The sequence below is a fragment of the Amphibalanus amphitrite genome, unplaced genomic scaffold (genome assembly GCF_019059575.1).
Source record: "Amphibalanus amphitrite isolate SeventyFive unplaced genomic scaffold, NRLGWU_Aamphi_draft 001654F_arrow, whole genome shotgun sequence".
NCBI classification, from domain to species: Eukaryota; Metazoa; Arthropoda; class Thecostraca; order Balanomorpha; family Balanidae; genus Amphibalanus; species Amphibalanus amphitrite.
This window is the reverse complement of record NW_024883147.1, coordinates 76,615-128,154: the sequence shown is the minus strand read 5'-3', so window position 1 is coordinate 128,154 and position 51,540 is coordinate 76,615. Positions and strand designations below refer to the sequence as shown.

Below are 51,540 nucleotides of genomic sequence, written 5' to 3'. Positions count from 1 at the left end.
GTGCAGCAGCTGCACCACTAATAGGTGAGGTGGGCGCGGCAGCACGCCTGCGGGGGCAGTGCGGCCGGCCGCCACACAGCAGGCCGACCATCCGCAGCCAGCGGGCGTCGCAGGCGCCGCCGGCCGCCGACAGCTGCGGACACAGACAAAACCACGGCTGTGTTAGCTACTGTCGATAGCGTCATGGGCAGCGAGGGCTGGAGAGGAACGGTGAGGTGACCCCCGCTGGCTAGTTTACTGTTACACCGTGCGATCAGGCATTACACAGAAGCATGGTAAAAATGCACGTCCCTAATTAAACGCGTCGACTGTAGCTAGGTAATATCTGTCATTGGACTAATTAGTTATACCCGACGCTTGTCAGGTATTCAGTGCCAATAGGTAATGCTTGTGATTCAGCGATTACCACCTAACTTCCTGTATATTTTCCACAAAACATTCTATCCTCAAACCATTACAATGTGACCGCGCGTGACCGTACCGTACATAGGCGGCGGAACGGGGAGGGCACCGTCCGGGGCACTGTGCCCCCTTTGATTTTGGCATTTTAACATTAACCCTATGGGCGTTGCATGGAAAGAATGGGACCAAAAGTCGGTGGTGCCCCCTTAATTGAAGGTGTTCCGCCGCTACTGGTACCGTACCCACTTTCCCGTCCGGGTCCCACGACTGACCTTCCACCGTTTACCCTGCTGCGAGCTCAGGTCAGCCCGTCCGGTGGTCAGCGGCTGCCTCTGCGGCCCGTGGCGACTGTGACTCGCAGGCAGTCGGTAGCTGGACGGGGACGGAGGATCGGACGGCGCGCCCCGCTCGCAGCAGAGGATGTTCAGCTTCTTCATCAGACACGTGCCTGCGCGCAGAGGTTAGGTAGGTTACAGGGAGGGCCGCGCCGGGACATCGCAAATCGCAATACATTTCGCTGCGATGCCACGCATTACCCACCGGTCTGCTGACTTGCCCACATGGTGGTGTGCTCAGTGCCGAGCTTGTCGACGCAAAAATAAAGTTCACCGTGAAACTGGTACTGCGCAGCTGCTGAGATTTTAAATTATCACACTAGAAATGTTTCGAAGTGGTTCCAAAAAATGTTAACACCTACGCCACCGTTTACGCTCCTACGTCACCGCGCGTTCCCACGCCGTTGTTACCTGTGTGTTTCCGGGCGGGGGGCTCGGCCGGGGGCGGGGCGGCGCGGCACCAGAGGCCCGCTATCTGCCCTGTGCCGGCCGCACTGATCAGCAGCTCCAGCAGAGCCAATAACAGCCGGGACGGCGGCTTGGTGTTAAACACCTCGTGCACGACGGGACAGAGAGCCTGGAATCTGCGGGGACAGAGAGGGCGATTATTCAGTGCATGAGGTCAGAGCCTGGTCATTGGAATAAGATAGTGCATATGAAAAATTCAACGTATACGGCTGCAAACAACAACGCAAGTAAAAGTAGGTACCAGCAATAAAATGAAATACGGAAACAAGCAATAAACGCCTACGCCGGAATGCACACTAGACCGTTCGAAAAAAAAGTTATGAAGACGGAAACCATTCAAATAGATGCCATACCTAGTTATGCGGCGTTTGAAATCAGTGAATGGCGAGACTTGGTTCACAGCGTCAGTCCTTCCATTGGAATACGTACAGTTCGTCCGGGAGGGTGTCGCCGGCCATCGTCGCCAGCAGGACGGCGGTGTGCTCCATAATGTGGGCATTCGTCACTTCACCCTGGAAAACATCGCGACATTTATCAGTCGACAATGCAACGAAAACAGCTACTTTAACCAGAATGCACAATACACATAAAAAACTAGTTTTTAGTGGTTCTTTCACGATACCAAAGATGAATGGCTTACAATGCATTGTTTAATCATAAAAACTAACAGAAACCATCCGTGAAACCATTCGCATATGCTTGATAAGATAACTGAACTAGGCGATTACGAAGCCGAGTACTACTGATCTAGGCAATGACTGGTACTAAGTTGGGCGAATATGACGCCTGACGGGTACTGACCTGGGCGATGACGGGTACTGAACCAAGGAATGGTGGGTACTGACCTGGGCGATGGCGGGACGCAGCAGACTGAGGGAACTCACCTGGGCGATGGCGGGCCGCAGCAGTCGCGGCAGCAGCTCGGTCAGCGGCCGGTCAGCGGCCAGCCGCGCTGCCAGCGGCGCCGACCACTCGGCCAGCCGTCTGAGGGCGGTCAGCGCAGCCACGGCGGCCGTCTCCTCCTGCTGGAGAGCCTGGCGGGCCGCCGTCCGACGCCGGCCAGAGCCCAGCGTGCACACCTGCCTGGCAAAGCACAAACAGACAGCAAATATGTCAGGACAGTGAGAGGTGTCATAATGTCATGGAAGGCTCACTCACGGCTCCCATCAGCATTATGCTAATCGAGTCAGCCGAGCCCAACACAGCAGCTTTTAGATCGTCCAAAAGGGAAGCTCCGTGATCTGCAGCTGAGACACTTCAGTGGACTACTAGAAAAGGTCTGAATTATGGCCAACTCCCAGTCCTAATTACCACCCGGATTCCAATATATTCCGAGTTCTAAGGTCATCATTTCATGTCGTATTTCAACCCCGCTTTTCTAATTCACACCAACTTGACCGTTATCCGCAATATCCGTTTGACCAATATGACCGTTAGGAGTTAGGACCAACAGCCCCCGGCTCTCCATCACACCTGTCGTCAGCCCGGGTCGCCCGCAGCCGCTCCACGCTGTCTGAGAACGCGGCGAGCCGGCCGGTGGCGGCGGCGGCCAGCCGGTGGGCCGCGCCACTGGCCCGCTGCGGGTCCGGGTCGGCCAGCTCAGAGAGAGCGGCGCCGTCGAGCCAGCGGCAGTCGGCGCAGGCCCGCAGCACGGACAGCACCAGCTGGTGGGCGGCCACCTCGTCACCGTCTGTGTGGAGAGAGAAGGAGATACAGTCACCATCTATACACACAGAGAGAGACGGCCACATCGTCATCGTCTGTACGGAGATGGAGATACAGTCACCATCTATACACATACACGGAGACACGGCCACCTCGTCACCGTCTGTACGGGGACACAGACCGTCATCATCTATACACACACACGGAGACACGGCAAACCAGTCGCCAAACCAGCCTACGCACCTAGTCTCTCTTCACTGCATCGACGCCAAATGACGCATCATCGACCGGTGATCGCTAGCTAGGTACCTAAACACTGAGCACAACGCTCTTCAGCCCGCGTCTTCTCGGTAATTTCAACTGCATATCGACAGTAACACCCATCCGCCGCCAGCAGAGCCCACACTTCGACAGCTGTTTCCAAAGGAAAGCAGTTACTCCCATACGCTGATAGCGATAGGTATTGCGTCCTTAGCTGTGTTCGTACCTGGCTGCGACTCCTCAGGGTCCGGATCCGTCTGAGTGCCAGACGTCTCGGTCCGCGCTGCAAACTTCTCCGGTCGGCGAAACTCCGAGCTGAAAAGAAAAAGTACACAACCATTTTCGAGAATACATTAAAATGTCCCGCAGCGAAAAAAATGTTCCAGAAATGTTAAGCATATGCTAAGACATACGAACGGCAGCGCTTCATAGTCGAATGAGTAATCTAAAACAGAGCCACCCCAGTAGGGGGATGACCCAGACGAGTAGTCTGACCTGGTGACGAAGCGGCGAGCGGCGGCGAACGACTGGTCGGCGGAGTCGAGTCGCGGCGCCTTCCGCGGCGGACTGGCAGCGCGTCCGGGCGAGTCGCGCAGAGCCCGATACTGGCGGGTGACCTCGGCAAGCTCGTGGCTCTGTGGACAACACCGGCCCGTCAGTAGTCGCGACAACGGCATCGAGAAGGTAGGATCGTGACGTCCGGGCACACGCTACAAACAAATCTGCATTGCAGGGCAATGATGCAGTTGGTGAGTATGAAGGAAAACTAAACAAACACAAACACGGACTCTGGGAACTGGGAAGCCAGAATCAGTTGTCAATTTCTAACCGACGCTCATCGCTACATCCAAGACCCTAAATACAGCTACATCTACGACTAGATTGTCCTTCATCGCTGCACTGTGCCGACCTTGAACTGGAGCTCTGTGCGGAGCGTCTCCAGTTCCTTGTTGAGCGCCGCCGTGCTCTGCTCCAGACAGGAGTGCTGCTCCTGCAGCTGGCGCGAGCTCTCCAGGCGACAGTTCTCCAGCTCCCGACAGCGCCGTGTCAGCTCCTCCCGCAGAACAGACACCTGGCCAACGGCACAGAACACATCCCGTAAATAGACACAAAGACAACGTGCAACAGGCATGACGGTAGGGTGAGCCTAACAGGCAAATCTTTATTAGTTGACTGAGGGCCATACTATCAGTTTCATGATAATAGTCGATCGGGGTCGACAGTTCTGACTGGATTCGGAATCGGAGTCAATCTGGGAAGCCAGAGTCGGGGTTGGAGTTGCCGAAAATCCATCGACCCGCAGACCTGGCTGTTAGGGTTACGAAGGCAGAGTTGGAGTCCGTCAGAGTCGACAGTTCCGTCCAATTTGGAGTTGGGAGTCAATATTTGGAAGCCAGAGTCAGATCCAGATTCAGAGTCGGATCCATCGACTCCACAGGCCTGGTTATAACAAACTGCGGCTCACCTGCCCCTGCTGGGTGTACTTGTCGGCCTTTGCAGCGCGCAGCTGATCGCTGAGTGCCTGGTGGTCGCGCCGCAGCTGCTGCAGTTCAGACAGCGGCGCCGCGGGCTCCGGCGGCGGCACGCGGACGGTGCTGGGCGCCGCCACCGGCGGCTGCCGCTGTCCCCGAGCGCAAACGGCAATGTCAGACCAGTGGGCACGCGCATAACGAGCCAAAGTAACGGCTTAGGGGACAGACTGTCTGGGGGATCGGTCAGTTGAGAGCTCGGTTCATTGCAACTGTCTTCTGACTATCTATCCTGCTGTCAGTGACAGTGGCCCATTATAGGTCACATGAAGTCTGTGAGCCAGGTGCGCTGTTTCCAACAAAACATTCGACTCTAAATTGTAGCATTCTCGGAGCTTCTGGTTCAGTTAGTGACCATCAGGACCTCCACAACAAACTCTGCTCAACGTGAATAGGTCGTTTAGTTTGGTGCTTAGCATAACAAATCCATTCATTTGAAATTATTATTTAGAATGCTGGCTGCTAAGGACATTAACTTCAAGCATATCATTAAAAACCAGACCAATGGCATGTTTTGAGAACAGGCGTCCTTGCTAAATCATCACTTTGACCTCAGCTCAACCTTCACCAGACCATGCCTTCAGAGGTCTTAGCATACCTTGCTGTGTGTTGATGGGGCTGGGACATGGTCCTCAGTCAGTGGCCTGGCAAGATGTTGCGACTCCAGCAGCATCGCCTCCTCAAGAGCATCTTCCGGCAGTTCCTCACCCCAGACATCATCATCATCTGGGATTGGTGGAGGAGGTGGTGGGGGCGGAGGAGCGGCTGCCACAAATGACAGCGGCTTTCGACCCCCAGTGTTGTTCCTCCAGTTACTCATCTATCTCAGAATGAATCTGTAGGAAAACAACATAATATTAGCAACATGTCTACTGGTTCGAGTTGTTTGCAAACCACAGCTGCCACATGCCATTGTTTGGACTGCTTTCGGTCTTGGTCTCGGGACTCGATGCTTCTTGAGAACCCTCCGGCTTTTAGAACAAACAGGAGTTTGGCCTATTAGATGAAATAACTGATTAAATGTGTGACTCTCAATGCTATTACTGCATGTTTAGGTTTATCATAGGCAGCAGTTTTTCATCATAGAGGTTAGGAAATTCAGAAGATTCTAGGTGCCAAAGCATAAATTTGTAAAGAACAAATTCATCTGGACCAGACTGTCACTAGGACCAGAAAACGGGCTATTTCCAATATTGCCGCCTTGACGTGCAGCCTCAAAATACCATTTTGATTCTATACTGACCCGTGACCAATTACTGGCATAAGAATCGTACAAATAAGAAACCCATTTGACACCTGATAAACAAAAACTTCCACTGTGTAGGTGGCACAAAACATATAGATTGAATAAATTCACAGGCTTGCGGTAAAATTTTAGTATATTTGCCAGAACTAATTTCACGCTGGCATGGGGGACGCGCCCACAGCGAGCCCATTTTTTATGAGAAAGATAGCTTGTTGAACACTTCTTAGGCTTAATCTGCAGCTCAGGTATAAAACAACCAACAAATCTATTTTATTGTTTTGTAAATCCTTTTCCCACAAAACAAAATCAAAATTACACAGCTAGTAGCAGCCAACAAATTCAATTTTGAAAGCCGCGATTTTTAGTTGCGCCGTGACTGTGACAAGAGCGCAGAGTTCAAAGCCAAACAAGGTAAGAAATGCCCTCACGAAATAACTACTCGTGCCGCCACTGCGGGCGCCGAAAGAACATATCGAATGTTTTGTTTCAAACTGTTTGTTTTCTACGCAACAATATGATTAATTACAGCGCATTATGATTAATTCAATGTCTATTTTCTATAGTTTGCGGCCTGCCGGGTGGGGGGAGGGGGGGGAATTAGGGGCGGCACATGTCTCGCTTGAGTTCACTCTCAGTCCGTCCAAACTCTAAAAAAACGCTTGCATTTCGCTGTGTTATGCATTTCATCGGTTTGGTTTCCTATGAGTATACGACACGTTTTGAACCCGGTCTTGCTAATTATTTCTACATTGTCCACTTCGAGGTGTGTTTAACACTTTTTCCCAGTGGCGGCGGAAGCAGGGGGGCAAGGGGGCAGCTGCACCCTAAAGCTATGGAAAGGGGCGCCTCGAAATCTGTAGAGGAGGCAGGAAGTTAAGAGGTGCGGCAGCCATCATAAAGCTGAGCAGTGCGACACCGCAACTGACAAAGGCACTTGTGACACGAAGAGGGTGGTAATGACGTGGGAAAAGTATCTTTTGATATGCTGAAGAGTGGAGGGCATCCTTATCTGAAACAAAGGCAGATGCTGCCGACCCTGTCGAATATAATCTTGCCAGGCGATAAAGGCTAGGAGGGCGCAGCCACTCGAGAAGCGCGCCATGCGGAAGAGGGGCGCCTGCATGCGAAAGAGGGGCGCCTGTGTGTGGGACGAAAAAGAAACATTTATGGAGACATCTTTGAAGGCGATAGCCTCCGAACGCCAACGCGAACACATGAGGGCTTATAGCGTTGCAGGCTCCATGCGACAAAAAGGGGCGCCTGATGGCCGATATGCGAGAGGAAATTAGTTTGTGTAACATTTATCGGGGGCGGTTTGCCGTTTACAACATATGAATGTTGAGGGAGGTCCGAGATTGGGGCCTGTAAAATTGCACTGTCCGTATGGGCGGTTACACCCCTAGTGCTAGATGTCCGTCAAGACAGCCCATATTCAGCCCAGATTCAGCCCGGATTCAGCCCAGATTCGGGACACCTCCGATCAAGCTGAAACTCGCACACAATGTAGGCCATGACAAGCCCAATCCACAGTCTAAGTCATTCGGTGGCACTCCCAGCCGTTTGACCTACAGAGGTCAACAAAGGTCACGTAGCCCAAATTTGCACAGCAGATTGTGGCCCACCCAGTAGAGCTAGAGCGCTAAAATGGCACCAATCGACTCGCCAGCATCTAATCTTACTTTCCCAACACTCATTTGACCTCTCAAGGTCATGCGATGACCTAAGGTCATTTGTGGGCTATGTCGCAAATACACTTGCACAGCAGTTTTCGAGTAGATGGATTGACCGAATTCCAAATCAAAGCACATGATCGGGTAGCCCATAGGCCGTAGTAACTTTCCTTAAAAACCGCTTTTCGATATGTGACCCCGTTTGACCTCGGCAGGTCAAAATCTGCAAATAAACGACAATCAATACGTCGCAGCCCGATTCAGCCCAGATTCGGGACACCTCCGATCAAGCTGAAACTCGCACACAATGTAGGCCATGACATGCCCAATCCACAGTCCAAGTCATTCGGTGGCACTCCCAGCCGTTTGACCTACAGAGGTCAACAAAGGTCACGTGGCCCAAATTTGCACAGCAGATTGTGGCCCACCCAGTAGAGCTAGAGCGCTAAAAATGGCACCAATCGACTCGCCAGCATCTAATCTTACTTTCCCAACACTCATTTGACCTCTCAAGGTCATGCGATGACCTAAGGTCATTTGTGGGCTATGTCGCAAATACACTTGCACAGCAGTTTTCGAGTAGATGGATTGACCGAATTCCAAATCAAAGCATCATCGGGTAGCCCATAGGCCGTAGTAACTTTCCTTAAAAACCGCTTTTCGATATGTGACCCCGTTTGACCTCGGCAGGTCAAAATGTGCAAATAAACGACAATCAATACGTCGCAGCCCGGATTCAGCCCAGATTCGGGACACCTCCGATCAAGCTGAAACTCGCACACCGTGTAGGCCATGACATGCCCAATCCACAGTCCCAGTCATTCGGTGGCACTCCCAGGCGTTTGACCTACAGAGGTCAACAAAGGTCACATGGCCCAAATTTGCACAGCAGATTGTGGCCCACCCAGTAGAACTAGAGCGCTAAAAATGGCACCAATCGACTCGCCAGCATCTAATCTTACTTTCCCAACACTCATTTGACCTCTCAAGGTCATGCGATGACCTAAGGTCATTTGTGGGCTATGTCGAAAATACACTTGCACAGCAGTTTTCGAGTAGATGGATTGACCGAATTCCAAATCAAAGCACATGATCGGGTAGCCCATAGGCCGTAGTAACTTTCCTTAAAAACCGCTTTTCGATATGTGACCCCGTTTGACCTCGGCAGGTCAAAATGTGCAAATAAACGACACTCAATACGTCGCAGCACGGATTCAGCCCAGATTCGGGACACCTCCGATAAAGCTGAAAATCGCACACAATGTAGGCCATGACATGCCCAATCCACAGTCCAAGTCATTTGGTGGCACCCCCAGCCGTTTGACCTACAGAGGTCAACAAAGGTCAAATGGCCCAAATTTGCACAGCATATTGTGGCCCACCCAGTAGAGCTAGAGCGCTAAAAATGGCACCATCGACTCGCCAGCATCTAATCTTACTTTCCCAACACTCATTTGACCTCTCAAGGTCATGCGATGACCTAAGGTCATTTGTGGGCTATATCGAAAATACAGTTGCACAGCAGTTTTCGAGTAGATGGATTGACCGAATTCCAAATCAAAGCACATCATGGGTAGCTCATAGGCCGTAGTAACTTTCCTTAAAACCGCTTTTTGATATGTGACCCCGTTTGACCTCGGCAGGTCAAATGTGCAAATAAACGACACTCAATACGTCGCAGCCCGGATTCAGCCCAGATTCGGGACACCTCCGATCAAAATGAAAATCGCACACAATGTAGGCCATGACATGCCCAATCCACAGCCCAAGTCATTCGGTGGCACTCCCAGCCGTTTGACTTACAGAGGTCAGCAAAGGTCACGTTGCCCAAATTTGCACAGCAGATTGTGGCCCACAAATGACCTTAGGTCATTGCATGACCTTGAGAGGTCAAATGAGTGTTGGGAAAGTAAGATTAGATGCTGGCGAGTCGATTGGTGCCATTTTTAGCGCTCTAGCTCTACTGGGTGGGCCGCAATCTGCTGTGCAAATTTGGGCCACGTGACCTTCGCTGACCTCTGTAGGTCAAACGGCTGGGATTACCACCGAATGACTTGGACTGTGGATTGGGCATGTCATGGCCTACATTGTGTGCGAGTTTCAGCTTGATCGGAGGTGTCCCGAATCTGGGCTGAATCCGGGCTTGACGAATTATTGAGTATCGTTTATTTGCACATTTTGACCTGCCGAGGTCAACGGGGTCACATATCGAGAAGCCGTTTTTAAAGAAAGTTACTACGGCCTATGGGCTACCCGATGATGTGCTTTGATTTGGAATTCGGTCAATCTATCTACTCGAAAACTGCTGTGCAACTGTATTTTCGATATAGCCCACAAATGACCTTAGGTCATCGCATGACCTTGAGAGGTCAAATGAGTGTTGGGAAAGTAAGATTAGATGCTGGCGAGTCGATTGGTGCCATTTTTAGCGCTCTAGCTCTACTGGGTGGGCCACAATCTGCTGTGCAAATTTGGGCCATGTGACCTTTGTTGACCTCTGTAGGTCAAACGGCCTGGGAGTGCCACGAATGACTGGACTGTGGATTGGGCATGTCATGGCCTACACGGTGTGCGAGTTTCAGCTTGATCGGAGGTGTCCGGAATCTGGGCTGAATCCGTGCTGCGACGTATTGAGTGTCGTTTATTTGCACATTTTGACCTGCCGAGGTCAAACGGGGTCACATATCAAAAAGCGGTTTTTAAGGAAAGTTACTACGACCTATGGGCTACCCGATGATGTGCTTTGATTTGGAATTCGGTCAATCCATTTACTCGAAAACTGCTGTGCAAGTGTATTTGCGACATAGCCCACAAATGACCTTAGGTCATCGCATGACCTTGAGAGGTCAAATGAGTGTTGAGAAAGTAAGATTAGATGCTGGCGAGTCGATTGGTGCCATTTTTAGCGCTCTAGCTCTACTGGGTGGGCCACAATCTGCTGTGCAAATTTGGGCCACGTGACATTTGCTGACCTCTGTAGGTCAAACGGCTGGGAGTGCCACCGAATGACTTGGACTGTGGATTGGGCATGTCATGGCCTACACTGTGTGCGAGTTTCAGATTGATGGGAGGTGTCCCGAATCTGGGCTGAATCCGGGCGGCGTCGTATTGAGTGTCGTTTATTTGCACATTTTGACCTGCCGAGGTCAAACGGGGTCACATATCGAAAAGCGGTTTTTAAGGATAGTTACTACGGCCTATGGGCTACCCGATCATGTGCTTTGATTTGGAATTCGGTCAATCCATCTACTCGAAAACTGCTGTGCAAGTGTATTTTCGACATAGCCCACAAATGACCTTAGGTTATCCCATGACCTTGAGAGGTCAAATGAGTGTTGGAAAAGTAAGATTAGATGCTGGCGAGTCGATTGGTGCCATTTTTAGCGCTCTAGCTCTACTGGGTGGGCCACAATCTGCTGTGCAAATTTGGGCCATGTGACCTTTGTTGACCTCTGTAGGTCAAACGCCTGGGAGTGCCACCGAATGACTAGGACTGTAGATTGGGCATGTCATGGCCTACACGGTGTGCGAGTTTCAGCTTGATCGGAGGTGTCCCGAATCTGGGCTGAATCCGGGCTGCGACGTATTGAGTGTCGTTTATTTGCACATTTTGACCTGCCGAGGTCAAACGGGGTCACATATCGAAAAGCGGTTTTAAGGAAAGTTACTACGGCCTATGGGCTACCCGATGATGTGCTTTGATTTGGAATTCGGTCAATCCATCTACTCGAAAACTGCTGTGCAAGTGTATTTGCGATATAGCCCACAAATGACCTTAGGTCATCGAATGACCTTGAGAGGTCAAATGAGTATTGGGAAAGTAAGATTAGATGCTGGCGAGTCGATTGGTGCCATTTTTAGCGCTCTAGCTCTACTGGGTGGGCCACAATCTGCTGTGCAAATTTGGGCCACGTGACCTTTGCTGACCTCTGTAGGTCAAACGGCTGGGAGTGCCACCGAATGACTTAGACTGTGGATTGGGCTTGTCATGGCCTACATTGTGTGCGAGTTTCAGCTTGTTAGGAGGTGTCCCGAATCTGGGCTGAATCCGGGCTGCGACGTATTGAGTGTCGTTTATTTGCACATTTTGACCTGCCGAGGTCAAACGGGGTCACATATCGAAAAGCGGTTTTAAGGAAAGTTACTACGGCCTATGGGCTACCCGATGATGTGCTTTGATTTGGAATTCGGTCAATCCATCTACTCGAAAACTGCTGTGCAAGTGTATTTGCGATATAGCCCACAAATGACCTTAGGTCATCGAATGACCTTGAGAGGTCAAATGAGTATTGGGAAAGTAAGATTAGATGCTGGCGAGTCGATTGGTGCCATTTTTAGCGCTCTAGCTCTACTGGGTGGGCCACAATCTGCTGTGCAAATTTGGGCCACGTGACCTTTGCTGACCTCTGTAGGTCAAACGGCTGGGAGTGCCACCGAATGACTTAGACTGTGGATTGGGCATGTCATGGCCTACATTGTGTGCGATTTTCAGCTTGATCGGAGGTGTCCCGAATCTGGGCTGAATCCGGGCTTGACCGAATTATTGAGTATCGTTTATTTGCACATTTTGACCTGCCGAGGTCAAACGGGGTCACATATCGAGAAGCCGTTTTTAAAGAAAGTTACTACGGCCTATGGGCTACCCGATGATGTGCTTTGATTTGGAATTCGGTCAATCTATCTACTCGAAAACTGCTGTGCAACTGTATTTTCGATATAGCCCACAAATGACCTTAGGTCATCGCATGACCTTGAGAGGTCAAATGAGTGTTGGGAAAGTAAGATTAGATGCTGGCGAGTCGATTGGTGCCATTTTTAGCGCTCTAGCTCTACTGGGTGGGCCACAATCTGCTGTGCAAATTTGGGCCATGTGACCTTTGTTGACCTCTGTAGGTCAAACGCCTGGGAGTGCCACCGAATGACTGGGACTGTGGATTGGGCATGTCATGGCCTACACGGTGTGCGAGTTTCAGCTTGATCGGAGGTGTCCGGAATCTGGGCTGAATCCGTGCTGCGACGTATTGAGTGTCGTTTATTTGCACATTTTGACCTGCCGAGGTCAAACGGGGTCACATATCAAAAAGCGGTTTTTAAGGAAAGTTATTACGACCTATGGGCTACCCGATGATGTGCTTTGATTTGGAATTCGGTCAATCCATTTACTCGAAAACTGCTGTGCAAGTGTATTTGCGACATAGCCCACAAATGACCTTAGGTCATCGCATGACCTTGAGAGGTCAAATGAGTGTTGAGAAAGTAAGATTAGATGCTGGCGAGTCGATTGGTGCCATTTTTAGCGCTCTAGCTCTACTGGGTGGGCCACAATCTGCTGTGCAAATTTGGGCCACGTGACATTTGCTGACCTCTGTAGGTCAAACGGCTGGGAGTGCCACCGAATGACTTGGACTGTGGATTGGGCATGTCATGGCCTACACGGTGTGCGAGTTTCAGATTGATGGGAGGTGTCCCGAATCTGGGCTGAATCCGGGCGGCGTCGTATTGAGTGTCGTTTATTTGCACATTTTGACCTGCCGAGGTCAAACGGGGTCACATATCGAAAAGCGGTTTTTAAGGATAGTTACTACGGCCTATGGGCTACCCGATCATGTGCTTTGATTTGGAATTCGGTCAATCCATCTACTCGAAAACTGCTGTGCAAGTGTATTTTCGACATAGCCCACAAATGACCTTAGGTTATCCCATGACCTTGAGAGGTCAAATGAGTGTTGGAAAAGTAAGATTAGATGCTGGCGAGTCGATTGGTGCCATTTTTAGCGCTCTAGCTCTACTGGGTGGGCCACAATCTGCTGTGCAAATTTGGGCCATGTGACCTTTGTTGACCTCTGTAGGTCAAACGCCTGGGAGTGCCACCGAATGACTAGGACTGTAGATTGGGCATGTCATGGCCTACACGGTGTGCGAGTTTCAGCTTGATCGGAGGTGTCCCGAATCTGGGCTGAATCCGGGCTGCGACGTATTGAGTGTCGTTTATTTGCACATTTTGACCTGCCGAGGTCAAACGGGGTCACATATCGAAAAGCGGTTTTAAGGAAAGTTACTACGGCCTATGGGCTACCCGATGATGTGCTTTGATTTGGAATTCGGTCAATCCATCTACTCGAAAACTGCTGTGCAAGTGTATTTGCGATATAGCCCACAAATGACCTTAGGTCATCGAATGACCTTGAGAGGTCAAATGAGTATTGGGAAAGTAAGATTAGATGCTGGCGAGTCGATTGGTGCCATTTTTAGCGCTCTAGCTCTACTGGGTGGGCCACAATCTGCTGTGCAAATTTGGGCCACGTGACCTTTGCTGACCTCTGTAGGTCAAACGGCTGGGAGTGCCACCGAATGACTTAGACTGTGGATTGGGCTTGTCATGGCCTACATTGTGTGCGAGTTTCAGCTTGTTAGGAGGTGTCCCGAATCTGGGCTGAATCCGGGCTGCGACGTATTGAGTGTCGTTTATTTGCACATTTTGACCTGCCGAGGTCAAACGGGGTCACATATCGAAAAGCGGTTTAAAGGAAAGTTACTACGGCCTATGGGCTACCCGATGATGTGCTTTGATTTGGAATTCGGTCAATCCATCTACTCGAAAACTGCTGTGCAAGTGTATTTGCGATATAGCCCACAAATGACCTTAGGTCATCGAATGACCTTGAGAGGTCAAATGAGTATTGGGAAAGTAAGATTAGATGCTGGCGAGTCGATTGGTGCCATTTTTAGCGCTCTAGCTCTACTGGGTGGGCCACAATCTGCTGTGCAAATTTGGGCCACGTGACCTTTGCTGACCTCTGTAGGTCAAACGGCTGGGAGTGCCACCGAATGACTTAGACTGTGGATTGGGCTTGTCATGGCCTACATTGTGTGCGAGTTTCAGCTTGTTAGGAGGTGTCCCGAATCTGGGCTGAATCCGGGCGGCGTCGTATTGAGTGTCGTTTATTTGCACATTTTGACCTGCTGAGGTCAAACGGGGTCACATATCGAAAAGCGGTTTTTAAGGAAAGTTACTACGGCCTATGGGCTACCCGATCATGTGCTTTGATTTGGAATTCGGTCAATCCATCTACTCGAAAACTGCTGTGCAAGTGTATTTTCGACATAGCCCACAAATGGCCTTAGGTCATCGCATGACCTTGAGAGGTCAAATGAGTGTTGAGAAAGTAAGATTAGATGCTTGGGAGTCGATTGGTGCCATTTTTAGCGCTCTAGTTCTACTGGGTGGGCCACAATCTGCTGTGCAAATTTGGGCCACGTGACCTTTGTTGACCTCTGTAGGTCAAACGCCTGGGAGTGCCACCGAATGACTGGGACTGTGGATTGGGCATGTCATGGCCTACACGGTGTGCGAGTTTCAGATTGATCGGAGGTGTCCCGAATCTGGGCTGAATCCGGGCGGCGTCGTATTGAGTGTCGTTTATTTGCACATTTTGACCTGCCGAGGTCAAACGGGGTCACATATCGAAAAGCAGTTTTTAAGGAAAGTTACTACGGCCTATGGGCTACCCGATCATGTGCTTTGATTTGGAATTCGGTCAATCCATCTACTCGAAAACTGCTGTGCAAGTGTATTTGCGATATAGCCCACAAATGACCTTAGGTCATCGAATGACCTTGAGAGGTCAAATGAGTGTTGGGAAAGTAAGATTAGATGCTGGCGAGTCGATTGGTGCCATTTTTAGCGCTCTAGCTCTACTGGGTGGGCCACAATCTGCTGTGCAAATTTGGGCCACGTGACCTTTGCTGACCTCTGTAGGTCAAACGGCTGGGAGTGCCACCGAATGACTTGACTGTGGATTGGGCTTGTCATGGCCTACATTGTGTGCGAGTTTCAGCTTGTTCGGAGGTGTCCCGAATCTGGGCTGAATCCGGGCGGCGTCGTATTGAGTGTCGTTTATTTGCACATTTTGACCTGCCGAGGTCAAACGGGGTCACATATCGAAAAGCGGTTTTTAAGGAAAGTTACTACGGCCTATGGGCTACCCGATCATGTGCTTTGATTTGGAATTCGGTCAATCCATCTACTCGAAAACTGCTGTGCAAGTGTATTTTCGACATAGCCCACAAATGGCCTTAGGTCATCGCATGACCTTGAGAGGTCAAATGAGTGTTGAGAAAGTAAAATTAGATGCTGGGGAGTCGATTGGTGCCATTTTTAGCGCTCTAGTTCTACTGGGTGGGCCACAATCTGCTGTGCAAATTTGGGCCACGTGACCTTTGTTGACCTCTGTAGGTCAAACGCCTGGGAGTGCCACCGAATGACTGGGACTGTGGATTGGGCATGTCATGGCCTACACGGTGTGCGAGTTTCAGATTGATCGGAGGTGTCCCGAATCTGGGCTGAATCCGGGCGGCGTCGTATTGAGTGTCGTTTATTTGCACATTTTGACCTGCCGAGGTCAAACGGGGTCACATATCGAAAAGCGGTTTTTAAGGAAAGTTACTACGGCCTATGGGCTACCCGATCATGTGCTTTGATTTGGAATTCGGTCAATCCATCTACTCGAAAACTGCTGTGCAAGTGTATTTGCGATATAGCCCACAAATGACCTTAGGTCATCGAATGACCTTGAGAGGTCAAATGAGTGTTGGGAAAGTAAGATTAGATGCTGGCGAGTCGATTGGTGCCATTTTTAGCGCTCTAGCTCTACTGGGTGGGCCACAATCTGCTGTGCAAATTTGGGCCACGTGACCTTTGCTGACCTCTGTAGGTCAAACGGCTGGGATTACCACCGAATGACTTGGACTGTGGATTGGGCATGTCATGGCCTACATTGTGTGCGATTTTCAGCTTGATCGGAGGTGTCCCGAATCTGGGCTGAATCCGGGCTTGACCGAATTATTGAGTATCGTTTATTTGCACATTTTGACCTGCCGAGGTCAAACGGGGTCACATATCGAGAAGCCGTTTTTAAAGAAAGTTACTACGGCCTATGGGCTACCCGATGATGTGCTTTGATTTGGAATTCGGTCAATCTATCTACTCGAAAACTGCTGTGCAACTGTATTTTCGATATAGCCCACAAATGACCTTAGGTCATCGCATGACCTTGAGAGGTCAAATGAGTGTTGGGAAAGTACGATTAGATGCTGGCGAGTCGATTGGTGCCATTTTTAGCGCTCTAGCTCTACTGGGTGGGCCACAATCTGCTGTGCAAATTTGGGCCATGTGACCTTTGTTGACCTCTGTAGGTCAAACGCCTGGGAGTGCCACCGAATGACTGGGACTGTGGATTGGGCATGTCATGGCCTACACGGTGTGCGAGTTTCAGCTTGATCGGAGGTGTCCCGAATCTGGGCTGAATCCGTGCTGCGACGTATTGAGTGTCGTTTATTTGCACATTTTGACCTGCCGAGGTCAAACGGGGTCACATATCAAAAAGCGGTTTTTAAGGAAAGTTACTACGACCTATGGGCTACCCGATGATGTGCTTTGATTTGGAATTCGGTCAATCCATCTACTCGAAAACTGCTGTGCAAGTGTATTTGCGACATAGCCCACAAATGACCTTAGGTCATCGCATGACCTTGAGAGGTCAAATGAGTGTTGAGAAAGTAAGATTAGATGCTGGCGAGTCGATTGGTGCCATTTTTAGCGCTCTAGTTCTACTGGGTGGGCCACAATCTGCTGTGCAAATTTGGGCCACGTGACCTTTGTTGACCTCTGTAGGTCAAACGCCTGGGAGTGCCACCGAATGACTGGGACTGTGGATTAAGCATGTCATGGCCTACACGGTGTGCGAGTTTCAGATTGATCGGAGGTGTCCCGAATCTGGGCTGAATCCGGGCGGCGTCGTATTGAGTGTCGTTTATTTGCACATTTTGACCTGCCGAGGTCAAACGGGGTCACATATCGAAAAGCGTTTTTTAAGGAAAGTTACTACGGCCTATGGGCTACCCGATCATGTGCTTTGATTTGGAATTCGGTCAATCCATCTACTCGAAAACTGCTGTGCAAGTGTATTTGCGATATAGCCCACAAATGACCTTAGGTCATCGAATGACCTTGAGAGGTCAAATGAGTGTTGGGAAAGTAAGATTAGATGCTGGCGAGTCGATTGGTGCCATTTTTAGCGCTCTAGCTCTACTGGGTGGGCCACAATCTGCTGTGCAAATTTGGGCCACGTGACCTTTGCTGACCTCTGTAGGTCAAACGGCTGGGAGTGCCACCGAATGACTTAGACTGTGGATTGGGCATGTCATGGCCTACACGGTGTGCGAGTTTCAGCTTGATCGGAGGTGTCCCGAATCTGGGCTGAATCCGGGCTGCGACGTATTGAGTGTCGTTTATTTGCACATTTTGACCTGCCGAGGTCAAACGGGGTCACATATCGAAAAGCGGTTTTAAGGAAAGTTACTACGGCCTATGGGCTACCCGATGATGTGCTTTGATTTGGAATTCGGTCAATCCATCTACTCGAAAACTGCTGTGCAAGTGTATTTGCGATATAGCCCACAAATGACCTTAGGTCATCGAATGACCTTGAGAGGTCAAATGAGTATTGGGAAAGTAAGATTAGATGCTGGCGAGTCGATTGGTGCCATTTTTAGCGCTCTAGCTCTACTGGGTGGGCCACAATCTGCTGTGCAAATTTGGGCCACGTGACCTTTGCTGACCTCTGTAGGTCAAACGGCTGGGAGTGCCACCGAATGACTTAGACTGTGGATTGGGCTTGTCATGGCCTACATTGTGTGCGAGTTTCAGCTTGTTCGGAGGTGTCCCGAATCTGGGCTGAATCCGGGCGGCGTCGTATTGAGTGTCGTTTATTTGCACATTTTGACCTGCCGAGGTCAAACGGGGTCACATATCGAAAAGCGGTTTTTAAGGAAAGTTACTACGGCCTATGGGCTACCCGATCATGTGCTTTGATTTGGAATTCGGTCAATCCATCTACTCGAAAACTGCTGTGCAAGTGTATTTTCGACATAGCCCACAAATGGCCTTAGGTCATCGCATGACCTTGAGAGGTCAAATGAGTGTTGAGAAAGTAAGATTAGATGCTGGGGAGTCGATTGGTGCCATTTTTAGCGCTCTAGTTCTACTGGGTGGGCCACAATCTGCTGTGCAAATTTGGGCCACGTGACCTTTGTTGACCTCTGTAGGTCAAACGCCTGGGAGTGCCACCGAATGACTGGGACTGTGGATTGGGCATGTCATGGCCTACACGGTGTGCGAGTTTCAGATTGATCGGAGGTGTCCCGAATCTGGGCTGAATCCGGGCGGCGTCGTATTGAGTGTCGTTTATTTGCACATTTTGACCTGCCGAGGTCAAACGGGGTCACATATCGAAAAGCGGTTTTTAAGGAAAGTTACTACGGCCTATGGGCTACCCGATCATGTGCTTTGATTTGGAATTCGGTCAATCCATCTACTCGAAAACTGCTGTGCAAGTGTATTTGCGATATAGCCCACAAATGACCTTAGGTCATCGAATGACCTTGAGAGGTCAAATGAGTGTTGGGAAAGTAAGATTAGATGCTGGCGAGTCGATTGGTGCCATTTTTAGCGCTCTAGCTCTACTGGGTGGGCCACAATCTGCTGTGCAAATTTGGGCCACGTGACCTTTGCTGACCTCTGTAGGTCAAACGGCTGGGAGTGCCACCGAATGACTTAGACTGTGGATTGGGCTTGTCATGGCCTACATTGTGTGCGAGTTTCAGCTTGATCGGAGGTGTCCCGAATCTGGGCTGAATCCGGGCGGCGTCGTATTGAGTGTCGTTTATTTGCACATTTTGACCTGCCGAGATCAAACGGGGTCACATATCGAAAAGCGGTTTTTAAGGAAAGTTACTACGGCCTATGGGCTACCCGATCATGTGCTTTGATTTGGAATTCGGTCAATCCATCTACTCGAAAACTGCTGTGCAAGTGTATTTGCGACATAGCCCACAAATGACCTTAGGTCATCGCATGACCTTGAGAGGTCAAATGAGTGTTGGGAAAGTAAGATTAGATGCTGGCGAGTCGATTGGTGCCATTTTTAGCGCTCTAGTTCTACTGGGTGGGCCACAATCTGCTGTGCAAATTTGGGCCACGTGACCTTTGTTGACCTCTGTAGGTCAAACGGCTGGGAGTGCCACCGAATGACTGGGACTGTGGATTGGGCTTGTCATGGCCTACACGGTGTGCGAGTTTCAGATTGATCGGAGGTGTCCCGAATCTGGGCTGAATCCGGGCGGCGTCGTATTGAGTGTCGTTTATTTGCACATTTTGACCTGCCGAGGTCAAACGGGGTCACATATCGAAAAGCAGTTTTTAAGGAAAGTTACTACGGCCTATGGGCTACCCGATCATGTGCTTTGATTTGGAATTCGGTCAATCCATCTACTCGAAAACTGCTGTGCAAGTGTATTTGCGATATAGCCCACAAATGACCTTAGGTCATCGAATGACCTTGAGAGGTCAAATGAGTGTTGGGAAAGTAAGATTAGATGCTGGCGAGTCGATTGGTGCCATTTTTAGCGCTCTAGCTCTACTGGGTGGGCCACAATCTGCTGTGCAAATTTGGGCCACGTGACCTTTGCTGACCTCTGTAGGTCAAACGGCTGGGAGTGCCACCGAATGACTTAGACTGTGGATTGGGCATGTCATGGCCTACACGGTGTGCGAGTTTCAGCTTGATCGGAGGTGTCCCGAATCTGGGCTGAATCCGGGCTGCGACGTATTGAGTGTCGTTTATTTGCACATTTTGACCTGCCGAGGTCAAACGGGGTCACATATCGAAAAGCGGTTTTAAGGAAAGTTACTACGGCCTATGGGCTACCCGATGATGTGCTTTGATTTGGAATTCGGTCAATCCATCTACTCGAAAACTGCTGTGCAAGTGTATTTGCGATATAGCCCACAAATGACCTTAGGTCATCGAATGACCTTGAGAGGTCAAATGAGTAATGGGAAAGTAAGATTAGATGCTGGCGAGTCGATTGGTGCCATTTTTAGCGCTCTAGCTCTACTGGGTGGGCCACAATCTGCTGTGCAAATTTGGGCCACGTGACCTTTGCTGACCTCTGTAGGTCAAACGGCTGGGAGTGCCACCGAATGACTTAGACTGTGGATTGGGCTTGTCATGGCCTACATTGTGTGCGAGTTTCAGCTTGTTCGGAGGTGTCCCGAATCTGGGCTGAATCCGGGCGGCGTCGTATTGAGTGTCGTTTATTTGCACATTTTGACCTGCCGAGGTCAAACGGGGTCACATATCGAAAAGCGGTTTTTAAGGAAAGTTACTACGGCCTATGGGCTACCCGATCATGTGCTTTGATTTGGAATTCGGTCAATCCATCTACTCGAAAACTGCTGTGCAAGTGTATTTTCGACATAGCCCACAAATGGCCTTAGGTCATCGCATGACCTTGAGAGGTCAAATGAGTGTTGAGAAAGTAAGATTAGATGCTGGGGAGTCGATTGGTGCCATTTTTAGCGCTCTAGTTCTACTGGGTGGGCCACAATCTGCTGTGCAAATTTGGGCCACGTGACCTTTGTTGACCTCTGTAGGTCAAACGCCTGGGAGTGCCACCGAATGACTGGGACTGTGGATTGGGCATGTCATGGCCTACACGGTGTGCGAGTTTCAGATTGATCGGAGGTGTCCCGAATCTGGGCTGAATCCGGGCGGCGTCGTATTGAGTGTCGTTTATTTGCACATTTTGACCTGCCGAGGTCAAACGGGGTCACATATCGAAAAGCGGTTTTTAAGGAAAGTTACTACGGCCTATGGGCTACCCGATCATGTGCTTTGATTTGGAATTCGGTCAATCCATCTACTCGAAAACTGCTGTGCAAGTGTATTTGCGATATAGCCCACAAATGACCTTAGGTCATCGAATGACCTTGAGAGGTCAAATGAGTGTTGGGAAAGTAAGATTAGATGCTGGCGAGTCGATTGGTGCCATTTTTAGCGCTCTAGCTCTACTGGGTGGGCCACAATCTGCTGTGCAAATTTGGGCCACGTGACCTTTGCTGACCTCTGTAGGTCAAACGGCTGGGAGTGCCACCGAATGACTTAGACTGTGGATTGGGCTTGTCATGGCCTACATTGTGTGCGAGTTTCAGCTTGATCGGAGGTGTCCCGAATCTGGGCTGAATCCGGGCGGCGTCGTATTGAGTGTCGTTTATTTGCACATTTTGACCTGCCGAGATCAAACGGGGTCACATATCGAAAAGCGGTTTTTAAGGAAAGTTACTACGGCCTATGGGCTACCCGATCATGTGCTTTGATTTGGAATTCGGTCAATCCATCTACTCGAAAACTGCTGTGCAAGTGTATTTGCGACATAGCCCACAAATGACCTTAGGTCATCGCATGACCTTGAGAGGTCAAATGAGTGTTGGGAAAGTAAGATTAGATGCTGGCGAGTCGATTGGTGCCATTTTTAGCGCTCTAGTTCTACTGGGTGGGCCACAATCTGCTGTGCAAATTTGGGCCACGTGACCTTTGTTGACCTCTGTAGGTCAAACGGCTGGGAGTGCCACCGAATGACTTGGACTGTGGATTGGGCATGTCATGGCCTACATTGTGTGCGAGTTTCAGCTTGATCGGAGGTGTCCCGAATCTGGGCTGAATCCGGGCTGCGACGTATTGATTGTCGTTTATTTGCACATTTTGACCTGCCGAGGTCAAACGGGGTCACATATCGAAAAGCGGTTTTTAAGGAAAGTTACTACGGCCTATGGGCTACCCGATGATGTGCTTTGATTTGGAATTCGGTCAATCCATCTACTCGAAAACTGCTGTGCAAGTGTATTTGCGACATAGCCCACAAATGACCTTAGGTCATCGCATGACCTTGAGAGGTCAAATGAGTGTTGGGAAAGTAAGATTAGATGCTGGCGAGTCGATTGGTGCCATTTTTAGCGCTCTAGCTCTACTGGGTGGGCCACAATCTGCTGTGCAAATTTGGGCTACGTGACCTTTGCTGACCTCTGTAGGTCAAACGGCTGGGAGTGCCACCGAATGACTTAGACTGTGGATTGGGCTTGTCATGGCCTACATTGTGTGCGAGTTTCAGCTTGATCGGAGGTGTCCCGAATCTGGGCTGAATCCGGGCTGAATCTGGGCTGAATATGGGCTGTCTTGACAGACATCTAGTGCTAGGGCGTATTTTGCGTTTTTTTTTTTTTTACTGGGGAAATGATTATGACCAGGAATAGCACTCTGCAAACTTCTATGGGCGCCTGCATAGGGGCGAAACTGATTTTCCAGTGCAGGGACGGCCATCGGCATTGTGGGGCGGCATTCATTCCACTGGGGCGTCTGCCAGTGTTGAAGGGCGGTATTCATTTCAATGGGGCGCCCGTTGGTGTTGATGGGCGACATGTATCACCTGGGGCGCCTATCGGAGATTGGGGCGGCATTAATTTCACTGAGGCGCCTATCGGCGTTGACGGGTGGTATTTATTCATCCGGGGCGCTTATGGGTGGTATAGGCCGGCATTCGCTTCACTGAGGTGCCTATCGGTGTTTTAAGGCGGCAGTAAATCCACTGGTGTCTGGGGCGCCTACCGGCGTCGAAAGGCGACATTTATAATTCATTTTACTGGGAGGCATATTGGTGTTGATGTGTAACATTCATTCTCCTGGGGCGCCCGGCAATGAGAGGGCGGCATTTATTCCGTTCCCCTGGGATGGGCCCCTATCGGTGTGGAGGCGTCGCCGTCGTATTAGTTTGAAATGGGGGCACCTCTGGGTGGTAATAGATGCATTCATTTCGCTGGGACACCTACCAGCGTTGATTGCCTGTATTCATTCATTTCGGGCTCCTATCGGTGTTGAAAGGCGGCATTTATTTCACTGGGGCGTCACAAACCTGCTACTCCCACCATAAACCTCAGCCTATTCACTTCACGTTAGCAGTAACTAGAAGTCTCTTAGCCTCGGCATAGAGTCTCGGGTGTGTCCTGTACATTGTCAAAATACAGAAGTGTTTGGTTGGAATGGATTTTTTTTTTTTTAATGCTTGAATGACATTGAGCCAGGATGTCCGTTCCGAAGGGCTGACGTGATACTAATGACACCACTGAATGCAATAGTGCAGTGCAGCCCAGGCGGCATACTGCTTACCGGCCTGCAATTCTCTGTCACCGAGTTAGTGTTATGGATTCGGCGCCTTATTCACTAGTCCACACGAAGGTATTGGAACCGTGGAACTCTTTTCTATATGCCTTATTCGGAGAATCTTATGATATGGCGATGAAGTTGTTTCTAAACGAACATTATGAAGGTTACATTTACGCTATGGAATGTACCTAACTATTTCTCGTTACATAAAAACTGTAATTCTGAACGTGTTAACCGAGGTACAACACATTGTCAAACGTCTCTTCACTATTTGTGTTACTACAACGGTGTTTATGGTAAGGGGCGCCCAGCGGGAAGGGGCGCTTCAATATAGTTTGCACCCCTATCCTAGAATACCTTCCGCCGCCACTGCTTTTTCCAGTAGGTAGGTACCTCAAATATGCGCTTGGGAAAGCAGCAATACACGTGCTAACTGCTAATGCACTTATTTGACTATTGCCAGTTCAGTGTTCACAAAATGCACATTTATTGTGCAACATATGTATTCAAGCTACACATGACGAAACAAGAGCCTGCCCCCTACTACGTAATTTCCATCCTCCAGTCCAATAACAACACACCTTGTGTCCCACTCCCATGCGGTCTTTTGGCACGTAATTTTGCGACAGCTTACATCCATCCTAACTCTCAGTGCTTGAGGCCGTGAAACAAACACACATGCATCACGAATCGTCGCCTATTCAGGGGCAATCTCCAAGGATCCGTAGCATGAAGAACACGTTACATTTATTCGCAAATCACTAAAAATGAGCTCAAGCGTGTTCACTATACTTGTGAGCGATAGCCTCACCGTTCAAAAAGCTCGCGGCAAGCCACAAACAACAGAACCTAGTGTTCCTCGACTGTTCATATCACATACTCGTGTCTTTTATCACATGAATATCACGCTGGCATCAAAGCCGATTCAATGACGCGTCAGAGAGATCATTACGAGTTACTCGTGGGCGTTACGTTCACTGGCTTTCTTTGCTGGTTGGTCCTTCTGCGTCGGGAACATCCCCGCTATCGTCCCCCATCCACTCATCCCAGTCAGCATCGCACAGCTCAGTTACCCACTGTTCGGAAACAGCCGCCGCGACCGCGTCGTCCGTCGCGCTTCCGTCACTCCGCTGTGAGTGTGACAGCCCCGTCTCACTCACGCTTGGAGCGCGCTCCTTGCCCGACTCTGTCGATTCGCCGTCGGCGTCTGGCCGCTCGCCGTCCTCACTCGCCAGCTGTTGGAACAGATCGGTGATGAGCGGCTGTCCGTCGGAGGTGCGCTGCCGGTCCTCGTCCGCCTCGGTGAAGTCGTCCTTGCTCAGTCCGGCCCGGTTCAGCACGTCCAGCTTGCGCTGCACCAGCGGCCAGATGTGGTCGTCGGCCGTGCCGCGGGCCACCAGGTACCGGATCTGACGAACGCCGACAAAACCACGGTCATTGATATAATACATTAGCCGACCGAAGTAAATAACGAAACAGATACGAATGTTGATTCAAAATGTTGACAGATACGAATGTTGATTTTGAATATATTTGATTTGTAGAATTGTTTTATTATTTACTTACATCATTATCCAGATACGAATGTCACGAGCGCGATTATCTACTACTAACCTTACCTAACTGCACGCACGAAACTTGCAGTGAGATGCTTTAATCACTCCCTGGTAATATCGCGAAAAATTGAAATTTCTCGGCCACAGATAACAGTAGTACTGACACCTCTTCGTTTTGCACGTGGCACGTGCATTAGGGGTCACCCATACGCATCGAGAACAGCACACTACGTGTAAGAAGGGAAGAGGCTATCCCACACAAAAGACCGCGAGTGAATCAGTCCAGTGGTTGCAGAGATTATCTACTGCTAACCTTACCTAATTGCACGCACGAAACTTGCAGTGAGATGCTTTAATCACTCCCTGGTAATATCGCGAAAAATTGAAATTTCTCGGCCACAGATAACAGTAGTACTGACACCTCTTCGTTTTGCACGTGGCACGTGCATTAGGGGTCACCCATACGCATCGAGAACAGCACACTACGTGTAAGAAGGGAAGAGGCTATCCCACACAAAAGACCGCGAGTGAATCAGTCCAGTGGTTGCAGAGATATAAGCTTTGCAAAGGCGCCCCCACGGCGACCGACTGCTAATATTTAGCAATAATCAGTGTCACATCCGCACACGGGAGGTATCCCCGTCACCTGTTCGTATACTCTGATGTGGTTGGGTTCAAGTCACAGTCGAGCCCTGATTTTTTACAGCTTTTCTTAAAAACGGCACATCGTGCAGTGACGTGCTATACATTGTTGGAAAGAGCATCGAAAGTTGTATATTTTATTAACTTTTCACTTTGGTATATCTGCAACGTAAAAAGTTATTAAGCAACAAAGACGCTCCCATTGACTTTCCATGTTAAAAATTTTCATTTTCAAACGAACTTTATTAGAAAAAACGATTTCTGCCAGCTTAACGAAGCATACCAGCATGTACTATGCTCTTTTCTCTACAAGATATAAGAGTTTGGGCGAAATCTATCTCTAAAATTTTGTACAAAGATCGAATGAAAATGTCTCTGCAAAGTCTGGACATCGCCGTCCATTGACATTTATTCGCATTTATTCGCATTTATGTACTACTGTTATCTGTGTCTCGGCGCATAACATGCTTTCCAGTTTCCGCATGCAAGTTAGAACGCTCAGAGAGAGAGAGAGAGAAAAAAACATATTGCGGCCCCTCACCTGGACACTGTCCTGCTGTCCGATGCGGTGGGCCCGATCCTCCGCCTGGGTGAGCACGCCTGGGTTCCAGAACAGCTCGGCGAACACCACCAGGCTCGCGGCGGTGAGCGTCAGGCCAGTGTTGGCCGCCGTGATGGACAGCACGGCCACACGAACGGACGAGCTGCTCTGGAATCGGTCACACTCGCGTTTCCGCTGGGCGGCCTGCGTGGAGCCGTCGATCCGGATGTGCTGGTCCTTGCGTCGCTCCAGGAGCTCGCACACGGCGTCCATGACGACCCGGTGGTGTGCGAAGCAGATGAACTTGGCGCCCGAGTCGAGCAGATCCTCCAAGTACGAACAGACCGCCGGTAGCTTGGCAGTGGCAGTTTCTCGGAAGTACTCTAGCAGAGCGCCACGTCGCTCCGCAGCCTTCAGTGACGCTTTGGCCATGCGAGTCTCCATGGCGTTCATCTTCTTGGTGCGGCAGTGCACCTGGCCAGGGTCCAGCAGCACCAGGTGGCGCTGCTTCGACGGCAGCTGGGTTATCACATCTCGCTTCAGGCGGCGGATCATGATGCGCCGCTCCAGCAGGATCTGCAGCTCGGTCATGCGCGACGAGCCCGAGAAGTCCCATCCCCAGGCGTTGCGCTTCCCGTCGCAGTAGCGGAGCCCAAAGTCGTTGAACACCGGCATGAATTTCCTGTCGATGGCACTAATTTGCGTGTAAAGCTCCACCGGCCGGGAGAGCGCCGGCGTGCCGCTGAGGAGGAGCGCGCGGCGAGCGGCGCGCAGCAGCGGCAGCGCCGCCCGGGTGCGCGCCGCCTTCGGGTTCTTCAGGTTATGGGACTCGTCCATGATGACTGAGCGGAATCCCACATCACGCAGCTGTTTGGAACAGCGAGACAGCAAATCGTACGAGACGATGAGCACGCGCGCTTCAGCGGTGAAGTCCTTCGAAGAGTCCATTACCATGATGGTCGAGGGATGCTGTGACGGAAGGAAACGCAGAAACTCATTGCGCCACTGGTACCGCATGGATGACGGACAAACAACGAGCAGGGGCCAGTCGTGGAAATGACTAGCGATGCCGATAGCCTGTATTGTCTTGCCGAGACCCATGTCGTCAGCGAGGAGCACCCGTCCGTCTCGAGCCACCCCCATTTTGATTCCTTCCCGCTGGAAGGGCATCAGTGCCTCGAGCAATGTCGCGTCCAGGGTGGAGAGGTCGACCTTGCCTGCGTCTGGAGCGGGCTGACGGAGACAGCGCAGCACGTGAGCAGGCAGCGGTGCCACTGCAACACCTGGGTGGAGCGGCTTCAGAGCAGCCATCAGCTGATCGTGGCGAGAGACAGGGAAGGACCAATGACGCTCGTCTGGATGATAGCGCCGGTCCGGCACTTTCTGGAACATGGCTATCATGTCTTGGTTGTAGCCCACTTCCACCATGAAACGATCAGCAGAAATCAAATGGCAGCTGCCAGCCACCACCTGTTTTTTCGTCCCGTAAAAGGACTCCTTGTTGATCGGCACCGTGTTGGTTCTCGAACCCGATGCGCGATTTGTGCTCTGGAAGTGAGGCGAGGAGCTCCCTTGTTTGGAATTAAATGTCCCGTCATATTTCCGTTTCAGCGGAACGATTGTTGGTTTATGGTTTGCTACTTTGGTAAGTTCGGCATTCCCAGTAGAGGCATGGGAAGGCTGTGTCTGACTTCTCTCAGCACGTCTCAATAATGCTTTTCGCCGGTTTTCCTCAATCCTCAGCTTTTGTTCTTCAGTTAAAGATGACATTTCGTAAAGGCAATTAGTCAGATTGCGTCCATCACCTCAGAGCTGTAAAATGTAAGATAGTTTATATTATAGCACTCAAGAAAATGTACTTTGAAATAGCATGCCAGCACCATTTGGCAGTTACTCAACAATGAGTTAATGAAAAAAGTTGATAATCAGTTAAACTGCCATAAATCACCATAAATCAGTTAAACTACCCACAAATGTCAGCCATCAGGTTAATTGGTACCACAAGGCACAAACAGTGATAACTGGTAGGTAAAGCATACCACAATGTTCTTGCACAGGCACACGGTTCACAATCGTGGTAACATTTATCATCCGAAAGAGCATCTGCTGAAATCTAATCTTAACATTGAAATTTCCCACAGTCATACATTTTTAGTACCAACTGTGCATTTCACTCAGACTCACAGTGAGACCAGCCCAAGACCAAAATGAAAGAGCACATTGACATCCTAATTTCTCTTGATATCAGTGAGCATTGGCACTAGCAGTAGCGTAAAAAACTGAAGTTTTACCGCGCAACTACTTCATAGTTTGTGGTTTGTGCTAAGCAATAAAATTGAAAGTGGTAGCCAGGGCTGCGGAGTCGGAGTCGGTCGGAGTCGACAGTTGTGACCGGAGTCGGAGTTGGAGTCGGAGTCAATTTTAGAAACCCGAGCCAGAGTCGGAGTCGGAGTCACCGAAAATCTGTCGACTCCGCAGCTCTGCCGGGTCTGCGGAGTCGGAGTCGGGAGTTGGAGTCGGTCGGAGTCGACAATTCTGCCCGGAGTCGGAGTCTGAGTCGGAGCTGGTTTTTGAAAGCCGGAGCCGGAGTCGGAGTCGGAGTCGCCGAAAATCCATCGACTCCGCAGCCCTGGTGGTAGCAGACTAAATGCGTTGGTCAGGGTGGTGTTTCATGGTGCTGCGCTGCAGCGCACTGCCCTGCAGTTGCCTGCAGTAGTGCACTGCGCACAGAGCTGTATTGGGTTAACATGGAAACATCAACAAACCCGGATGCTTGCAGTGCTGGAGCATCAAGTCAAATTTGTCTATCGCCGCACCAATGCAGCAGCACAGCACACTGCACGAGTGCAGCGTCATGCCTTGACACATGCAAACACAATTTTCTCCCTGCATCAGCTCAAAAACATTGCATACAGTTCAAGTTGAATTGAATGATTCAGATTGTTTGGACTGAGACCAACGTTCTTTTTAATTTCCTTGGCTATTTCTTTGCCTAGGTACCTATGTATAACGATCATACAAGCAAACAACAAGAAAGCAAGTGCCAAGGAAAATAACGCAGTCTGCACTCTGCAGGGTAGGATGTTGATCATATCAATATTATTGAATCAAATACTCTCTCCGGTGAAAATTACATATTGATATATATATGCTTTCGGTCCCCGCGTCCAAACACGTCGACGGGCACCTTCACTACTATACCCTGCCTTGACCCTGCCTACTGTAGCCTTTCTCATAAAGCTTTGTCTAGTAAAAAGTAATAGTAAAAAGCACGATTTTACTGTTGACCAGTAAAATTTTGTTTTATAAAGCAAAAATTACTTTTACCTGGAGTTGCAAATTTACTAGGTTACTATAGCGCAGTTTTACTGGTGACCAGTAGGAAGATCCTGGGTTGTGTTTCATAAAAGCACGTGCCCTAGTAAAAAAGTCGAATGACGTTTGCTTTCGTGCTGTCAATTTCACCCTTGCTCTACCTTGCAGTAAAACAGCTTAGGAGTTATGCTTTTAGCTTTAATTGTACTTTATGTCTTAATGCATGCCCTGAGTTTTCGGCATAAGCCTTTTATTGACAAATAACAAACTTCATTTTTTCTTTAAAAACATCTATTGTTGCTAAAACCTCACGATAAATCATATGAAAAGTTGGCTCTCCATCCTGGCAAACTGAACGAGGTCAAGCGTATTTTTAGCAAGCTAATGTGAAGTGGAGATATGTTCAAAACGTTCAAAATGTGAACTGCGATGGATTTTCATTGAAGGAGAGACATTAATTGAAAAAGGACAAGACACACGGACAACGGGCAATCACTGAAACATAATAAAGGAAGACCCAGTAACCGAAGCATTTTCGATGTCGGCATAGAATAAACCTATAGAGCCTTGGAATAAACGCAAGTCCAACATTATCCTACTACTTGAACCTGAACCTGAAGTGAAAGAAACGTAATTGGTCTTGTGAGTACAAAACGACGCTGAATACTTTGTGGGTGCTGAACACTTAGATGCAGCTTGAAGCAAAATAGCGCTCACCGCCGTGACCATTGATGGTTCGAGGGGCACGTTGGAGTATTTGTCCCCCTCTGCAGCGCCCAAAGGTACGAACTTACGCATTTTTCCTCGCATTGAGAGGGAAATCAACAACTTTTATAAGAAGTTTGATTTAAACAGCACAAATAGGCATAATATATCACAATAATTTTTGAAAAAGCAAAAATGAAGCACATTATTGGGGAGCATGCCTCCCCCAGCATATCAAATAACTTCTGGATCTTCTAATGACTTTACCGGTTGGTCGGACGGAGTCATGCATTACATCAGTGATGCCATCCACTGGGGCTATTGTGTGCGACGTTCTCGTATGCCCACCTACAAGCAGCGTTGTAGGTAAGTGACGGTCAGCTACGAGCGGGATCTGCCGGCTATCGAAGTCATGTGCTCAAATAACTAACCGTGCACACTGCACAGTGTGAAGGAGAAGGCCGACGAGCAAATAGCAACTTTGACCGCGGCGCGGGAGCGCCCGTACGAGCTCATATTGGGCCGTACTGGCGGCACGTGGGAGATCTGTTTTCTCGCCCATGTGTTGTAGATACGTAAGTGTCTGTGCGGTTGTGGCTTGTGCGTTTGTAATCTTTGATATAACCATGTGAATATGTAGCTACAACAAAATACATGCAACTGAAATGTGATAGGCATTTTTTAAAAAGCCACGTACAGATTTGGTACGGACTAGGCTAGCCGAGGCAGGGAAATCCAACCCAGGGAAAGTCTAGTCCAATCCAGTGCCCGGGTCTGGGGGTGTTTCCCTTTCCTTTGCATTGCTCTGTAAATGAAGCAGCTACCAAAAATGAAATTTTAGTGACCAGACGAAAGGTCGCAACAAAATAAATCTCCACATTAAAAATTGAGCTCGAGCCAATTTAGGTCAAAATTCAAAGCCAACTTGATTGCAGGGATCCTTAACTTAATGGCAAGAAGCGCACGGAATGCTGAAATATTTTAAAAGTGGGTGTGCCGTGGGGGCCTGCTTTAAAAACTCTGACCCCCTTCCATCGAAAACAATATCTAGTTGCGTCAGCTATCTCTAAATCGCATGATTCATCAAACATTCGCCGGTTCCTTCATGGCATAAACCTATGTTATTTGATAGCTCGTTCAATTATCGATACGTGGATGCTGGTCCCGTGCCGATCATTGGTCTAGCTACCAAGATATATAGGGCCTGTTCCAGCGCCTCCAGAAACCTCCAGAAAGCTCCAGAAAGCTCTAGAATTCTCCAGAGAGCGTTCCAGCGCCTCCAGAAAGCTCCAGAAAGCTCTCGCCAAAGCTCCAGAAACCTCCAGTAGCCTCCAGAGAGTTGAGAGGTCCAAATTTCTCTGGAGGCTCTGGTCTACAATTATGGCGCACATGTGACAATCACGAATGTAAACAAAGGACATTTGACTGATAATTTTACAACTTGAATGTAAAGAAAATTACATTGCTATAATTTTATTTATCTTTTTAACTAAAATTGAAAACAAATTTTGCGTTTCAAGAGAGAACAATCGTCATTCTTTTGGTATCTATGACACCAATCTCCAGAAATCTCCAGATTGCGTTCCAGCGCCTCCAGTAAAACCTCTGGTAGAGCCTCCAGTCAAGAATTTATTCTGGAGGCGCTGGAACAGGCCCATAGCCAGAACTGCAACGGTGTCTACCGCATTTCGACGGTCAAAATAAAATTAAAAAGATATCTTCCACACGGAGGTCCCATGACTCGTTTTCAAGCGTTACTGAGCTTCGAAATCTTACTCTTTTACTAATTACTTTTCACTATTGTTTATGAGACAGAGGGCAACAGTGATTAGTAAACTTGAAATCACTATTCTACTATACACCAGTAATAGTAAAAAATGTTTATGAGAAAGGCTCTGTTGTTATTTATCAATTCCATCCACTAGGCAATTGACGTCTGCAACATTACACTGTTCGACAAACCAGCACTTCAAAACCTAGCGCTCACGGTTTCCATGAAAATACCAGCAGAATTATGCATTGAGATTTGAGATTTCAGGATGACGTCATTTAGAAATAGTAATGCTAGCACATTCTATACTATTTCAGAAATGGCGCAGGTTTTACATTTATGATTATACACGGAGTTCGTGCTTGCACGTGGGCGGACGGTGGACCCCATCGACAAATTCAAATTGCAGCCGATTGCAAACTTGCAGTGTGCGGGAAGCATACATTAATTTTTAGAAAGAGGGCCGTGGGGTACAGGCGCTTAGTACCAAAAGCATGGTATTCTATTATAGAAGATGTTAGAAGATGCTCAACTACATTTTGATTTTTGAACTATATTATATTCAAGACAAAGTGGCTGCAAAATGCAACCTAGACTGGAATGCAGTCCTAGAGCTTGGCTAGAACTTTGATTTCGTAGCAAGGGGTATATCATGATATAGACTGTGCCGTAAAATACCTCTCAGGTAGGTACATCTGAGAAATTGGACTGATATGATTTTCAGGCTTTGCATTCCATTGGCTAGTTCTGACTTGAACCCTGGCTGGATCCAGCTTGGACATGTTGATGTGCCCTGCTTGGATCCTCGATCCCGGATCATTGATTCAGGATGAATCTTGAGTGATTTTCTGGGCTGTGCTTTTTTCTGGACAATTGGCAGCTGGCACCGTCTGGTGGCGCTAGCAGAGCTTGTTATATATCAATGCCAGATACAAATTAGGTTCTACTAAATATCCATTTCTTAATTTTACAGTGAGTGCCATTTTGCGTGTTCATGTCCATCTCCTACCGTGTTTATATCAATAAATAACAGCTATTGTACATCGCCAGCTGGCCAGCCAGCTGATTTTATCCAGTTGTTATTGAGGCCTGATTTTCTCAGAACTGTAAACTCTGAAGGAATGCAAAATAATGGTTCATACTTCATTGAGAGGTTTTTATCAGCCATGTTTTCCACCATAATTCCAGACTTGAAGACTGTCAATCTCAGCCACCTCAGTTTTTGTGATTGGTTGCTGCTCAGCTGCTGGGATCCGTGCCATGTCTGGTCACTAGGATGTTGTGAATCTAACCTAGCTGTATTGAGCGTGAGAACTGAGAATTCACGTCTGTTCACAAATTGCCTTTTGACAAGCTGTTGGGCTATGATTGGATGCCTCGGGCAGTTGGAAATGAGGATGCTTGGAACCGTCTGTAAGCTACACATCTGACAGTAAATGACGTGAAGAGGGTAAATGATCAGTAAGATAGTAAGCTACACGTTTAACCCTCGTCCGTTTTGCCAGCCGCGAACATATAGGCGGTCTTTTGAACCCCCACCCCACCCCCTTGTCGTTTGGCCCCTGATCGGGCTAGAGCTTCACGGAAAAAGCGAGCGTGTTGCCCGTGATGAGAGGAAGCTGATGATACCTTATTTTATGGTCCTACATAGGTCTTCGGTTGACCTTTCACGTCAGGTCAAAGACCCAAAAGTCGGGAAAGTCGGGACTTGTTAGAACGTCGTAGCATGGATTATCCATGGTCGGACGTAGTGTGACGGTTTCTGAATGAGGGTTTTCGGGGTGCTGGTCATCATCATGATCATGAATTTTATGCTAGTTTTGATCACAGATGATGTTTTCATGCACCAAATCCTGACCACCATGCGATCAGAAAATTCCTTACTGTCTGAAGAATTTAGGAGCCACATTGCCAGACGTGGTCCAGATGACGTGTAGGGTCAGACTTGATGACCTGACCATTCCCCCCCTCCCCCAACTTGAAGGTCGCTCCGTATACGCCTCTGCACATATGGATGCAACAGAGGCACTATTTGCCGTTCACCGGACCTGAATCGCTACTGAGCATATGACGCCTAAGGACAAATTGTCTGAACTATGCCCACCTTTCCCTATTTGCCATGCTCATAGCCCACCTATCACCATTAATCCAGGTTGATGAATTGTTTGATTTGTTTCAGAAACAATGGGGTTTCCTAGCACTGGCAAGCAGTTATACTTGGGAGAAGGAGACTTTTCTTTCACTCGATCTCTCTGCGAGAAAGATCATCTCCCTAAAGGCGCCATCGTTACTTGTTACAGTAAAGACCTAACTGATGAAGCCTCAGACAACTCGGCCTATCTACAATCAACAGGTAGGAGACAATTATAAAAATATTTGTTCATGACAATTTAAGCCTTGTTCAGTTGTCTAGCTGTCGCAGGCTTACGGTAACCCAGGAACCCTACGACTAGATTTATTCATTCAAATGTCATCCTTGATCTTCATCTCTTACAGGCATAACGGTGCTGACCGGAGTTGATGCCACAAAGCTCGCTTCGTATGAAGCAATCAGTGGTAATCGCTATGATTACATCATATTCAATTTTCCTCACACGGGTCACAAGATGAAAATTCACCTGTGCAGAGCGCTGTTGCGGGACTTTTTGGCATCAGCAGCACCACTTCTAGCGGATTCTGGCCAGGTAAGATGACGATTCGGGGCTTAATGTGATGAAGTTCTTTTCGCACCCCTGAGCGTGACCGGCCAATGCACTCGATAAAGCGAGACTGATAACGTTTACGGTAAACTTCATAACCATCTCCCTTCCCTTGGGAAATGATGTGCATGGCGAGTCAGTCGCGGTAGGACAAAATGGTTATGACATTTTTATCAAGTTTTGATGTCTTGGAACATAAAAATTGGCCTCTGATTTTCCGATCAGCAATCATGCTTCCTGCAGGTCTGGGTGACGCTGTGTGTTTCCGGCAGGTCTGATTGACTCTGTGTGTTTCCGGCAGGTCTGGGTGACGCTGTGCGCCGGCCAGGGCGGCACGGCCGGCGACTCGGTGCGCCGCGCCTGGTCCGACAGCTGGCAGCTGACGGCTCAGGCGGCCGCCGCCGGCCTCGTGCTGCGCCGACTGGAGCCGTTCCAGGCCCAACAGGTGCCCGGGTACCGGCCGACCGGGAACCGCGGCAGTCAGAGCCGCACCTTCCATACCAGGTGCGTGCCGCAGCGCCTCCCTACTGTCAGCCCGCGTGTCCCACTCCCGGAACTCCTATCCCGGCGAGTCCCAACCACAAGACTTCATTCAGCGTGTCTAAGCATATGGAATATGGAGCTTCCTGTCGGCGCTGGACCGTCTGGTGCGGAGCAGAGCAGTCTTTATGGTTGGCTATATAATCACAGCATAGGTCATCCGGTGTAAGATATCGTATCACTGAGTCTACTCAATGTTGCGTCGGGTCGGTGTTTCAGGGACGGTCTGATCCACGTGCTGGAGGCCGGCCGGCCGCTGTGCCCGGACACCGTGCGCCGGCGGCTGCCGGGCGGACCGGCACGCCTGCTGCTGGACGGCACGCCGCTGCCGCTGGCCCAGTACTGGCTGCGCCGACTGCCGCCGGACGACAGCTCGCTGGCCGCTCACGTGGTGCGCCGGCTGGCGGCGGGCGCGACTCCCCGTCCCCGTGTGCTGGTGGAGCACGACGGTCGCTGTTACGGCGCCGGGCCGGCGGAGCTGAGTGACGCGGCGGCCGGCGGGGACCTCGTCTGCCGGTCGGACGGCGGCGGCTCTCCGGAGGAGGGTTCCGGTGCCGGACAGGACGTCCGTGTCACATACACCGTACGGGACGGGGAGGTGGGCCCGACGGTGGCGGACGCGCCGCTGCGGACCCGACTGACCATCAGTGGACCGGCCGACGCCGCGCCCGAGCCGCGACACGCGCTGGCCGCGTTCGGCCTGGTCTGTAAGAAGAGTCGCCAGGAGGACGGGCTGGAGCTGCGCGCCGGCTGCGGCTCCGGCTGGCTACCGGTGGCTCGAGTCCGGACGGGCGACACGGACAGCTCCACGGTGACGTTTGATGTGGACGCTATCACCGCGTGCTGGGTGCAGGAGGACGACTGGCGACACGCGGTGCGCTCCGACTTCACCGCCGACGGCACTGCGCTCCGCCTGCACAGTGTCTATCCTCCGAGCTACTCGCTCGACATGAGCTTCTGGGTGAGCGGCGGCGGTCCGTCGGACGCGCCCTTCTCGTGGTGCCGGCTGCGACGCGCGCTGCGGGCAGCGCTGGGTGAACTGCTGGTGCGGCTGGAACTGATTGACGAGTACGAACAGCCGGACAGTGGACGGCGAGCGTGCACGGTGCGACTGGAGTACCAGGACCTGAGCGGGCCGCTGTCACACGGCGGCGTCCGACATCTGCACGAACAGGTGCTGCCAGAGGTGCTCCGAGACGCGCTAGGTGTGGACACTCGGTGACAGAGTACGCCTCCAGGCAGAGAATCGCTGCAGGAATAAGGAACACTACTTTATAAATGTTTCGAAAATACGACCATCGTTAAAACTGACATATTCCATGATGACGCGTTTGTTATCGTAAGTTATCAAGAAGCTGTGATATAGTGTGTCGCTCATCTTATCGCTCTTAGTGTTCAGGGGGTTGTGAGTGGTAATAAAAGGCTCAACAGCCGTCAGGCCGATTAACTTTGTAGTTTGTCGATAGCGAGACAACAAAAGGTTCACGTGATCGGATGCCTAGAACGGATTTTGTTCTACAGGTACCCCGCCAGTGGTATACCCGGCATGGGTTTAAAATCCGCTGGTTACTCTCTGCCAGGTAGGTATGAGATGGGATACTATAACCGATGAAAATGGTGTAACATCAAGAGGCTGAAAATATTCCTTGTCTGACTAGAATTCATACAGCTCTCTGACGGACTTGCATAATTGATCTACATTCAACCTAAAAAACTTAATAGCATAACAATGTATTATCGATGATGGAATGATTGTTCGCAATCGCAGGTATGCCCGGCAGAGACCCCAAATCCAACCCGAATAAAGCTTGATACCGCTACCAAGCCATTGCAGTTAGTGGCAGCATTCTTGCAATGCATTGGTCCCGATAAGTTAGCATCGATGGCATTCTGGTCAATTTGTTCTCACAAGAGTTCCCAAGTTGTTGGAGCGAAACAGCAGATTGAAAGCGTCAACATTGAGACTCACGGAATACATGATAAACTCTATGGCTGTTTCCCAAATCACACTTTGGAAACAGAAATTAGACAGAACGGCACGCACACTATGTAGCGGTTACGAGACTGATGTCAGTTTGACGTTTGGCGAACGATCAAGACGGACACGACCAGTGAGCAAAAATAAATGTCAGGGATAAAACTCTTATGACCATACACCCCAGACCAGTAGGTCATCTTCGATGGGTGTATCGTTTCGCGTTTCGTGAAATTCGTACACCCAATGTGGTCCCAGCACCGGATTATGTCGCATTTCACACCACACTGTACGCCGATACGCCCGATAAAACGGGCAATAATGACAACACGTCGCCCCTTCAAGTACAATACCCTCAAACAAAACACAAAAACACATCAACAAGCCTGTCACAATACGATTTAAGTTATCCACGCACTCCCATAGTCTACACTCTGTACGAATTGTGTTACGTGTGTGACTGGTGTAGTATGTACTGTGTCCTGATGTTGGCTGTTTGCGCATGTGTAATAGTGTATCGAATTACCCGGCTCTGCCCGGTGTAAGTTGTCAGTGTAATGGATTACGTTCGACTCTGTCCCATGTTCTCAGTGTAGTGTGTGTGTGTGTATCTCGCCCCTCTGTGCGTAGTGTGTTGTGTCTCTATCTCATCCTCTCTGCGTGTGCGACCCCCGCGGCCGGTCAGTGGCTCGACTGGTGGAACAGTACGTCCTCATCCTCGTCGTCGTCCGAGTGAGCCAGCAGCGGCAGCTCGGTCACCCGTCCGTCCCCCCGATCGCCGGAGCCGGGGCCGCCCTCTCCGGTCAGGAGTCGGCGCGCCTTCAGCGCCGCGTGCAGCGTGATGCCGGCCACACAGGTGACCAGGCCGACGGCCTTCAGGGCGCCCAGCTCGTCGCCGGCTACCAGGATGGCCAGCAGCAGCGTGCACACCTCCTGAAGACAGAGAGGAGCGGGGTCATCAGCCGTCATAGCGGGGCAGACACAGCAACAGTCATAGGACCCAGAGTCACACTTCCTGAAGACAGATGAAGCCATAGAGTCACACCGGGACGGAAACAGCTGGAATGGAAGGAATGGAAGGGTGGGAGCGATGCCGTCACAACTCACAGGGACAGCTGAGGGATCCCGTACCAAACCTCGTGGACAGACTGGAAGGAAACACCGGGGCGGACACAGCAACAGTGGGATCCAGTGTCACACATGGACAGACGGAAACGGGATCCACAGCGTCACACCGGGGCAGATAGACAGCAACCAGAAGCTAGAAATCTGGGCAGCACCGACAATTAAGTCACTCAAATGGCAAGGTCTAATTTAGCCGTTTGACGTGATATTCCATTTGTAACCCAAAATCGCCACGCATAAAGACCACCGGACCATAATAATCGAAAAGCAAACCTTTACTTCAATTAGCGGCGGCTGCTCAGCTCGTCTACTGCGGACCACCCTTACAACGGGTCTAACGACCCGAGAGCCGAGTGTAATCGACTCGGAACAGCGAGTGGATCGACTCGGGACACCAGGATCTCACCTTGAACACGCCGGCCACGCAGAGTGTGACGCTGGAGGTGACTCGCAGCGCCATGAACTCGGCGGCGTCCATCAGAAAGGCCAGCAGGCAGCCGAGCAGGACGCGACCGGCCGACGAGACGATCTGGCGCGGCTCAGCGTAGAGGAACAGGTCGACCGAGGTGGCCACCGCAGCGCCTGGAGACAGACGGATAGCCAGGGTGAGATCTCGGACTCTGATAGCAACCAGATTCCACAACGCTCCACCGGGAGTGTCGAAAAGGGAAATTTCGCGAAACCGGAAAGAGCAACAACACGAAAACGGGGCAGTTCTTCGTGCGGGCACGCTTCCTATTTACTTCACTGTGGACTGAGCACACTGGTCACTGAGACGGCATCTATGGTTATAATCATGGCGACAACCTGGTGATATGAATAACAAAAATAATTATATCGTAACGCTGCATAATTGGGCGAAAAATTATGACCTCTGACTCTAGTGGCCACGTCATCGGGTCCAGGGACCTACCACCAGTCTGATTGGCTGCTGAAAAGACAACGGCTCATAGCCGAAATGAGCCACTCGACGCCCGGTTGACGGCACAATCAACATTCGCAATTTTCTTTTTTACTACTGTATAATATCAGTCATTTCTTCTCGCATACATTGATAGAATTAGCTACCAGACCGAACTGAAGCAACTTCGAGAAGTTCGTTATGCGCGGTTATACGCAGTGCCCTCCGGAGGTGAGTGGTGACTGGTGACCGCCCAAGTGGTGGATATGGTTATTGTGTGGCGGACAGGCGGCGCCGGCACCGTAAATGGCGGGCTGTCGCCGCACACAACCGACAGGTGTGTACGGTATCGATCTGCCACGGCAGTTCAGCCGCCGCAAATGGCACGGTCCAGGCGCCCCTCCACCACAAACAGACCACAACAACGACAGGTTCACAACGGAGCGCGACGATATAGAAAACATGATCGGATGAGCCCCAAATAGAATGACTCGAGCAAATTCAAGCATTTTTATAACCGGATTTTGATGAACACAACCAAAGCATAGGCATTAAAAGAACACAAAAGTCGAAAGACATTGAAGAGTGCCCTCGTAAGTGAGGCAGCGCGCTTAAATCAGATCAAATTTTCCGAATTCCTTTTGCGCAGTTATAAACAATTAGAATTTCAGCTTCAATAATACATGGCTGATGATCCAGATAAAATGGATTCATTTCTACAAAAGGACAGGAAAACTTAGCCGTGAAACAATAATCCTCATTCGTTACCATGCATGCCCTTAACGAAGCCAACTTACCTGATATTTACCCTGAGACGATTTTTCATAATATGAGCATCTGATGGCCCACTTATTTTCATTTCTACGTCATTCAAATACTTTCACGATGCCACAATCACATGGCCAAGGGATGAAAACGTGAATCTGCATTGACAAGCATTTTCTCCGTTCACCCACCTTCGAAAAATACGGCGAACGGCAGAAGTGAAACCATCATCCAGGGCTGGATGTGGTAGATCATGTCTATTGGGTTCGCCAGACCGAGCTCCTCCTTCTGCATCAGGATCTGGGAGAGCGTCCAGCGAAGGCCGCTGGAAGTAAACCACGCCCGTCCGGCAGTTAATGGGACAGATAGGGACATAGATGAAAGCTGTGCACCGTAATGTATCTGCACTTGGATACAAAACAGGTTGTTTGGACGCAATCGAAAGCAGTGAATCGGACATATGTGACAAGGGATACGTGGATTAATGAAATAAATGAGGTGCAGAAGCAGTTCACAATACGAGTGACGACGAACGACCAAGAAAAGGTGGGCGATTAGATGTCGGAAACAAGCAAACAAGTCAATATGTAGGTACAAGACGCAAACACCGGTTAACACCTCGTAAGACGGTCAAGCGCTATACAAGCGGCCTATGCCCCCGCTAAGTTACATTCAGATAGACATTGAATCGCGTTTCTGCCAAGCCGTTCCAATAAGTAAAATACTACTCAACCGTTCGCAAAAACAGCATCTATGACGATATTACTCTCCGCCTTTAACTTGAACACTTCATCGGCATCTCGATCGGTCGTAAGGAAGCACTTCATTCTGACGTTTCTGGGTGTCAAACAGTGTCGCTCACCTGGTGACGGAAGCCGTCAGCGCCATCAGGAAGCCCAGCAGGTGGAAGGTGGTCGACTCGTAGGTGAAGGTGACCAGCCCTCCGGAGATGAGCATCACTATCACAGCCATCGACCATTGCTGGCGGGGGCCGCAGAGGCGTCAGACACATTCAAGAAACGTTACAGACCGCAGAAGCCCACAGCAGCATATCCATTCAAATATATGCTGGTCAAAAACTGCACTATAAACGTTCTCATACATATGCTTCTAATAGGCCAAGATTGTGTTGGCCTGTAATATCTGATTTACTTCAGAGTACTTTTATAAAATAAAATGGAAACTCAGATCGGATATCGTTAAACATGAAACATCGCTAAAAGTTAAGTAACACGTGGGGCGTTCCACGACAAATCGACAAATAAAAAATTAAATTTGCACCCTCATATTTTATTCTTCGTTGAAAACTGGTGTAAGGGGTTGTGATGGGCGGGGAAGCCAGCTGTGGCAAGGATTTTTTTCTTCGATCAACGGTTTCCGAGATATAGCCTCGGGCAATTCCTGGAGTTCGCGCTGCAGCCCTATGTTTCGCGGCCTATAACTCAGAAACTATTGGTTTTTTACGGTAAAAACTTTATATGGTTCAACACACAATCAACCAACAAACATTTTGACTATCTCGGATTTTCAATTTTTGAAAATTTTGATCACGTGACCTTTTGTCCTATTTTTTGAAGAGTGACCTTGATATTTTCCCCACTGAAAGTTGCAATTTTGTCTGATGACGATTAAAGCCTTATCAATTGTCATTCATATGCGATAATAAAAAAAAAATGGTTATCGCCCTGCGTTGACCTCAGGTCAGGTCATTTTTATGACCTGTCCATTATTACGAGCGGGAGCGACAGCGAGATCTCGAGAATAAAGCAAGATAGCGACAAGCGGTAAACGGTAAAGGGTACACACGGATAAGGTCTATAATTTTTACTGAGGTCATTTTCAGGTCAGGTCAAAGATGACGTCACATGAGCTAAAAGGAAGTCAAAATAGCGGCACTATACATATATATGAAGTTTTTCTCGAATAACTTTCAAGGTATCCCACCTAGGAACAAACTAATAGCACCATCGTGATCCTCTCGTCGATCCGCATCGAAACATATGTATGTTGACCTCGAAAGGTCGAAAGGTCAAAAGTTGACCTTAGATCACGTGACCTAGGGTCAACTTTTGACCTTTCAACCTTTCGAGGTCAAAATACATAAGTTTCGATGCGGATCGACGAGAGGATCACGATGGTGCTATTAGTTTGTTCCTAGGTGGGATACCTTGAAAGTTATTCGAGAAAAACTTCATATATATGTATAGTGCCGCTATTTTGACTTCCTTTTAGCTCCTGTGACGTCATCTTTGACCTGAACTGAAAATGACCTCAGTAAAAATTATAGACCTTATCCGTGTGTACCCTTTACCGTTTACTGCTTGTCGCTATCTTGCTTTATTCTCGAGATCTCGCTGTCGCTCCCGCTCGTAATAATAGACAGGTCATAAAAATGACCTGACCTGAGGTCAACGCAGGGCGATAACCACTTTTTTATTATCGCATATGAATGACAATTGATAAGGCTTTAATCGTCATCAGACAAAATTGCAACTTTCAGTGGGGAAAATATCAAGGTCACTCTTCGAAAAATAGAACAAAAGGTCACGTGATCAAAATTTTCAAAAATTGAAAATCCGAGATAAGCAAAATGTTTGTTGGTTGATTGTGAGTTGAACCATATCAAGTTTTTATCGTAAAAAACCAATAGTTTCTGAGTTATAGGCCGCCAAACATAGGGCTGCAGCGCGAACTCCAGGAATTGCCCGAGGCTATATCTCGGAAACGTTGTTCGAAGAAAAAAATCCTTGCCACAGCTGGCTTCCCCGCCCATCACAACCCATTAGACCACTTTTTAGCAAAAAATAAAATATGAGGGTGCAGGGCACTTGTCGATTTGTCGTGGAACGCCCCACGTAGTGCTTGCGAAGTTCTGTATTTGAATCAGGAAGTAATAAAGCAGAGGGTGAACCTAACAAAATTATCCGGACATCTTTCATTCCGTTGTAACTAAAAAGCAAAATAATCTGGTGGTTTTCTTGTTATAGTACAATATAGCCACCTTTCAAAGACTCACCAATTTTTCGATGCGAAGAAATAGCGCACATATGTAAATAAATATGACCGATGTGCTTTTTGTCATTGTGTAAAGTGTAACACTGATGAACTCAAAGCTCCACTGTGAAAGACCGATGTCTAGCGCGCTGAACACGCCTGGTGCAGCCATCTTGGTCCAGAAGACGCGCCATGACAGCGTGGTCCGCTGCGTGTGGTACGTGCATTCCAGGTAGTTTCGGACCGCGGCCGCCAGCAGGAATTTCACCGTCAGGTGCGCCAACACGATGGAGAGTGGAAAGCGCAGCTCCTGTCGGCAGTGTGGACAGTCAGCAGCGCATTGAGGCTGATCTGCAACAGCACCTCGATGACATGACGATGGCAGACACAACACAAATACCTGGCAAAGGCGAGAATTCAGATGGAGCATTGAGCAAGGCAAATCCCAGGCCGCTCAATATAGCAGAACCTTTCTGATCATGCAAGCAGACTAGTTGAAAAACTGGGGTCAACTAGTTATCTTTATTTCACAACTTGCAAACAGTGCAACCCAAAAGAAAACAATTTGATATTTTTTATAAATTCACTCTCAGCAATCATGCACCAGCTCATAAGAATGAGTTTTAATCTTCAACAAATGAATCCTGATTAAAACAGATCAACACCATACCTGTAGGAGATGTTTCTGATAGAATGTCAATGATATTGAGAAGAAAAAATAGATCAAAATACATAAAATACTTTTCACTGCATGTCTTATGGCAAAGCGATTCATGATTGCATTCACATTTTCCAAATTGGAAAGAGCTCTTCACATTTACCTGAAAAAAGAAAAACATGTAATAAACATTTAGAGTAGACAGCAATACAGTATTAAATGCTAACGTTCCTAATTTGGAATTGGGTTCAAGGTAGACCCCACTGCATATGTCTTCAGCGCCCATTGTAGTAGTTAGCAGATACATTCATAACAAAGTGTAGGCAATCCATCCCAACACAATCAGCAGAATCCATGGTGCATCAAGTTATGGTACTGCTTATGGTACCAATTAGAACCTATCATGCATAACTCTCGTTATTTAGTAGACACCGTAGAACTAGACTCCGATTCTGACACATGGTTCTAATAGATTTTGGTGCATAGACAAAATATTCTAGTGCATTCTGATCCAAAGTGTAAAGAAAATTCACTGTGCAGTGTGGACTGCTGAGTGCTGGTGTTCAAAAGATAAATATCCATAATGATAACATCCACATCCACATTAGTTAAGCCCACATTGAATTCAGAGTTCAGACATTTCAAGAGTTGTTCCCAAAAGCATACACATATGCTAACAGTTTGTTGATAATGTACAATGTCAGTTCTGACAAGGTGGTATATCAGCATGCTTACAAGTACCCACCTAGGCATAGTTAAATAAGCAAGAAATTAAAATACAATTCCTTAACATAAGGCTTATTTTGAATTTTAAAAATTGGCCGGTAAACTTCCGAGATCTTTGGGGAAGGCCGAAACGCCCCCCCCCCCCCCCAAGGATGGTAGGGTCCCCCAATAGCCCTACGAGGCGCAGGTTAATGCAGCAAAAAAAAACTATTCATGAGATGCATCTTAGTATTTGAAAGTAAATAAAGCTTTTTTGATAAAGGCACAAGTCAATGGAAGTTTGAATTGAATCAGGAACGGAACATACCTACCTAATTACTAGTAAGCATTCACACTCAGAACTTGAACTAGAAAACCTTGAAAAGTTGATCAACTTGATCATATGATTTCATGACCTTTTAAGGAATTAAAAGCGATCCCTACAAGTGTCACCAGAATGTGATACAGTAAAATAATGGAAAATATAGACACATCATGCACACATCCCGGCGATTCCTCACACAGCTAAGCAGCAAGCTAAGCAGTGTTGCCGTTGGGAATTTTCGACACGTACCAGATTCTGAGTGAAAATGTACCAAAACGAACCTATTTCGTACCATATGCGGTATGCCAATGTACCAAGTTATGTACCATTGTATAAAATACACCAAAACGTCACAGATCACCAAGATTCTACATCAATTCCGGTCAATTCCTGTGTTTGGTGCTCATATTTGGATATATGCGACATCTGCTGTCCGTATCCACCTCATAATATGATTTGCTTTAACCGCATTGATGTTACGTAATTGTCAGGCTAACAATAATTGTAACTTCTCATACCTACTATATTGCTAAGGAGTATAGGTATAGTTCGTTTTTTTTTTCAACACCGGTTTGGCTCCAAGTTCATCATCGAAGCTCTCACGTTAGTTTTGGCAACTTCAGCGTCTGGCCAATAATTTATTACCGGTAAAATATTCAATTTCAAATTATGCTCGGTAAATACAGGCAAATTGTATCTTCAAAAATTATCATACTATGATGACGTCACTGATGGCAGCTGGCAGCTAATATCCCTACGGTGGCTTAATGTGTCAACGAATTTAAGGAAAATTTCAGTTTCATTGTTTCCGAGGTCAGAACGGAGTAAACAATTCTGTCCATGGTAGTAATAGGTACTGCGTTATACATTACATTGCAATGCAAGTTCGACAGCATGAGATCATCACTGTTCCAATGTTAAGTTCTAAAAAGTGCGCATGGAATTTATCGGGAATAAATCACACGTTTGGCCACGTTCGATTTTCTCAAGCTCAGTTTTTGGTCGTTTCGCTGGGTAAAACGCGTGCTTAGTCAAAAAATGTAGTTGGATTCAAACCGGTTTTGAAAAAAAAACGAAGTTTAGGAACATGCCTAGGAAGATGCTTATTTAAGTGCTCTTCCTGTTACAGCATATTCGTTTTAATATTGATTCTGATTGATTTTTGGAGGCAGAAATATATAAATTTAACGTAAAAAAGAAATGCTTGCGCGAAACCGTGAAATGTACCAGATCTGGGCCTCAGTGTACCAGCGTACCAGAAAGTGTTGAAATGTACCAAATCTGGTACAATCGTACCATAGCGGCAACACTGCAGCTAAGCCAAGGCCCTATATACCAGGTAAGGACACCAGCCGTTTGACCTTGAACGCCGCCGGCCGGCCGATGACGTCATTGGAGGCAAGCCGGCTCGGCGGACACACAAGGCGAATGCATAACGGAGGGGCGTTGGAACGTTGCGGGAGCCGGGGAGATATTTTAATGTGGTTGCATACCACCATTGTTATGTTGATTGATCTACAGACTGCAATCTTTTAAACCTCGATGCATCCTAGGCCTGGATGGTGCGTACATTCGTGGAACGATCACCCCGTCCGACGTCCGTGGTCGAAGCTGTCATATAGTATTAAAGACACTAAGACGGCCGACGGGTGCAATAACGGCGATCTGATCCCGTCTCTGGCGAATCTAGAGGGGTCGTAAAGGCCGAATCTGACCGTCTATTTTTAGGGAAACGGGGTGGGTGAATTGACAACCGATGGCTTAAGAGATGATGAGAAGGGATCCCGTCGTCGATTGTTGTTTGACAGACAACACATGTTGTACTGGGCGTATGACCATCAGAGGTTGTAGGGATCATCTATGCGATTTGTCATCTATGCGATTTGTCATTTCATGTTGTCATTTTCATTTATATTGTCACCGCTTTATTAATCAATCTGTTACCTGTTGCCAATTGCGCGTCAAGTTTGTTTGTTATTTGTAAACCGGCCTGCCGCTGGCCTCAACCTTCCTAGTAACCGCTGTGCCATACGCTATAGAACGTGTCGTGCAAAGGTCACGGCGGCACCCCTGAGGCGGCCGCTGCCCGTACGTTTAGGAGCCCATTGTCGTGACGTCATGACTGTGGACAAAGGTCGCGGTAGGGGCTCTCCCGGCAGCCGGACGGTGACTCATACGTTGAGCTTGTCTCTCGCCGCGCCTGCGGGCATATTGGTAGTACTAGGGACGGCCAGCATGTGACCGCGGCTTTCGGCGACATTGTCAATTCGTTTCTCGACTCTGCTGTTCGCTACAAGACAAATACACATAGAAAACGGCTCGGGCATTTGGAGAAGAGCGGCTACTCTGAGGCGAGGGAAGAACACGGAGATTCACACAAACGACCTGACTAGGTTGCACTGGCCACAGTCGACCGAGGTGGGCTTCTGCGCCCTTAAAGACGCCTCTGACTGGCCATTGCGCTGACACCCTGGTCGGACCACGGTCATTGATCGGACCCTGCCACTGGTTCGTGCTCAGGCTGCCTTAGCGGGTAGACCTGCTCGACCAGACGCCCCACTGGTGGGCGAGTGCTCGGTTCCGACTTTCACCGCCGGTCCAACAGCGTTCTGCTGGTTCCCGCCGATCCGGTTACGACACCGCAAGTGCCGTACCGACTCGGGCGTCCCAGGTGGGCGTAACGGTTACCACACCAGTTCGCGACCCCCAGGCTCTGTCAGCCGTCGTACGGCTCTCGGACGGACACTCTAATAGATCAGCCACAGATCAATAGATTGTCACAGACCGTCCGTCCAGCCACGCGCTACCCACAGCGCAGTACGACAATTGGTGACCCCGACGTGATCTCCGTTGTTCGACCTTAGCCTCTCGTCATGCCGGCGGACAGCGCACAGTCCGGCGCCGCAGCTCAAGACCCAGCCAGCGTTCCAGCTTCAGCCTCTGAGTCAACTCATCGGCCCATGGCTAGCTTCCGGCTACCACCATACTCTCCGGAAGAGCCCGACCTGTGGCTACTGCAGGTGCAGTGCGCTTTCGACGTCAGCGGGGTCGACTCCGACGAGCTGAGGTTTAAGCTCCTCGTCGCAAACCTCCCCGCCAACATCGCCGTCCAGGTCAAGGACGTCATCCGGTCATCTCGGTCTTTTGACGTGCTGTGTGCAGCGCTCCAAGCCCGCCTGGCACAGTCACGCGCCGACCGACTACAAGCCCTGCTCGGCCGCCAGCAGCTCGGCGATCAGAAGCCGACGGCGCTGTTGCGCTCAATGCGCAACGAGCTTGCCGCAGCCGGGGACGCCCCGGTTGATACGGAGCTCTTCCGTACCCTATTTCAACAACGGCTACCGCAGCCCGTCCGTGCTGCCCTCGCCCTCCTGCCAGCCGACAGCACGCTTGACGCACTGGCAGAAGCGGCCGACCGGTACCTGGAAGCTAGCGGACCCGACCCACGGCTATCAGCGATCGCGGCACAGCCGTACACACAGCCGGCACCGCCCATCGCTGCTGCAGTGACAGCCCCAGCGCCAGCTGCAACCCCTGCGCTGGACACCGTCATCGCCTCCCTGGTCGCTAAGATGGAGCGCCTGGAGGCCAGCAACCGACGACTCGAGGACGCCGTGCGACGCGACCGCAGCCGTTCCCGGCCGCGCCAAGCGTCTCGCCAGTCACGCCGCCCGTCACCGGCTCGTCCTTCAACGCCGCCGCACGACGACACGCTGTGTTGGTACCACCAGCGATTCGGCGCCCAAGCGCGCCGATGCAAGTTGCCGTGCTCCTGGATCGCCTCGGAAAACTGAGGCGCCCCGTGCTGATGGCGCAAAGCACGGGCGCCCCTCCTGCCGCGCCACTCCTCTTCGTGAGGGACACGGAGACGGACCGGCAATTTCTAGTCGACACCGGGGCGCAGGTCAGCGTGCTGCCTCGCCGCTGCCTGCCCAACGGGTCTACGCTGACCCCTGCTCCTGTCGGCCAGCAGCTCGTCGCGGCAAACGGCTCACCGATCGCGGTGCACGGCACCTGCCTGCTGGACGTCACCTTGAGTCAGCAGCACCGCCTGAAACATCGATTCTTCGTCACTGACGTCACCACACCCATCTTGGGCACCGACTTCCTGGCCGCACATCACCTCGTCGTGGACGTTGCCAACCAGCGTCTCCTGCGGGACGGCACCGTCTGCGCCAGCGCCGAGCGGTCAAGGCTGTGCTCCATCGGAGTGCGTCTCGTCCGGGAGCAGGCTGCTGCTCGCTTCGCAGTTGTCCTCGCCCGGTACCCGGATGTGACCTCACCAAAACCTGGACCAACACCGGTGAAGCACAACGTGACGCACCACATCGTCACCAAGGGTCCACCGGTGTACCAGCGGCCACGACGCCTCCCGCCGGAGCGCCTTCAAATCGCACGTGCTGAGTTCAACAAGATGCTCCAGCAAGGCATCATTCGACCGTCGAGCAGCAGCTGGACAACTCCACTCCACATGGTGCCAAAGAAGAGACCCGGCGAGTGGCGTCCTTGCGGCGACTACAGAGCGCTGAACGCCCGCACCGTACCAGACCGCTACCCGCTGCCGTACCTGCGGGACTTTTCAGCCGACCTGCATGGGTGCACCGTCTTCAGCACCATTGACTTGGTGAAGGCTTACCACCAGATCCCGGTGGAACCTGCCGACGTCCCCAAGACAGCCATCACGACACCGTTCGGCCTCTACGAATGCGTTCGGATGCCGTTCGGCCTCAGAAACGCTGGACAGACCTTCCAGCGTTTCATGGATGAGGTCCTCCGCGGCATACCGGGCTGCTTCGTCTACCTGGACGACATTCTGCTGGCCAGCCCGACCGCCGAACACCACCTACAGCTCCTGGACCAAGTGCTTCAGCGCCTCAACACCTACGGCGTCGTCGTCAACAGGCACAAGTGCGTCCTGGGACAGGAGCAGGTGGTGTTCCTCGGCCACTCGGTAGACGCCGACGGCGTCCGCCCGCTGCCTGGACGAGTCGAGGCCATCAAAGACTTCCCGGAACCGACCACTCAGTCCCAGCTACGGAGGTTCCTGGGGATGGTAGCCTACTACCACCGCTTCATCCCCCAGGCAGCCGAGCTCCTGCAGCCTCTGCACGCCTTAATCACCCACAAGGCAAAACGCTCGAGAGCGCCTGTCACGTGGACAGACTCGGCGCGGCAGCGTTTCAAGAACGTCAAGGACGCCCTGGCCACGGCGACACATCTCGCACACCAAGTCCCGGACGCGCCGCTCGCCCTCTTCGTCGACGCCTCGGACTGCGGAGTGGGCGCCGTCCTCCAGCAGCACGTCGCCGGCGAGTGGCAGCCCCTCGCTTTCTTCTCGAAAACGCTCCAACCCGCGGAGAAGAAATACAGCACGTTCGGGCGCGAGCTGCTCGCTATCTACCTGGCCGTCCGGCACTTCAAGCACGCCATCGAAGGACGGTCAGCAATCATTTTCACAGACCACCGACCACTGGTAACGGCCATCGGCTCCTCGTCCGACCGCTACTCGCCACGAGAGGTCCGCCACCTGGACTATATCGGCCAGTTCGTGTCTGACATCCGCCATGTGCCTGGCAAGGACAACGTGGTCGCCGACACGCTGTCACGCACGGTCTCGATGGTGGCCCAGCCGCGACCCCCGCTCGCCGACTTCACTGCCATCGCCAAGGCCCAGTTCGAAGACGGCTCGCCTGAAGACCTCGAGGCCTCAGACACCTCACTGCGCCTGCGCCACATCCCGGTCGGCGATGGGCTCCGTCTGCTCTGCGACGAGTCCACCGGATCGCCTCGGCCGGTCCTCCCAGTGGCTCTGCGCCGGCCCTTCGCCAAGGCTCTGCACGACCTGTCGCACCCTGGCGTCGAGGCCACCGTCAAGCTCATCTCTAAGCGGTTCGTCTGGCCCGGTATGGATCGCGACGTGCGCCGCTGGACCCGAACCTGCCTCGCCTGTCAGCGCTGCAAAATCGGCCGGCACACCAAGTCTGACGTCGGCACCTTCCAGCCACCTCAGCAACGCTTCGACCACGTCCACGTGGACCTCGTCGGCCCGATGCCTCCGTCAAGAGGGCACTCGTACCTCCTGACGTGCGTCGACCGGTTCACTCGGTGGCCAGAAGTCATCCCTCTGCCGGACATCCGCACCACCACGGTCGCCCGCGCCTTCCTCGAGCACTGGATCGCCCGATTCGGCGTTCCGTCCATCATCACGACGGACCGAGGCGCCCAGTTCGAGTCGGCCCTCTGGTCGGAGCTACAGCGATTCCTGGGCTGCCAGCGAACTCGGACGACGTCCTACCACCCGGCCTGCAACGGTATGGTGGAACGCCTGCATCGCCAGCTGAAGGCCAGCCTCCGTGCACACCAGGCTACGTCATGGACGGACGTGCTGCCGCTGGTGCTCCTGGGCATCCGCTCCACCATCAAGGCGGACCTGCAGGCGACGTCAGCCGAGCTGGTGTACGGCTCCTCACTGCGGCTTCCTGGTGAGTTCTTCATCAGCAGCCAAGCCTCAGCAGCATCACCGGCCGGTTTCGTACAAGACCTGAAGCGCGCCATGTCTCAGGTGCGGCCGACACTCCCACGTCCGGTCCAGCGCGCCACGTACGTCCCGACGGCACTCCAGACGGCGACACACGTCTTCGTGCGCAGGGACTGTCACCGCTACCCGCTGGACGCTCCATACGACGGAC

At 50.2% G+C, this 51,540-nt stretch overlaps 4 protein-coding genes across 34 annotated transcripts; 1 reads left to right on the top strand and 3 right to left on the bottom strand.

The window, feature by feature from the left end:
- Positions 1-88: 88 nt before the first annotated feature.
- Positions 89-6,202, bottom strand: LOC122374428 (the record flags this gene model as incomplete). Its single annotated transcript, XM_043353194.1, has 12 exons — positions 6,168-6,202; positions 5,259-5,496; positions 4,597-4,752; positions 4,042-4,203; positions 3,627-3,766; positions 3,358-3,446; positions 2,679-2,895; positions 2,090-2,288; positions 1,635-1,717; positions 1,149-1,321; positions 675-850; positions 89-133 (listed from the first exon to the last, which is right to left on the bottom strand). Coding segments are annotated over exons 2-12 (1,662 nt in total), but the record flags the coding sequence as incomplete, so codon positions are not given.
- Positions 6,203-24,119: 17,917 nt separating this feature from the next.
- On the bottom strand, positions 24,120-32,421 carry LOC122374417 (SWI/SNF-related matrix-associated actin-dependent regulator of chromatin subfamily A-like protein 1). 21 transcript variants are annotated; one of them, XM_043353166.1, is made up of 3 exons: positions 32,381-32,421; positions 26,374-28,185; positions 24,120-25,043 (listed from the first exon to the last, which is right to left on the bottom strand). In XM_043353166.1, exons 2-3 carry the CDS (start codon positions 28,141-28,143, stop codon positions 24,609-24,611), a joined length of 2,205 nt encoding a protein of 734 aa, XP_043209101.1. In that variant the 5' UTR covers positions 28,144-28,185; positions 32,381-32,421; the 3' UTR covers positions 24,120-24,608. The 21 variants fall into 21 exon arrangements, with proteins under 21 accessions (XP_043209101.1, XP_043209099.1, XP_043209098.1 ...); XM_043353164.1 differs by having other exon boundaries at positions 32,356-32,398; XM_043353163.1 differs by having other exon boundaries at positions 32,362-32,389.
- On the top strand, positions 29,874-36,850 carry LOC122374418. Of its 5 annotated transcripts, none has more exons than XM_043353172.1 (5): positions 29,874-29,892; positions 34,344-34,517; positions 34,661-34,848; positions 35,165-35,367; positions 35,623-36,850. In XM_043353172.1, exons 2-5 carry the CDS (start codon positions 34,349-34,351, stop codon positions 36,623-36,625), a joined length of 1,563 nt encoding a protein of 520 aa, XP_043209107.1. In that variant the 5' UTR covers positions 29,874-29,892; positions 34,344-34,348; the 3' UTR covers positions 36,626-36,850. The 5 variants fall into 5 exon arrangements, with proteins under 5 accessions (XP_043209107.1, XP_043209110.1, XP_043209112.1 ...); XM_043353175.1 differs by lacking the exon at positions 29,874-29,892 and adding an exon at positions 32,553-32,849; XM_043353177.1 differs by lacking the exon at positions 29,874-29,892 and adding an exon at positions 32,559-32,592.
- Positions 36,851-37,122: 272 nt separating this feature from the next.
- On the bottom strand, positions 37,123-45,078 carry LOC122374419 (solute carrier family 35 member C2-like). 7 transcript variants are annotated; one of them, XM_043353179.1, is made up of 8 exons: positions 44,859-45,012; positions 43,834-43,984; positions 43,186-43,473; positions 41,032-41,150; positions 40,361-40,494; positions 38,910-39,085; positions 38,014-38,311; positions 37,123-37,979 (listed from the first exon to the last, which is right to left on the bottom strand). In XM_043353179.1, exons 2-7 carry the CDS (start codon positions 43,936-43,938, stop codon positions 38,060-38,062), a joined length of 1,074 nt encoding a protein of 357 aa, XP_043209114.1. In that variant the 5' UTR covers positions 43,939-43,984; positions 44,859-45,012; the 3' UTR covers positions 37,123-37,979; positions 38,014-38,059. The 7 variants fall into 7 exon arrangements, with proteins under 7 accessions (XP_043209114.1, XP_043209119.1, XP_043209115.1 ...); XM_043353184.1 differs by lacking the exon at positions 44,859-45,012 and adding an exon at positions 45,048-45,078 and having other exon boundaries at positions 37,123-38,311; XM_043353180.1 differs by lacking the exon at positions 44,859-45,012 and adding an exon at positions 45,019-45,062 and having other exon boundaries at positions 37,123-38,311.
- Between the last annotated feature and the right edge of the window lie 6,462 nt (positions 45,079-51,540).

Coding starts and splice junctions, on each gene's coding strand:
- LOC122374417 (XM_043353166.1), bottom strand. CDS start 28,143: ATGTCATCTTTAACTGAAGAACAAAAGCTGAGGATTGAGGAAAACCGG. Junction 25,044..26,373: donor GACAGCAGGACAGTGTCCAG/GTGAGGGGCCGC, acceptor GGCGTTCGTCAG/ATCCGGTACCTGGTGGCCCG.
- LOC122374418 (XM_043353172.1), top strand. CDS start 34,349: ATGGGGTTTCCTAGCACTGGCAAGCAGTTATACTTGGGAGAAGGAGAC. Junction 34,518..34,660: donor GGCCTATCTACAATCAACAG/GTAGGAGACAAT, acceptor CATCTCTTACAG/GCATAACGGTGCTGACCGGA. Junction 35,368..35,622: donor AGCCGCACCTTCCATACCAG/GTGCGTGCCGCA, acceptor TCGGTGTTTCAG/GGACGGTCTGATCCACGTGC.
- LOC122374419 (XM_043353184.1), bottom strand. CDS start 43,938: ATGAATCGCTTTGCCATAAGACATGCAGTGAAAAGTATTTTATGTATT. Junction 40,495..41,031: donor CTGACGGCTTCCGTCACCAG/GTGAGCGACACT, acceptor GTTTACTTCCAG/CGGCCTTCGCTGGACGCTCT. Junction 38,312..38,909: donor GCGTGGCCGGCGTGTTCAAG/GTGAGATCCTGG, acceptor CTCTGTCTTCAG/GAGGTGTGCACGCTGCTGCT.